Consider the following 72,089-nt stretch of genomic DNA (forward strand, 5'->3'; position numbering starts at 1 on the left):
CAGACGGGTTTGTTCAAATCATTGAAGGAAGACTATGCAATCATTAACTGACCACTAGACTAAGCAAACTGAGACATCAGTGCTTACCTAGGAAATACAAACACAAACTTCACAGAATTAATCCAAGAATGTTACCAACCAGAAAAACAGCAACAAGAGTAAGATGAAAAAAGAAGAAACTCCGAAAAGGTAAACATAAGGACAGGAGTTTCTATCTGTGTGTGAAAATTATGAGACACATAAAGAAATAGAGAAGTCTGCATGGCAAACACAGTGGAAAAAGTAAGTGCTAGAAACAGCTCCCGGGGAAGGTCATACACTGTATTCATGCAATTTTAAATAGGCTAATCTGAAAAACTAAGAACAAAAGGAAATAGTAACAAAGGAAATTATGAAAAACTAAAGCAGAGTAGGTATATGATATATAAAAAGCAAAGATTATCGGTGGGCAGTGGCAGCTCACACTTTTAATACCAGCATTTGGGAGGCAGAGGCAGGTAGAAGTCTGTGAGTCTGAAGCCAGCTTGTTCTACAGAGTGAGTTCCAGGATAGTCAGGTCCATACAGAGAAACCCTATATCAACAAAACAGAACAGAACAGAACAGAACAAAGCAAAATGAAACAAACTAAAAGCAAAGATTGCCAATAAAGATAAATGATTTTAAAATTTCCAGAAAGTTCTAGAATTGAAAGATGAAATGCCTGAAATAAAAAATTCCTAAGAGAGTCTCAACAGCAGGTCCGATCTGGCAGAAGGAATAAACATATTTAGGGATGGGTCACTTGCCATGGCCCACTAAAGGAAGGGAAAAAGAACTGAGTAAAATGAACAAGTCTGAGACCCTTAGAGACTCTCGCCATGAGCACGAACAAATATTTGAATAATAAGACTCTTTAAAGGGGTTAAGAGAATGGAGAAAGGAATATTTGGGAAAATAATGGAGCTGACTGTGGTGCCAGGAGCATGGGGCCAGTGTGGGCTACACAGGGAAACTGTAAAGGAGAAGCAAGTGGAGCAGGGTGAGGAAGAGGAGGAAGCCAAGAGAAAAAGGAGTGGAAGGAAGGAGGAAGGAAGGAAGGAAGGAAGAAGGAGGAAGGAGGAAGGAAGGAAGGAAGGAAGAAGGAAGGAAGGAAGGAAGGAAGAAGGAAGGAAGGAAGAAGGAAGGAAGGAGGAAGGAAGGAAAGAAGGAAGAACACAGTTAAGATTTCCAAATTTGAAAAAAAGAGCATTAGCCCACACGTCCTAGATACAAAGTGAATATCAGCTCTGCAAGTCCAAAGAGAGCAGTTAACAGGTACAGCATCCCAAACTGTGTAGGGTCAAAGGCAAAGAAAGACTGCAAAGTAATAATCTTCCCAGTGTAACAGTTCTCAGAGAAACTTAGCAGAAGCCCTGGGAGTCAGAAGGCAGAAGATAATGACCTTACTGTGTGGGCACAAACAAGGTGGCCAACCAAGAAGTCTCTAGTGTAATTATTCTTTAAAAGACAAAGACACTATCCTTACAAAGCAAAATTACATTTAAAAAAATCTTTTAGGGAAAGACTTTCTTGCTAGATGGCTTGACATGCAGGTGACACTAAAAGAGGCTTTTCAAACTGAAATGAGAAGGCACTAGGGCAGGAACTGCGTGCAGCTATGCAGGGGTCTCTGTAATAGTCACAGGCAGTGGAAAGATGAACAGAGCTGCAGGAGGCCATGCCAGCAGGACTCAGTAGCCAGTATTGGTTCAAACACTGGGAGTCTGACCCCAAGTTGGGCATATTAAAGCACAGAGTGATCTGGTGAAAGCTAATCTTGTGATGGTTGTCTCCATCCTGAGAGTATAGGAAGGCATCCCTAAATCTCTCTGAGGAACAAAGTAGGCTAAATACAGGTCAGAGATGACTAAATAGAGACTCTTTGTAAAGTACGTGTGACATCTTCCATAAGATAGGTTCTATAGATTGACTTAGAAGAACAAGGTTATGAGAAGGGTCTGGAGGAGGGTCCAGTGCAGGAAAGTCTTCAGCTCTACAGACTACAAAGGTCACCAGACTGGAAGGCATGTTTGCTGAGCCTTCTGGGTAAAAAGTAAATTTTGTATTTCTTCCATTGAAGGAGCAATCTTGAATGTGTAGCATTCCAGGTTTCCCCAGTGTGGTGTGTCTGTTAGTGCAAAGACATCTGTGCCCTACACAAATATAGAGGAGGAAAGGCACTTACCTCTATAAGAAAGAATGTAACATGAATACATTTTTTGTTATTTGTAAAAAATTTCTTCTACTTTAAAAGATAATTTGGAAAATAATAATGATCAACATTGATGGCTATATAATATGCAAAAACGTTATTTTATTGCTATAATAACATGAAGGAAGGGAACTGAACTATATAATACAATTTCTAATAATCTTATAATTAAATTGGTATTTTAACCTATATTGTATAAGTGATGTTAATCATAATTTCTGAGCCAAACAGTAAGAACTCAATCCAAAGGTCCACCATAAAAGAAACAATGAGAGGACTGGAGAAAGAGTTTAGAAAACAAATGTTTACTGTGCAAACATGAGGACCTAAACTTGATCACCACAGCTCAAGAGCTCAGGCATGGCCGTGTGCTTATATAATCCCAGAGCTGGGAAGGCAGAAGTAGGTGGATTACTTAGGTTCGTTGGCTAGTCAGTTTAGCTTACTTGGCAAGTTCAAGGCCAGTGAGAGACTCTGTCTAAAATCAAGGAAGTTAGTGTCTAAAGTTGACTTCTTGCCTCTACACACATTCATGTGTCTAAGTGTATGTAAGAAATGGCAAGGAAATTAAAATGATACAGTAAAAGGGACCTATTTAAAATACAAGCAAGTAATTAATTATAGCAAGGAGAAAGGGAAATGAGATGTGGCAAGCAAATAGCAACATGGCAGACATAACTTGTACATTACTGCTAGTTATACTAAGTATAATTGGATTGAGTGTTCCAATCATGCACAAGGCCCTGGGTTCCATCCCACTGGCATATGCACAAGACAAACGTGTACAATATGTTTTAAAATGCATGACTCAAATGTATGTTCTTTGTAGGAGACAAATGTTATATCAAAACATATAAGTAGACTGAGAGTAAGGGGATGGAAAAATATGTTAAATAAAGAATCAAAAGAGCCCCAGACTGTCCACACAAACACCAATGATTAACATAAAAACGTTTATAACAGAAGAGATTACCAGTGACAAAGAAGGACATTTTTAAAATAAATAAATGGCCACAACCATAAAATAGTTATAAATATGTGTGCGTCTAATATGACAGTTCATAAAACATCAAACAGAAAACAACAGGAACAAAAAAGAACAGGTTTACAATTAAACTATGGTTCCAGGAGACTTCAAACTGTACTTTTCATAATGGACACAGGAGAATGTGTGAAGAAGGTAGACCAGAAGCTGCCACTCTGAGTGAGTGAAGGAGAAAATCAGATTAAGAAAAAAAATAGACTTTATTCTAAAGATTAAATAGAGAACTTCAAAAATACATGAAAGAAGAAACAGGCTACTGGAAAAGAGTAATGCAGAGGACTGGAAAAGTTGGTCAAGTTCTGGCCAGAGCAAGAATGAGTTCCTGAGTTCAGATCCCCCTGCACCCACATAAAAGCTACATGTAGTGTGCATCTGTAAACCCAGTACTGGAAAGGTGGAGAGAAGTGGATCCGCAGTGTTTGCTCACTGACCGGCTCGTCTGGCCCATCAGTGAGCTCCAGATTTAGTGAAGAAGAAGAAAAAAAAAAAGGTAGAGGTGCTAGAGGCGTGGCCTGGGGTTTGGTTCCCAGCACTCTGTGGCAGCTATGATGGCCAGTCTTGTCAACTTGACAGCATCTGGAATCAATTAAAATCCAAGCAGTTGGGCATGCCTGTGATAGATTTTTGTCACTGGATTATGTGAGGGGAGAGAAGAGCTGCACTAATTCTAGGCCACACCTTCTGGTGGCAGCTCACAGAGAGGGACATGGACGCTTTTGCTTTTTGCCTGCTAGTCCTCACTCTCACTGGTGAGGTCATCTGTCACTGGTATTAGAGCTGACTTCTTTAGGATTCCATGTACACTAAAGAGCAAGAGCTCTCTGGGCACCCTCTGTGATCTGCACCAAATTGGAACTGTGGAGACATCCAATCTTTTGGCTTGAAGAATTACTGGGCTGTAGGCCTTTCTATCAGGAATATATATTGTTGAACTTGGATCTTAGCCTGTAAGCCACTCTAAGAAACCACACACACACACACACACACACACACACACACACACACACACACACACACTACATTCTATTCTATAAGTTCTGTTCCTTTGAAGTACCTTGACTAACACAGCAACTTACAACATTCTATAATTCTAGTTCCAGGGTATCTGACATCCTGACATCCTTTTTTTTTTTTGCCTCTATAGGTAGCAGGTATGTACATGGTGCACATACATGCAGGGAAAACAGTTACACACGGGGCTGGAGAGATGGCTCAGTGGTTAAGAGCACTGTCAGCTCTTCCAGAGGTCTTGAGTTCAATTCTCAGCAACCACATGGTAGTTCACAATGATCTGTAATGGAATCTGATGCCTTCTTCTGGTGTGTCTAAAGACAGAGACAGTATACTCATTCATAAAATAAGTGCACAGACAAACACACATACACACACTCATGCACACAAAAGAGAAAAAATATTCAATTCAGAGAGACTGAACAGGGCCTCAATAGAGCAGTTTTCTGATGTGAAAGAACAGAGGCCACTTCCAAAAGGTTAGCTACTAAAAGATGGAGAGTCCCACCCTCAGAACAAGTCCTCAAGCCTCAAATACAATAACAGGTTTAGTTAGGCAGTTGGGCAAATCACCATCAAAACTCATAGCTTGAGTTCCACCCCTGCAATCCATGCAGTGGAAAGGGAGAACAAACTCCTTAAAACATGGAAATACATTCCATGTTCCTGGATACCTTAACGTTGTTAAGATAGTGATGCTTCCTAAGATCTACAAATATGACTAGTCACATAAAAGCATGAGATGCTACTTTTGCAGAAATGGAGAAGATGGCTTAAAAATTCTCATGAAAATGCAAGGGGCCATAAAAGTTAAGACACCTTGGAAAAAAATAGTTTCTTTTAAGGCAACAAAGTGTTCTGGAATTAGATGGTACTGCTTATTGGCAAAGCGCTATGAACATTCTGAACGCTACCTAATGTACACTTTTCCAAGAGTAAGTTTTTTAGTATGTAAATGATATCTCAACAATGCTGCTAAACACACACACACACACATGCACACGCGTGTGTGCACGCACACACGCACACACAAACAAGCAAGCAATAACAAACAAAAATCTTTGGAAGATATGTCAAATGTATTAATGGTATGCAATTCAGTTTACTTCCCTCCTGTTAAGACTATTGTGGTTTGGATATAAGATCCAAAGGCACTGGTTCCCAACCTTCCTAATACCACTACCCTCTAACAGTTCCTCATGTTGCGGTGACCCCTAACCACAATAAAATTATGTTCATTGCTACTTCATAGCTATAACTTTGCTACTGTTTACTGTTTGATATGTTACTGAATCATAATGTAAATATCTGATATGCACAATATCTGATATGTAAGCCCTGTGAAAGGGTTGTTCATCCCCTAAAGGGGTAGCTACCCACAAATTGAGAACCACTATCCAAAGGGTCCATTTGGTCTACTGCTACTAGTAGTATTTAGGGGAAAGTTGTAGAAACTTCTTGAGACAACAACTAATGACAGTGAACCAAACCTTCTGAAATCATGAGCCAAAATAAATCATTCCTTTTTATATCAGGAGATGCTAGCCAATGGGGAGTGTTTATATCTTTACAATAACTGATGCAGAATAACTTTATCAAGATAGTAGTTTGTATTTTATATGTTGCTAGACTGTTTGCATAGTCTTTCATTTTTTGTTTGAGGCAAGGACTCAGTATGTAGCCCAGGCTGGACTTACATTTATTCCATTCTTTTGCCTCAGCTGCCTGGGTGTCAGGGACAGAGGCATTTACTAACATGCTTGGCTAAATATAAAGGAGGTAAGATCAGAGTAATTAGTTACTGCACATAAGAATATTTCTATGGCTTTTTAGCTGTGACTATTTTTTTTTAAGTATGAATATACTGTCACTGTCTTCAGACATACCAGAAGGTGGCATTAGATTCCATTACAGATGGATGTGAGCCACCATGTGATTGTTGGGAATTGAACTCAGGACCTTTGGAAGACCAGCCAGTGCTCTTAACTGCTGAGCCATTTCTCCATTCCCAGCTGTGACTAATTTTTAAATGCTCATCAATATTGCAGCAATTTTGAGGATCTTTTACAATGCCTATAAATTTCTTTTTCTGTGACATCTCAACAGTCAATGAAAGTATAACAACAGGTTAGGACAGTTGGAGTCAGATGAGCTCTGAAGGATTTTCACTCTCTTGGTTTAAAATCAAGGAAATGCATTCAATGGCTGCCTCACCTATTTCTCTATGACTGATGCTGGCCTTCGGAAGATCACCTCATCTGGACTCTTAAATTATGGATTGCTTGCTTTCAAGACACTAGACTAACAAGCTTCCAAGAATAAGTAATGAAATAAATATTTCAGGGAGAGCTGTAGGCCTAGATCTCTATCTGTAATTTCAGATTCCATTTCCTTGCTTTCTTTCTGACTTCTTATATTTAGTAGATACAGAAAAGAAAAAAGCCTAAGGCTATTTGAAGAAACCAGTTATTATACATTGAAAGATTCTTTTATGGCATCTTATATCTTTTGGAGTGCATATGAAAGGAACTGAGAACTTTGCATATGAAAGATGGTGGCACAGATAAACCAATAGTCAGGAGCTAGTTATTTTAGCTCTTGCTTATAGGCAAAGAAGGTATTGACCTTGACATGACCCTTGCCTCGGACTGGCACAAGCTTCTCTATAGAGAGGCATTACCTTATAAGATATGCAGTTGTCTGACTCACAAGCTAAGGTCATTGCCAGTATGCAAGTCAAAAGAAAAGTCCTTTGTGTTGTCTGATAGAAAACACACAAATGCAAACAAAGGCATGACCCAGAAGATGTGCTAAGAACTAAGTTTGTATTTCTATGCAAGCCCTCATAAAAATGGAAAACCATTCATCCTTAGTCATTTACTAAACACCTCCTACATCTAAATTTGTCATATCCATTATCTTATGAAATAGGTGCCTTTTTTTTAATTTAAAGATAGAAACTGAAGGTTAGTGCGACATTGACAAATCAAAGATAAAGAAACCAGTATGGTTTCTCAGGGATTTGCACCAAGTTATAGATCCTAAAGTCTACATCCTTAAGCATAATCTTGTGTTGCCTCTGTGACTGAAAAATGGATTGCATCCAGCAAAGCTTTCTCTTAGAAGAGCAATGGTGTTTGCTTTGCTCTCCTCAAATCACTCAGTGTTGTGAACACTCTTTCATTCCACAAACCAGTGTGTAAGAAACATTTTTTCTTGAAGTGTGTACTTCAATTCAGGGGGAAAAATAACTAGGGTGTGACATCACGGGGGAGAAATAGGCTTTGTGCTAAAGATCCTCTTACAGACAGGTTCTGCTATTGGTCTGCTGAATGGATGTTGAAGGAGGGAAATCAGGAGGAGCTGATGTGCTTAGCAAGTTAGATGCTCGAGGTTGTTCACGACACCCATTTGCTGGTCTCCACCCCAGGCACTTACATGTGTGAGAGCAAAGTTAACCATTCAAGGCTGGGTCTGGAAACATAGGAAGTGGTTAAGCAGGATGCCAGTCCACCTTCTTCTTCCTTACAGCCTCCAGGAACTTCTGAATCCTCTCATCTCTGAGGTGGAAGGTGAGATCATCTGCCCGTCTAAGCAGTCTGACCTCTGGCTTCTTCTAGGCTGTTGGAACTTAAGGTTTCATGTCCACAGTTTCCCGAATACTTCTTTTTCATGGAAAAAATTATTTTTGTAAAGGCTAGAAAGTAACGTTTGATCAAAGGTCATCCTCCGCATATGGTTTGATAAAGCAATTTGTTTCCCCCATGGTTATCAGGGCACTTTGGGAGCAGGCTGCCTCAGAGAGAATTTCTGACACATACCTTCTTGTTTTTACCACTAGGTTATTTCTCCTTCTTGTAGACCTTAAGGGTGTTTTAACTGGGTTGTTTCAGATGTTTTCAATGCTTCAATGGAATGCTTCGGTCTGCTGGGGGAGGAGACATGGACTTGACTGTTTACTGAGGTCACAGTGCTCGCCAGTTAGGCAACCAACAGTGCTAGCCACCGACAATTTTATCATCTGTTTCATGTCTTGCTTAGTTTGCAGATTTGTGTATAAATGTGTAAGAAGGAGGGTCACAAAGGAGAAAATGAGTCATTGTCTCAAAAGATCAATCATGGTATACACTCACTGATAAGTGGATATTAGCCTAGAAACTTTGAATGCCCAGGACATAATACACAAATTAAATGATATCCAAAAAGAATGGAGGAGTGGCCCCTGGTTCTGGAAAGATTCAGTGCAAGAGTATAGGGGAATTCCGGAACAGGGAAGTGGGAAGGGGTGGATGGAAGAATAGGGAGACGGAAGAGGGCTTATGGGACTTCCGGGGAGTGGGGACCCAGAAAAGGGGAAATCATTTGCAATGTAAATAAAAAATATATCAATAAAAAAGATTTATTTATTTATGCATATCAATTCTCTGTCTACATGTAGACCTGCATGCCAGAAAAAGTTCATATCCCATTACAGATGGTTGTGAGCCACCACGTGGTTGCTGGGAATTGAACTCAGGACCTCTGGAAGAGCAACCAGTGCTCTTAACTGCTGAGCATTCTCTCCAGCCCCAAAAGTAATGTTTTTATTGTGGGTAAGAGAGATAAAATATCCAGAGGCTTTGAAAGAGTTCAGAGCAGAGAGAAAAGAAAACAGACTGGAGACTGTCAGGCTTAGGGAAGAAAGCAATAACAAAAGATAATAATAGAGGAGCTAGGTAGCTCACAGTAGTGAGGGAGCACAGGGTGGAGGAGGGAGGGAGTGGATCGTGAAGACGATCAGTAACAGAGAATAGGACTCCCTGATAGAAAACCAGCTTCACAGGTTTCTGAGGAATGCTGGCTTTTATCTGTGCACCAGGATTCCTGTAGACCAGCTTGAGCTCATTTCCAGACATATGGGGGCCTTGAGACCTGACTGCAAACTGAGCACCTCCTTAACAGAAGGGGCAGTGAGCATTGGAGGAGGAGACTCTCAGAGCAGACAGGTGGCAGCTGACCCCAGACTCCAGTTCCCCGGGGGCTGACATGATATGGAGTGCATCTGAATGTACGTGCCATCAGTTGCCTTCAGAGGCAGGTCTAACAGAGACAGGGTTTCTTGGTGAGCACATTCAGGGAAAGTGTAAAGGTGTATGTTAGGACCATGGAGACAGCTCAGCAAGTGAAGCCATCTTGACATCAAGTGTGATGATCTGAGTTCTGATTATAGAGACCCACATGGTGGAAGGCAAGAACTGACTCTTAACCTATCCTGTGATCCCCCACGCTGAGGCATGTCTGGGCATAGGCACTGCGCCATACACACACACACACACACAGAGAGAGAGAGAGAGAGAGAGAGAGAGAGAGAATACATAAATGTAATTTAAAGTAAATAAATATAAAGCACTGTTCTTTACTCTTTGGTTTACTACTAGGACAATGTCAGACGAACTTGCAGTAGGTATGCAATGCTGACTTTGGATTGCTGGTGCCCTTTAGTTCAGAAACAGAGGATCCACAGCCTCCCTCCCTTCCCTGCTGACGACTCTCACCTCGCTGGCCTTTAATTTCTCACCATCCCCAGCATCTAGCTCTTTTCTCCCAAGCCCTCCCATGTCAGCACTGTGTTCTTGTCACATCGACTTCCAAGACAAGCTTTCGGCCCTCAGAGTCTTCCTCTTGATGAGGGGAGTTGGGAGAGAATGATCTGTAATCTCGGACTCATCCACAGTGAGCTGGGGAAGTAGGGAGAGGTGGAGGGGAGGTCAAGTCGCAGTGCTTTAGATTTCCAGGAGACCCTCTGTGCTGGTGTGTGCGCTGGCTCTAGACTTGTGGGTAAAACGGCAAAAGAGCAAGGATGTGTACACTCAACTGATGGGCCCCTGAGCAAGCATTTAGTCAAAGTCACAGGCAGGAAGTATACAGTTCAGCTCAGCCAGACATTTAGGGAGAAATTAATCAAGGCACTGAAGGAACAGGGCTAGTCGAAGCAGATAGTTAATGTTCTGTCCACACGAGCTGTCTTCCTTTGATTTGATTTCCTTCCCCCTCGGTACCTGGGTTCGTTCTGAGTCTCTATTTGTCAATGCCAGAACCAAGCTCTGACCATGCACCTTCACAACAGCCAACATCGCACCGCAGGGCGAAAGTAACTCCCTTCACTTACTCTCTTTTCTCTTTGCTTTGGTTTGGAGACTCAGAACAATGAGTTTGAGCTTTTGCAGGAAGCAGTGAGGTCACCTAAGGCACTGACACATTTAGATGTGGTTCCTTGATGATAACTCTTTACCCTGTCACTGGCAGGCATTCAAATGGTCTAGTGTTACTTTTAGAGGCAGATGATCTTCCTGCTTTTCTCTTCTAAAGTGACCAGAGAGTCGGCTGTGTTGTTCTGAGCTACTGGCAGGTTTCTAGCTATGGGTCTCTGCGATCCTGTGCCCATTAGCAATGATCTGAAAGGAAACACCTCTTGGAACTGCACTACACAAACACAGGCCAGTGACCATAAAGTAACTATGTTTTGGACAATTACTGGCTGTAAATTTGATGGATAGTGGCTTCCTACATATGTGCTAGATTTGTTTCTCAAATATTTAAGGGCTGGGAATGGGGAGGCAGCTAAGTTGCCTCATGTTCAGTCCACAGTGCTGTATGAAACTGAAGGTGATACTGTCATCTGCACTCCTACCACTTGGGTGGCAGAGGCATGAGGACCAGAAATTCAAGTTAATTCTTAGCTATATATCAAGTTTAAGGTCACCTTAGGTCATATGAGTTCCTGCTTAAAAAATATTAGAATCTAATGGAAAGCACTTTCTCTCAGAAACAGCTTTGTTGAGATACAATTCTTGTACCGCACAATTTACCCACTCAAAGTTTACAAGTCAATACTATTTTTTATATCTATAGAGTTATGTGACTATTACCATAAAGAGTCTTAGAATATTTTCATCACTCTAAAATTGAACTCCTTTGCCTTTGTCTGTACTGTAGGCAGAGCTAGCGTTGAAGGTCAGTTCCATGCAGTTCAGTTGGGAAAGTGAACACTGAGAAAAGAAGTACTGCACAGGGTGGGGTGGGAAGGGGAGGGGAGGGGAGGGGAGCAGGAATAGAGGGAAGTTGTGGGGGAGGGTTGTTGATTTTGCTTGTGTCTGGAAGGAATACTCAGGAGAAGCAAGCCCTGTGTGCAAGCAGGTGGCACTATGTGCCTCTGGGCATCCTACATAGCACACAAACACAGAACTGCCTGCCTAGGGCAGACAAGAAACTTCTACCTTTGTCTCCTCTTCTCTAAGTCTTAGATGATGTTAGATCAAATCCTTACAATTCAGGTTTGTGACACCATTGGCATCCAACAGTTTCCCAAGGGTGTTCCACCCTGTGCTTTCCAAAAGCTCAAAACTGAACACAAAAGGTAAGGACTCTGTCCTGGTAAAAAGCTATGCAACCATCCCCGGGGTAAGCCTATTAAAGGAAGCCTCGTGGGACTTGTCACCAAAAAGTGAGCAGTAGAAAGGAATAGCCAAGATTTTCGGTCATAGGTAAAAGGTGGTCAACACGAAGAGTCATCATGACACACTTTAACTGGCAATAGAGGCTTTCCTGAGCATTGGTGTTCGCTCAAAAAACACAAGCATCTTGCACTGCAAATGAGAAAATTTACACCAAATGAGTAAGGTGTTAATGTGTTTATCTGGTAAAGAGCAAAATTAAGAGTCAAGATTCAGCACAGAAACAGAACTCTAATGACAGTGCTATACAGTTTGGGTAGGACCGAGCCGGTTGAAGCAGGGGCAGCTGCAGGTGTGTGTGTGTGTGTGCATGTGTGTATGTGCATGTGTGTGTGCAAGTGCGTGTGTGTGTGTGTGTGTGTGTGTGTGTATGTGTGTGTGTGTGCATGTGTGTGTGTGCATGTGTGTGTGTGCATGAGTGCATGTGAGTGGTCCTCTGGCTCTTTGTCTTCAGCAGGCCATAAATGACTTCTATTGAGCTGCAGATTAAATTTAATTTTTATTTATATTTTCCATGACCATGTTTTAACTTCATTCTGCCCACCTTCCCAAAGTAACACAAAAAGAGAGGCCAGTTTGCTAACTAGGTTGGTGGAAAGCTAGGCTTCCTTCCATTTATTTATTCTTTACTACTCCTACCTAATTCTCCTCATAATCACTACTGGAAGTCCCTGCAAAAGTATATATAATAATGTTGACTTAAACTTGGAGAGAGTCTAAACATTCAAATATACCAATCACAGTTTCTTTCAATGTAGCCATAGCTATATTTGACTAAATCAAGCACTTGACAAATGTCTAGTTCCAAGCGTAGTATGCTGTGAATAAAAGAGACTTCAAATCTGAAATATGGGTATAGAAAAAAAGAGCAAGATGCTTTATTATATGTCATATTGATTATACATTCATAATTTCTTTTAGAAAGTGTTTGTTTTATGTTATATATAATTGCTTTGCCTGGATGTATATATGGGTAGCACATTTATTCAATGTCCAAGGAGGATCAGAGAGTACATTGGACCCCCTGAAATTGGAGTTATACAGATGGGTGTGAGCCACCATGAGGATCCTGTCACAAAGCTGTTTTATCTCTAGCCTCTAATTTTAGTGACACTAGAGGGCAGCAAAGTCCTTTCCACAGGGACATTTTGCACAGAGAAGCATAACAGGTACAGTAAAAACAAAAATAAAACAAAACAAAAACTTTCCAGGATCCAAGCTAAGGAGCTCAGTTGTTTCTAGAATGAGACTAATGGCAGATGATAAGTTTTCTTCTCCAATTACGCAGAGTATTCAAATTCCTGAAGAAACGAAGGTTGCCTGTTTGCAGACATTGTAGTCTTATCATTTAATGTTCCCAATCTTTATCAAATAGTTATTTTATCTGAATTTTAATTTCCTTCATCTAGTTTTATTTATAGTTTGTTGGATTAGTCAAAGGTTGCAGGATTTCAGTAGTTTGTTTATAAATGCACATATTTTCTGTCTATTCAGTCACCCTAGACCTTATGGAATAAAAACTGGCGTCTTCTTGTGTTGTGGTGTATAATCCCTGTATTTGCCTGTGATGATTACTTTAAATTAAGGATGGATAGTGTCCCCTGTAACTTCACAAATGACCCTGACATAAGTATCTACATTAACCTGTTACCACTTCAGCACAGAGGGTTTTCAATGCACACACACACACACACATACATACACACACACACACACACACACACCAACTGGTGAGTAAGCACCAAGTTCTCATGTTTCTGAACTGAGCCACATTATTTATTATGTTTTTAATTCACCCACCAAAAGAATCAAAGTCATTTACTTATATCCATGTTTGTGACCCATGGAATAGTTTAAGCATTTGACCTTGATATTTTGGTCTGCAAAATGAGCAGCTAGAAACTCAAAACTTCTCCCATTTTCTGTGCATACTGGGGTTCTACCCGGTTCTACTGTTTCTCAGTGTCAGGTTCTACTGTTTCTTTCAATCATGACATCTCTGCTCAAACTGTGTCCTGCTGTTTTGATACCTGCTACTTACACAGATCTGTTATCAGGCTCTGATTTCTTTTAGTGGGAGGACTAGACTGTTATAACCCCTAAAAATTCAGTTTAGGAAAAACAGCCTGAAACTCTTTAGGTCAGAGGAGAGACACTCGCTGTGCTAACACCATAATCATAGTTATTATGCCAACAGCCAATGGAAGACTCGGCTGCTGTTTATGGCCACACAAATCAGCCTCAGACTGGATCATCTGTGCTTTGTTTGAATTTGATGCTTTATTCTGAACTTTAGGTTTCTAAAACTTCCACTCAAGTCTCTGCCACATAACCTTAGGAAATTGGATTCTCATAAGAGAACTGAAGATAGTGTTGAGTGTGTCTTTTAGACACAAAGTAGGATTAAAGAGCTTCACCCTGCTGAAATTATTTGCCTTGGAATATAAATGTATTCCTAAAGGCAGTGAAGTTTCAGGCAACCATATGAAGATGAGTAAGTGAAGATTCCCATTATTGTATGTAAAGGATGCTGAGAGATGAGAGGAGGAGGAGAAAGAATGACAAGAAGCCATAAAATGGATGTAGAACAGACATCCAGTTTTGAATTGATGAAGATATCGTCAGGGGAAATTCTATCATAATTCTATGCAATGCGCACACACTAGCAGATTCTTCTTCAAAAGTCTAATCCAGGCTTAAGCAGTAGGGGAAGCTTTGCATTCTGAATCAGCCCTTGCAGTAAGAAAAGAACTGAATTATGGTGGGACACTCCTGGTAAGCAGGTCTGAGTACATACAGGACATCTGAGGTATATGCATTCCCTAAGATGCAGCGACACATTAGGGTGATAGAGTCTGTAGATACAGATAGGGTACAGGGCATGTTACCCCAAAATTATGAAACAACAGAAGTGGGGTCTGTTCTGGCTTCCTCCTGCTGTTCTCCCCTGAAGCATCCCACAAAGGAAGTCCCTGGCTATCCTCTAAAGTAGGTCATGGCTATCAGAGGGTCCTCCCTACAAACACATGAAAGGACCAAAGGCACAAAGACATCCAGAAGAATCTGAACAGCAGCTCTTGCCACACCCACCTCCAACTTCATTTCCATAATATGAGCCCCCTTGGCCAGGCAGGTTTCTCCAGGTCTGTCCACACAGGAAGCCTAAGCATTTTTTTTCCTGTCCTTATAGGTCTTCATTTCTGAAGGCTACATCATTTTCACACATTAAACTTACATTAAAAACATTTGAATGATTTTCTCAACAATGTGGGTATGTATCTGTATGTGCCCCCCCCCTCTCTCTGCCTGTGTGTGTGTGTGTGTGTGTGTGTGTGTGTGTGTGTGTGTGTATACTGGCACACACCTCTTTCTGACACAGATACGGAGGTTAGCAGACAACCTTAGGTTTAGTCACTGCCTTCACCTTGTTTGATTCAGGACAATTTTGTTTCTCCGCTCATCTGGAATTCTTTTGTTTCTTGGTCCCATCTCACAATAGTGGTGCTGAGAGCACAGACATGGCCAACGGTGTCTCTGCTTACATGGGCTCTGGGAATGCGAATTCAGGTCTTCTGCTTGCATACCAAGTACTTTACACACTGAAAGCATTTCCCCAACCCCAGTGAAGTTAACCTTTATTTTTAAAATAATGTACAAAGGAATGGGTTTTAGTATGGAGTTTTTACACATGACTGGTTTTGCTTCTGGTCTCATCTTTCTTCCTTTTGCCTCCTTCCCTGCCTCCTTCCACCCCAGTAGTGTCCTTTCTGCTTTCTTGTTGCAAGTGTTTCATGGCCCTCCCCACTTCCTCAGAGCCGTTTTTCCCTCTTATGGTCAGTTTCAAGTTTTGTGGCCTGTACCCAGACTCAACACCCACATATATAAACATAAAATATCAGAACCTAGGATAGACACATAAATCAGAAAGAACATTAAATATTTTTTTCTCAATCTGATTTAATGCACTTTATCATTGCCAGATCCATCCAATTTAAAATAAAATTTCACTGTGTATGGGCACTGCACTTTTATTATCCATTTACCTGTTGAAAAACATCCAGACTGATTCCACTTCCCTACCATTGTAATTAGAGCAGCAGGAAACACAGATTGCAAGCATCTCTGTAAAAGGATGTGAACTGCTTTGGGCATTTCATATGTAAGTGATAGAGGTGAATCACATAGTTCTAGGTTTAGCTCTTCGAGAAGCTTCCACAATGTTTTCTATAACATAGACATCAACACATCCCTGCTGCAGCAGGACAATGGACCTCAACATGCCCCTTGGTGGCAATTTGGATCACAGTCCTCAACACAACCTCAGATGGCAGTACAGGCCAATCACATCAACATTGCCTTCATGGCTGCACAGCCCAGGGACACTAACATGATCTCCTGTGGTAGCCCAGACACCAGTATCGCCTCTAGATACCAATGGACTGTGGAAGTCTTTCAAGAAGGTCCAATACAGTAAATCACAGACATGACAGACACTGTCGCTCCTCTGATTTAGAACAGTGGTGTGTCTGGGCCAAAGTCTGTGAGAGCTCCAGGCTGCTCCCCCTGCCAGCCATACTTAGCAACATGTTTCTTCACCTCTCACACCTGTCACTGCTGTCATGTCTCTAGTTCTGCCTCTCCCCACCACACATGCATTATTCTGTCCCTCCATCTTTCCCACTGCTTCTTCACATATTTGTTCATCGTGGCATTAGAACTGGCAATGTGGCCATTTTAACTATATTGATTCTACCGATCCATGAGCATGGGAGGTTTTCCCATTTTTTGAGGTCTTCTTCTATTTCCTTCTTCAGAGTCTTGAAGTTCTTGTCATACAGATCTTTCACATGTTTGGTAAGAGTCACCCCAAGATACTTTATACTGTTTGTGGCTATTGTGAAGGGGATCATTTCCCTAATTTCTTTCTCAGCCTGCTTATCCTTTGAGTATAGGAAGGCCACTGATTTGCTTGAGTTGATTTTATAACCTGCCACTTTGCTGAAGTTATCAGCTGTAGGAGCTCTCTAGTGGAGTTTTTTGGGTCACTTAGGTAGACTATCATGTCGTCTGCAAATAATAATAGTTTGACTTCTTCCTTTCCAATTTGTATCCCTTTGACCTCCTTATGTTGTTGAATTGCCCGAGCTAGTACCTCAAGTACAATATTGAAAAGATAAGGAGAAAGGGGGCAGCCTTGTCTGGTCCCTGATTTCAGTGGGATTGCTTCAAGTTTCTCTCCATTTAGTTTGATGCTGGCTACCGGTTTGCTGTATATTGCTTTTACTATGTTTAGGTATGGGCCTTGAATTCCTGTTCTCTCCAAGACTTTAAGCATGAAAGGATGCTGAATTTTGTCAAATGCTTTTTCAGCATCCAATGAAATGACCATGTGGTTTTGTTCTTTGAGTTTGTTTATGTAGTGGATTGTATTGATGGATTTCCGTATATTGAACCAACCCTGCATTCCCGGGATAAAGTCTACTTGATCATGGTGGATGATCGTTTTGATGTGTTCTTGGATTCGGTTGGAAAGAATTTTATTGAGTATTTTTGCATCGATGTTCATAAGGGAAATTGGTCTGAAGTTCTCTTTCTTTGTTGGATCTTTGTGTGGCTTTGGTATCAGCGTAATTGTGGCTTCGTAGAAGGAATTGGGTAGTGTTCCTTCTGTTTCTATTTTGTGGAATAGTTTGAAGAGTATTGGTGTTAACTCTTCTTTGAAGGTCTGGTAGAATTCTGCACTGAAACCATCTGGTCCTGTGCTTTTTGTGGTTGGAAGACTTTCTATGACTCCTTTTATTTCTTTAGGCATTATGGGACTGTTTAGATGGTCTAGTTGGTCCTGATTTAATTTTGGTATTTGGCTACACAATGGAGTACTATTCAGCCATTAGAAACAATGAATTCATGAAATTCTTAGGCAAATGGATGGAGCTAGAGAACATCATACTAAGTGAGGTAACCCAGACTCAAAAGGTGAATCATGGTATGCACTCACTAATAAGTGGTTATTAACCTAGAAAACTGGAATACCCAAAACATAATCCACACATCAAACAAGGTACAAGAAGAAAGGAGGAGTGGCCCCTGGTTCTGGAAAGACTCAGTGAAACAGTATTCGGCAAAACCAGAACGGGGAAGTGGGAAGGGGTGGGTGGGAGGACAGGGAAAGAGAAGGGGGCTTACAAGACTTTCGGGGAGTGGGGGGGCTAGAAAAGGGGAAATCACTTGAAATGTAAATAAATTATATCGAATAAAAAAAAAAGAACTGGCAATGTGTCACACCTGTGTGTGTGTGTGTGTGTGTGTGTGTGTGTGTATGCAAATATCCAGCTTTACATGCAAATATCCATTTCAATGACTTGTTGGTCCGGTTTAAGGTTTCTGGTTTCTGATGTACCATAAATACTAGACGATCACCAAAACTCATCACCAAAACAACTCCTGCTGTTGCCCAGAGTCAGAGTGATCTTGTGGCTAGGCAGAGCACCTGGAGCAAGGCTTTTGCACAACTCTTTGCCCTTGCCCTCTATGTCTGCCATCCTGAGGCATCCTGGGCTCAACCTTTGCGCTTATAGCCTGCAGGCAGCATCACTGCACCACACTCTCCGTCTCCTAGCAGGGCAAGTAGCCCAGGCTGCAGCCAAAGTGGCTCCATGCTAGGGGCCAGCGGGTGGGCTTAGGACCAGCTCTATTCAGTAATGACATTTGATTTTGTAGGACTGGCTCCTTCACATACTCCAGCAGCTGTAGACAGAGTAGATGTTGGGGTATACTGACTCAAAATGCTGTATCTGGGCTCAGATGGAAGCCAACTTGTTCAGCATGGGTGGTGTCCACCCACACACAGGCCTTCTGGACAGCATCCTCCATAGTCCATTAAAACAAACGGGGAGGCTTATTTTCCTGGTGTTTAGTTTTTTGAGTTATTTGCACATCTAAGATACCAATCCTCTGTCAAACATATGGTTAGCAAAAATTTTCTTCCATTCTGTGGACTGCCTCTTCACTTGATTAATGGTTGCCTTTGCTATATAGAAACTTTCTAATTTAGTGAGATCTCATTGGTCAATTGTTGGTCTTATTTCCTGTGCTACTAAAATCTATTCAGAAAGTCCTTGTTTGTGTCAACTATTAAAGGGTTCTTTCTCCCTTTTCTTCTAGTCATTTTTTTAAAAAAATCAGGATTTATGTTGAAGTCCTTGATCTACTTGGAGTTTTGTTCAAGGTGAGAGATAAGTATCTAGTTTCTTCCACATTCTAGTATACAATTGTCTAGCACTGGTTGGTGAAGATGCTGTCTTTTATCGATCCAGTGTGTATTTTTGGCAAACTCATAAAAAAATTAGATGTTGTATTTGCATGGCTTTATATCTAGTTCCTCAATTTTATCTGACTAATCTGTTTCTGTGCCAGTACCACTCTGTCTTTGTCACCATGGCTCTGTAGTGCAATTTGAGGTAATTTCTTTCTGTGTCAGATTGCTTTGGCTACCTTTTGGGTCTTCTCACAAGTTTGAGGTTTGCTTATTCTACCTCTGTAATGAATATCATTGTGATTTTGATGGGGATTGCATTAAATCTGTAGGGTGCTTTTGGTTGATACAGCCATTTTCACATAATTAGTTATGTTAATGCAGAAGCCTAGAAAATCTTTTCATCTTCTAGTACCTTCTTCAGTTTCTCTCCTTGATATATAAAAGTTTTTATCAAAGAGGTCTTTTACCTCCTTAGTGAGGATAAGCCCTAAGCACTTTCTTATTTTTCCAAGCTACCATGGATTGGATATTTTTCCTAATTTTATTCTCTGCCAGTTTGCTCTTGGTATATAAGAAATCTATTGATTTTAGTGTGTTGGTTTTGTACTTTGCTGAAAGTATTTACCAACTCTAAGAGTTTTCTGGTAGAGACTTCTGGATCCTTTAAAAATAGGATCATGTCAGCTGTAAGTAAGAACAATTTGACTTCTTCCTTTCTTATTTGTGTCTCTTTTATTTTTCTTGTCTTATTGCTTTAGATAATTCTTTGAGTACTGTAATGAAAAATAGTAGAGAGAACAGGCACCCTCATCTCATTCCAAATCGTAAATGACATGTTCTCAGTGTTGTTCATTTTGTAAGTATGTGTTGGGTATAGATTTGTCATATTTATTTAGTTAAGGCTTGTTTCTCCTAGTCGTAGTTTCCTCAAGCTTTCTATCAAAAAAGGAATATAGAACTTCTAGAAGGCCTTTCTGCATCAATTGAGATATCATGTGACTCATCTCCTTAAATTTATTTGAGATGGTTTACACTTTTTGATTTGTTTTTATGGCCCAACCTTATATCTTTGGAATAAATGTTACTTGGTCATGGTGTACGATTTTCTTTTAATGTCAACTTTATATTATTGCTATTGTTTTTTTTTTTCAGACAGGGTTTCTCCATATAGAACTGCCCCTCCCCCAACACCTCTCTTTTGTAGAATTTAGAAGTGACCCCTTCTGATCCTGGACTTTTCTTTATGGAGACACTTTTAATTACTACTTTAATCTCATTTCTTGTTATGAGTTTGTTTAAATTGTCAGTGTGTTTGGTGTTAGGAGTCTCAGTTATGATATTAGAGACAGCTATAGAGAAAAAAGATCTGCATTTTCTTCCTTATCATACAAAGATGATCATGAAGGAGAGTCAGTTTCCAGAATAGAAGAACCTAGTGTTTGCTTGGGGAAAAAAGAAAAAAATAATGCTTTTATTTAACAAGTGATTATATATTATATCCAACAGCTAGACACTGGCAAAGTTATAAGGGGACAGGAATAAAAACATTGGCAGCTTTTGAAATATTGTTATACACTTAAATATTTTCTACCATCTGAAGTGAAAATAAATCAGCACGACAGTATACAGATACAAAAGTGAGTAGCCTGGTGTTGGGTTGGTGGCATAGGTACGAGTGGCTCATATCTGTGGTCCCAGCCCTCAAGAAGCTGAAGTTAGAGGAATCCTGAGTTTCAAGTCAACCTGAGTTAACTATTGATACCATGAGTTGAAAGGTAGGGAGACTCCATTCCAAAACAACAGTAACAACAACAGAAATTTGAAGGTTAGGGCAACTTGCTTTGTCACTTGAGATTGTTCTTAATGATTTTAATGATATCACTATCATTTCTTTTTCCTGGCTATTTTGGACTGCACTATGTAAGTTTCCTCCCACAAATAGAGTTTCACCTTATATATTTTGGGGTCTGCCTTATAGCACTCACCACTAGACTGGCGTATAACAACATTGCTTTAGCTAAAGTGAATTTAGATATGTTCTTATAGGGCAGATGAAATGACCATTTAAAAAAAGGAGGTTGCTCTCTGGTAATATTTAAAGTATAACTGGATGAAGGAAATAACACTGAAATGGAAAATTTAAAAAAAAAAAACTTTTTTTTATAATAGTCCTCATTGAACAGACTATTTAGCCTTAAAGAGCTGATCTCACAACCCCGTCCCTTGATAATGGCTTCTATGTTCAGAAAACATATTCTAAATAATGAAAAGGCAGAAAGTTCGGCTGGATGGATCAATTTGGTGTTTACTCAAGGTATTTTATCTTTGTATGACAGAGACTGGATGATAAAGCACTGGATATATTTAGAATAGCCTGGTTTAGGATCTGGATGAAGTGTTTACAGTCTGCAAGATATTTTAACTCTGAGCTGTTTCTTCCTACAGAATGACTGTATTACTTTTTATAGGGATAGTTGCAATTCTTTTTTAGTTTCTTTTAATCAGGAAAAGAAAAACATCTTATTTTAGGCATCAGCAAGCAGTTAAGAAATTTATTTTTGGTGGTGGCATTGGCTCGACCTAGAATTCCCTACCCCCTCGCCAATGACACATCATAGATAACAGCCAAATAGGTCAAATTAAGATTGGGCTTCCCAGGGCTGGAGGATGGCTCAGTCGGTAAAGACACTTCTCACCAGGCTGATGATCTGAATTTGATCCTCTGGGATCCACATAGTGGAAAGGCCACCAACTTCTGCAAAGTGACCTCTGAATTTACATATACCATGGCACACAGAGATGCACACAGACATACACACACACATGTGCATGTGCATAAATATACACAATAAATAAATATGATAACATTTTAAACAAAATACCCATGGGAGGAGATACAGAGGCTAAGTGGGGAGCAGAGACTGAAGGAAAGATCATCCAGAGACTGTCTCACCTGGGATTCCATCCCATATACAGTCACAAAACCCAGACACTATTGTGGATGTAAACAAGTGCTTGCTGACAGGAGCCTGATATAGCTCTCTCCTGAGAGGCACTGCCAGTACCTGACAAATACAGAGGTGGGTGCGCTCAGCCAACCATTGGACTAAGCACTAGGTCCCTAATGGAAGGGCTAGAGAAAGGACCCAAGGAGCTGAAAACCACCAACCAAAGACACATGGAGGGACCCATGGCTCCAGATGCATATGTAGCAGAGGATGGCCTTGTTGGATATCAAAGGGAGAAGAGGCCCTTGGTCCTGAGAAGGCTCCATGCCCCAGTATGGGGGAAAACCAGGACTGGGAAGTGGGAGTGGGTGGATGTGTTGATGAACAGTGGAAGGGGGGATGGGATAGGGTGTTTTCAGAGGGGAAACAAGAAAAGGGGATAACATTTGAAATGTAAATAAAGAAAATATCCAGTAAAAACAATTTAAACAAAAAGATAGCACTTTCCAAATGGTTGGAGCTCTGTTTTTTTTTTTCCAAACAGCATTCCCAAGACCAAAAGTTCTTCACCAAAGGAGCCACTTCCAACCACTGTAATACAACCCAGGGCTCTCTGCTCTGCTTTCAGTCATGTAAGCATCACTTTAATTCATATTTCATGAAGGGCTTTCACTATGTAAGAGCTCCAATTTCATAAATAACATCCGAGCTACTCTTTAAATAAAGGCCCAGGATATAGAATTTATAAAAGCAGAGAACATGGATGACCAGTCTCCAATGAGAGCCTCCATTGAGCAATGATGTATTCTGTTATTCTCCCCACAACTAAGATGTTTGCCAAAGTCTGGGAAGATGTTGCAATTTCATGGCCCTACCTGTTGGATGGACTTTCCTACCTGCCTAGCACTAGATACAAAAGCTATGTAGCCCTGTAGGATATAGTTCACAAGAGCTGCTAGTGCTTCTATATAGTGCATTCTATATGCTCTATAAACAAATTCAAAAATGGGTTATGGCAAGGGAACAATGATTTAAAAGAGGTAAAGTACAATTTACTTGCAGAGAAAATGCTATATACAAAGGTTTGACCGATGTTAAGAGCTTATCTAACAAATATTGATGACAGCCTGCTTCTAGAACAGTGGTCTGAAAGAAAAAAAATGTTGTTTGGAATGAGGATATAGCTCAATTAGTAAAGTAAATTGCCTTGCAAGCATGAGGACCTGAGTTTGAGCCTTAGAACCCACATATAAAACAAAACAAAAACAAAAAACCAGGAGTGTTCCACAGTTGTGATCCCAGTACCAGGGAGGGCTGAGACAGGGGCATCAGTGTGGCTTAATGGCCATCTAGCCTAGCACAGGTGGCCAGTTTCAGGCAAAGAAAAAACTGCTCTCTATAAAGAAGGGAGTGGTGGCTTTTATATGCTGAACCCAGGGAGTGGCACTATTAGAAGGTGTGGCCCTGTTGAAGTAGGTGTGTCACTGTGGGTATGGGCTTTAAGACCCTTATCCTAGCTGCTAGAAATCCAGTCTTCTACTAGTAACTTTCTAATGAAGATGTAGAACTCTCAACTCTGCCAGCATCATGCCTATCTCCATCTTGATAATAGACTGAACCTCTGAACCTCTAAGCCAGCCCCAATAAAATGTTCTTCTTTATAAGACTTGCCTTGGTCGTGGTGTCTGTTCAAAGCAGTAACACCCTAACTAAGACAGGGGCTGGAGTACATACATATGTATGTGCAACACACACACACACTTTTTCCTGAGTGATTATGCAGCATAGGCAGTAGGCATGGGTGGAACACTTCTCAAAGGCAACAGGGAGGAGATGAAATTGGTGCTGAGTACAACTTTCCCACGTTTAAGTCTAGCGCCTTTCTTGTTCACACTCTACTACATGCCAGGCACTACAGAAGAACGTGCAAAGTCACATCTCAGATATTAGGAGAACATCAGAATCTAACGTGATATAAAAGAAAGCTTTGCCTGCCAAGTGTTTCTTATCATTTACAACTCTATGGAAAAGCAAAACTAAAGTAAAAACAAAAAGAATAATGTATCTAACAAAAATCCCAAAGCAGGCATGAGAAATCCCCTTTTGAGTTGCTGATGTGGGTTGTCTAAGAGACTCACGAAACAATATAGGCTATTGCTGTTATTCTTGGTTGCCAGAGGTTGAGGGTAAGTCCCTAATGGTCACGATGGCATGCACTTCAGACATAAGACCTGGAGGACCTGAGCTATATCTGACCTGAAAGCTCCCTCCCTGGTGACTAGCTCTCTTAGTACCAAAAGGTGATATGCAAGTCCTTAAGGAAGGGAAGCAGCCAATGTCCCACCCACCTGAAATACCTGTGAACCACAAAGACAGCCAGAGGTATGGGAGGTGTGGGAAAGAAGAAAATCTAGCTAAGCATAAGTCAGAGGGAGCAAGGCAGTAAACAGTGTTCCTCCATGGGGTCTTCTTTGATTTCCTGCCCTGACTTCCCTCCATGATGGACTGTGACTTGGAAGTATGAGCTGAAACAAGGCCTTTTCTGGCTAATTTCTGGTTGTGCTGTTTATCACTACAAAAAAACCCAAGAGACTTAGAGGAGCCATAGTAACCACTTTTAGAGTCCTAGACATACCCCTGCTGCTTTTGTCTATGGGCAATGCAGAAGCATAGATTGACCTTGCAAGACTCAGAATCTATTCCCCATTAATGGAAATAACTTAGCCTGCTAAAGTCCCAGACATGACTATCTTCCTCTTTACTTACTGACTTCATGATTCAGACTCCTAGGCTTCTAAGTAGACTCCTAACTGTATTTGCTTTTTTGTGACATAGCTTGTGCTACTTAGCACTGTGTCCTCAAAGCTTAACAGTGTTAATTCATGTATGAGAACTTCTCTTCCTTGAGATCTATATACTATTCCACACATACATTCTGTTCATCTGTATTAGACAGAAGTGGAGCTAACCTTCTAATGAGCTGATATCCTGTGCTCCCTAATGGCAGGGGGCAATTTGACATTCTCACAAACAATGCACAAATACTATTATTTCCCCCACATCTTTTTTGGCCAATATGTGTTAATTTCTGGGTTTTTGATACCAGCTGTCTTGATAGGTGTGAAGTAGCATCTCATGATGGAGCTAACTTGTACTTTGTGTACATGTGTGTGTTCATGTGTATGAACATGCATTTGAAGGTCAGAGGACAAATCCAGGAGCCATATAGCTTAATTATTGAGACACTGTACTGGTTAGTTTTTTGTTACCTTGGCATACGCTAGGGTCATCTGGAAAAAGGGAACTTCAATTGAGAAAATGCCGCTATAATTGGTCTATAAGCAAGTCTATGGAGGCATTTTTTTTGATTAATGATTGATAGGGAAAGACACAGACCAATGTGAGTGTTGCCACCCCTTAGCAGTTGGAAAGAAAGCTGAGAAAGCCATGAGGAGCAAACCAGTAAGCAGTGTTCCACTCTGGATTCTACATTAGTTCCTGCCTCCTGTTCTTGCCTTGAGTTCCTGTTCCTGCTTCCCTCAGTGATACAGTGTGACCTGAAAGTTGTAAAATGAAAGAAACCCTTTGCTCCCCAGGTTGCTTTTGGTGATGTTGCTTCATCACAGCAATAGATATCAAAACAATCTAAGACAATGTCTCTCACTAGGACCTAGGGCTCACTGATTGGGACAAGGTGGCTGGCCAGTGAAGCCAAAGAATCAATTGTTTCTTGTTTCCCCAGAACTGGAATTATAAGCATGTGTTACAACATGTGCCTTTCATACATGCATTCTGGGGAATAAACTCAGATCTTCATGCTTGCAACCAAGCGCTCCCCAGTCCCCTGAGCCCCCTTTCCATATGGATTTCCATTGATGCTGATATCTAGGTCTCCTCAAAGCTATCTAGGCATGAATGTCCACCAACCATGCCCTTGCTACACGCCTCTTAGGGCTTTGTATCTATTTCTTAGATCTTTCTCAGTGGGCTTTTGCTGGTTACTGAAGGAGACCTCCACTGTGACCTTTGGAACACATTAGAGACCTGCAGACTTAAGTCTATTAGACTTAAGTCTATTTGGGTTCTTTCACTAACATCAATCTTTATGCTTCTACAGACAATTACTTCAGAGATGTTAGGAGGGTAAACAATTAAATGTTCAAATTAGGTGCATACTGTGAAGACTTTCACAGGCTGTCAGAGTAGATGGCTCACTCACTCAGTGAACTCATTACAGCCTGGCACTTGCTGATCAGATGGTTAAGTGCAGAACAGTTTCTTTCTATGTGGTCTTCCAACCTACAACATCTGATTTTTGGAATTTGGAGTCACCTCCTTGTTTTAAATGTGCTGGACACATGTCGTGCACATTAATTAACCAAATCCTCTCCTGTGAAAAGTCTGGAACAGGCTCATTTATAACCACAAGAATCCTAGCATGAATGAAGAGTTAATAAAATGAAGGGATCTCATGCCCTGTAAGAATAATTTTCCATGTGGTCTTGATGTGTTCCTCTGAGCAATTTCAAAGTGTTTCCAGGAAGAAACATTAGATTATGCACAAGGAACTCCGAGGCCCTGGCAGTGATGACTCCTTAGAGTCAACACTTGCCCCTTCCTCCCTGTGGGCTTAAGGACCTAAGAATGAATATGCTGTTATAGGACAACAGAAGTGTGTGCAGATTCTATGCATCCAGGTTGCCAGGCTGTTCAGAAATTAAGCAAAAGAGTCAATGTCGCTATTGTTCAGATCATATCTATCACCTCACAGACTCGGTTGTCAGTCTCTCGAGAGTCCATGTCCTTTGTAATTATTTAAGTGTGTGTGTGTGTGTGTGTGTGTGTGTGTGTGTGTGTGAGTGTGTGTGAGAAAGAGAGAGACAGAGAGACAGAGAGACAGAGAGACAGAGAGACAGAGATGCAGTGAAGGTTGGAGGAGAACTTTCAGACGTTAATTCTCTCCTTTCACTGAGGATTCTGGAAATGAAACTCAGGTCTTTAAGCTTTTGAAACTAATGACTTTAACAGATGAGCCATCTCCTCAGCCCCGACATCGCCTTTTTTAGCTTTAAAAATGGTGCACTTTAATTCTCCTCAGTCTCCTTTTCTCTTTCTTGTCTGCCTCATTCGATTCTAAGTTCTGTTTCCACCTCTCCTTGTGAGATTGAATTCCACGCCAGTGACCAGTGTTTTCTGAGCTCCAGAACAAATTGTTAGTCCCTTTTCGGATGCTGTGGTAAAAAGTGACCTGACAAAAGGCAACTGAGGGAAGAAAGGACTTCTATTGGCTCGCAGTTCCAGAGGCTAGAAATCATCATGGTAGGGAAGGCGGGGCAACAGGCAAGGAATGCACGGTGGCACACAGAACCATAACTGGCCACATTGTTATCCACATACAGGAAGCACGCATGTGCAGGTGTGGGGGAGAGCGAGAGACAGAGACAAAGAAAGAGAGAGACAGAGACAGAGAAAGAGAGAGAGACAAAGAGAGACAGAGACAGAGAAAGAGAGACAGACAGAGACAGAAACAGAAACAGAGACAGAAACAGGGACAGAGACAGACACACAGAAAGAGGCAGCAAAAGACAGATTGAGAGAGAGAGAGAGAGAGAGAGAGAGAGAGAGAGAGAGAGAGAGAGAGAACAGGAAATAGACTGCTGAGGTTATAAATCCTTAAAGCCTGTTCCCAGTAACATAGTCATCAACCAAGGTTCTACTTCCTAATGATTCCATCACATTCCAAAACAGCGCCACCAACTGGGAATCAAGGATTCACATACAAGAGCCTATGAGGGACATTTCTCACTCAAAGTATCACAGCCCAGTATCAAAATTGCTACATTAATCTGAACCCAGGGCCCTTCCTCTTTAACCATGCTCAGCATACAGACCTCAAATATGTTTTCCATTTTACCTTAAATATGTTTTCCATTTTACCTTGTGGACAGGAAATAGAAGTTAAAGAAAAGTGAAGACTAAAGATTCAAAGCACTTAAGGATTATTGGGGGGGGGGCTGGAGAATTCAAGGAAGGCTTCAAGAAGGCAACATCTATAAGCTGGCTTTGAAGGGATGTAGAGAAAATGGAGCAACACAGATGAAAGGAGGAGGGTTTTTTTTTTTTTTTTTTTTTTTTTTTTTTAGCTAGGGGATAAGAGAGTTGTGGTACCCATATTTTAAGAAGATGAAATTGATATGCAACGGCTAGAGATGACTGCAGAGAGGAAAGGAAGATTAGGATAGAAATCATGGCAATGCATACATGCTAATTGTAAGGTGTGTGACTTGACATGAGAGGCTCTAAGAAGCCAGCCCGTACCTCCTAACAGTGTGTTTCATTCTGCCCAGGCTGGCATGGACTGAATAGCTGGCATAACTGAATGGCACGGACTGGGTAGCTGTCTAACAGGAGAGTGTGTTCATCTCAGTTTTGAAGCCTACCATATCAATGCATGTATAGATTTGAGTCTAGTGATGCTCCTCATTTATAGATGCTACCTTCTCATGGTGCCTCACATGGTAGAGAAGGCTAGAGAGCTCCCTGTGGGCTCTTTTACAAGGGCTCATGGCATCCTTGAGGGTTGTACTCACTCTCTTGACCCAACCACCTCCCAAATGTCCTGCCTCCAAATACCATCACAATGGGAACTAACTTTCAATACATAGATTTGGGGAAACAAAACTACTGAGTCTATAGCCAAGGGGGAAACATCCTTTGACTCACAAACTATTGCCTCACATGCATGTCTTATTTTCTCTGGTCATTCTTGGGTGATGGGGGTATATGCATTCTCTTTTTCTATCTCACTCCCAGTGCTATTCCCTAAAAATACAAGTGCTAAAGGGAAAATGAGCAAACACAATTGATCACTATGCGAAGTGTTCATGTTCTTTGAATTTCTTAAGCCTTTGGGCATCTCATCAACTATCAGGTTCTTGTTATCCCCGTTCCCCTCTCTAGCCCTACTCACCAGTTCTGTGTACCAAGTATCTGAGATATAAAAGCCTCAAGATGCCATCCATGTAAACCAGAATGATGTACAAACAAAGTGAAAGACAATGTGTGTACCTCAAGAGAAGCATCACTGGAAAGCAAACTGGAAAAGAACAAGTAGCTACTGGGTTAGCGCCTTTTTATAGCTGCTATAAAATATCTGAAAGGAACAACTTAAAAGGGGGAATTATTCATTATGTTCAAGGTTTAAGATGTTTCAGTCCTGTGTTTGGGTATAAGAATCATGGTCACAGGACTATGTGGCTGAATCTGATCTTCGTGTTAGTTTGGGGCCACTTTTCTCCTTTTCCTCCACCTGAGATCCAGTCCATTCCATGGTATTATCTATATTTATTGTGTATCTCCACCATGCCCCTTCTGGTTAATCCTCTCTGATTAACCAGAGGTCTGACCACATCCAAATGTATACCTACATCTCCTAAAAGTGATTCTAAATCTAGTCAAGCATGACAATAAAAATTTACTATCACAACATCTGGAACACATATGCCCTTCACCCAAAGAAGTATCCTTCATGCAAGGCAATGGAAGTACCCATGTGAGGCATATAGTAAGTCAGGGTCCCTGCTCTAGAGACGTATTTAGTCTCATTGTATTAGTTACTTTTCTTGTCATTGTGACAAATACCTGATGAAAACTACTTAAGAAAGTGTTTATTCTGGCTCACCATGTGGCAGCACAGTCCACGGTAGTGATACAGTGGCGAGAACACATGGCAGCTGGCCATGTTGCATCGACAATCAAGTCAAGAGAGATGCTCTGCAGCCAAGAGCTGCTCTCCCAGAGGACATGTGTTTGATTCCCAGCACCCATGGCGGCTCACAACCAATTCTAACTTCAGTTCTAGGGGGCCTAATGTCCCCTTCTGGCCAGGTATAGAGGACTTGAAGGGTCCAAATCAGGGATGCTTCTGTGTCAGGTTCTTTATCAGGACAGCACCAGCATCTAGAGATCTTGGCTGAAAGCTTTATAGTAGGGAGTAAGCTGCTGTCAAATAGCTATCAATGGTATAAGCCAGCAATAAAGCTGTAGTTAATGAGAGCGACCCTGAGCTGTCATGGAAAAACTAAGTTCAAGAGTCCTATCCTGGTCATGACACATGAGCATGGCTGGGATAACATTAGATTCTTTTGATAGGGTGTTTAAAAGAGAATGCCTCTTTGGTGACTGCTGGACTGGTAGAACTGTACCTGCATTTGTACATAGCTTGAAAGGATGACTATCATCTCCGTTAGTGAATAAGAATTAGTGTATTCTTATCACTGAAAACAAAACACATGACAGACATAAAGCTTTGTATTGATTCATGGTTTTCAAGATGGTTAGATTTGGTTCCGTGTTTCTGGGATTCTTCAGGGGTGTGTGGTAGAGTCTATTTGCCTCATAGTAGACAAGAAGCAAAGAGTGGGTAAGATATCCTGGGAAAGGTATAATATCCAGCCATGCCTCCAGTGGCCTATTTCCTCTGATTATGTCCCACTCTCTAAAGTTTCCAGAACTTCCCAGAATACCACCATCAGCGGGGGACCAAGCCGCTAAAATCTATGCCTTTTGCTGGGATATTTTATATTCAAGCTGTAACTCTCGACATGTCATCTCAAGATTGTCAGTGACTTCCTAGTGGAAAGGGTTCTGAACTACATCTGAGTACAGAGTGAAAGAATACACGATGTGATGTGCAATAGTTACCATGATGCAGAAAGGGCTGCCTTGGTTTGTCTTCCCACAGGATGGCCCTCAGTGACATCTCGCTTTAATCTTCTTACCTTCTAAGGTGGAATGATTTCTTTCCCCAGTAGGCTCAACATGACATTAATTTAACATCTTTGTTCCTATGTCTTTGATAGACTGCACATTAACATGCCTACTGTGCCTATAAAACAAAATATGATATGATTTTTCAAGATAAATAATAGATTGCTTTGTTTCTTAGATCTTCAAAACCTTTCATCTCTTATTCACATAGAAAATCCTAGGGAGATGGAGAAGGACCCCAGGGATCTTATCACGGTGGCCAAGCAAAGGTCTCGCCCCTGTGAGACTCAGTGTGATGGAAGCGGAGTCATTCCAGACAAACAGTATTATTAAACGTGAGGCTTGGATCTTTTGCCCTCCTCATACTGACATTTATCATCTGCCACAATCGCAGCGAGCTGCTATACCAACGCATTTGATTGGAGCCAGTCAGTAAATAACATTTGATGAAAAGAAAATTAGGTGGTAAAGAGACTCTTGAGAAATTAGAAAATAGCCTTCCAGGCTTTCAACCTACTGCTCATTTAGTGAGGCACTGAATAACATAACAGACCCAAGAACAGCAGCAGCCTGCCTGCAAAAGCTGAAAATACTGAATCAAACAGCTGAATAGTACAGCTTCAGGGATTGTTCAAAGTTGACTCAAAACAACCTTTGATTAAAGAATTTAAAAAAGAGAAAAAGAAAAAGCTAATCTTCAAGTTAACAGAAAGGCTTAAAGGATCCATGACAAACACCATGAATTATGCAGGCTAGGGATGGCGTGTCTTGCCTTCCACATATAAAAGCTCAAATGTCTGCTTTCCAACCTACTGCAAAGAAATTGATTTCTATCAGTTGGGCAGCGCTTGGGTGAGGAAAAACAGATGAGCCTGCCCCCTCCAGTGCCTTACCTTTGTTTTCTAGGTAAGGCACTATAGAAAATGTAGAAAGCTAGGAGCCCCCAACCACTCTTTGCTACTGTGTTAGGAAAGAAGAGACCTTGGGCAACAGAATTCTATTGTGACAAATAAGCTTTTCTAGAAATGTCACCCCTAACTCACTTGTATATGTAGCCTTGGGTTTACAACACAATGCAATATTAGGTTTGTACCCTCCTTCCTCAAGAATACCCCAGAACTGGTGGGAAATATTCTAATTATCTCTAGGCATTGAATGTGTTATTAAACAGCAGGTATCAACTATTAAAATGTTCTAATACAGAGACCCATGTCCTCTAGAAAGAGTTCTCTGACTCTGCTAAGTTAATTCCTTTTCTAAGTATTTACCATACCCATTACATCATTCCATTTTCCATTTTTGAAGAACATTGTACAGGAAAGAGGCCATCAGCTTTGAGACAAAGCCCAGCTATAATTAGGCAAGGTGGTATTCTTCTCTGAATCGTTTGTCTGCATGAAAGCTTGATGTTCATGCATGACAATGACAGCATTTTACTCTCATGTATGGTGATAAATCGTGACTGTCAACTTGATGGGATTTTGAATCACCATGGAAGCATAATTCTAGGGGTCTCTAGACTGGCATAATTGATAGGGGACCACCTACTCTAAAAGTGGGTAGCACCACTCCAGGGGCACTACACTTAATAAAAAGGAGAAAACTGGAGTTTTGGTCTCTCTGAGAGTGGGTTTAGGTGACAGTCAGAGGCTTGTCTGTAGACTGACTTGAGGCCAGTTCAACAAGTTAAAAAGTACACACATTACTAGCTCAAGCTCCCACACAAACACAAAGGAGAAAGCAAGCTGAGAAATAACTGACATTTATCTTTTTAAATTTTTATTTTAATTTATGTACACGGCCATGTATATATGTATGTCTGTGTACCATGTGCACACCTGGTGCCTTTACAGGCCAGAATTTGGTATCAGATGCACTGGACTTGGAGTTGTGCATGGTTGTGACCCATTATCCCTCCCTCTCCCTCTCCCTTCCCCTCCCTCCTCTCCCCTTCCCCTCCCCCTCCCCCCTCTCTCTCCTCCACATTATCTGAGTCATCCCCTGACCCTAATGCTGCCTGGGAGAGCCAGCCAGTCCCAGGGCTCCTCTTGTCTCTGCCTCCCACAGAGATCACAGGTAGGAGCCACCACACCTGACTGTTTTACATGGTTGATGTAAATCCAAATTCAGGTTGTCATGTTCGTATAGCTGTTACAAGGTACGTCTGCCAGAAATGGGACATGTGGGCACCTTAAAGTTGAATCGAATGAATGCCTTTACTCCTGGTTAGTGGCTGCATGAGGATCTTGCCCAAATCATGCAACCTCCAGCCCTACAATTTTTAGCCTTATGTGCATAAAAACCATATCTTTGCTGACACATTTCTGATAGCGAGAATCAGAGCTACAGGAAAAAAGAAGCAGGGTTAGTACACGTAGGAACGCTTGTACTTTCCCAACCACTGCCTGAACTGTTGACTTAGCCTTTGCTCCCAATTTGGCAAGTGCTCCTTGTTCTTGTTTTGTCTGCTGTTGACGCCTATGTGCCAGGTGTCAAGGCCTGAGTGGTGCTTCTCTCAGGGCACCTGTTGCACTAAGGTCAGGTGGGCCTGCCACATAACAAGTGCTTTACCAACTGAGTCTAAATCTGGTTCTCCCACCCCAGGATGTGGGTTCCTGCAGCTGTACCTTTAAGTCAGAAATCTGATGACAATCTACATTATATTATGCTAAATACTGTTGTTTCTCTCGTGTTAAATTGTGCTTTCATGAGCTTTGTAGCTCTTTGAGTGTTGAAGTAAAGACTATGACAGTATTCCTATTATCCTTCTGACCTTTCAATATTTATAAGCTGCTTTTCAATATTTATGAGCTGCCAATAGAAAGAAGACAACAGCTCATTCCAAAGTCGTTCTAGACAGTATTTCTGCCATTCAAGTTGATGAGATCAAATGTCAATTTTACAGACTCACTCAAAGAACTCTAATAGAGATAGAAATATATAATCCCCTTCAGTGCTATGGGCTTTATCTATTGTTATATGTTAATGGGTAAATACGTCACCATCTTGATTGCTCACTACTGGCCTTCAGAAATCTCTTCTGTTTTGCACAAGAGGTATTAGGGACTGCACTAATATAATTCAGAGTTAGTCTTCAACAAGAAACATGTGTGTAAGCTCTGGACAGTGAAAGAAAAGAAGATTTTAGCCTCCCAAAGAGGTGGTGGGCAGATATGTGGGTAGGCACATTTCCAGAAGATTCTATCCAACAGGAATGGGAACTTGATAGGAATTCCTCAGACTCTTTAGATCAGTGATTCTCAACCTAGGAGTTGTGACCCCTTCAATAAACATCTATCTCTGAAAATATTTGTATCTCTATTCATAACAGTAGCAAAATAACAGTCATGAAGCAGCAACAAAAATAATTTCATGGTTAGGGATCACCATAACATGAGAAACTGTACTGAATGGTTACAACATTAGGAAGGTTAAGGGCCTCTGTTGCAGATGAACTCACAGAACCCCCTGCCTCAAAACTGTGAGCTCAAATCTCTGTACTACTGTTCTCCTATACTCTCTCAGTATGCATGCATTTACACAAGCTTGCGTATGTATGGGTACACATGCAGATTCATGTGTGTGCATGTGTGTGGAGGACTGGCATCAAGTGTCTTCTTCAATCACATTCCACCTTATGGTCTCTCTTCCCCTGATTCTGGAGCAGATACTTTTAGCTACCCTAGCTTTCCATCTGAAGATTCCTTGCCTCCTCCTCTCTCACACTGGGATTCCAGAGCTGGATGCCATGCCCATCTGGCTGTTTACATGGGTTTTGGAGATCCAGACTACTGCTTTCACATATATGAACAGTGAGCACTGTACCCCTGATCTAACTCCACAACCCACAAAACCTAGTTCTCAATGTAAAATTAGAAACTATGCACAAGTTTTTTTTTAAAAAAAAAAAAAAGCAAAAAAACAAAATATGCTGATATTGTTTAAAAAGAATACTGCTGGGCTGGAGAGATGGCTCAGAGGATAAGAGCACTGTCTGCTCTTTCGGAGGTCCAGAGTTCAATTCCCAGCAACCACATGGTGTGGTTCACAACTATTTATAGTTAGATCTGGTGCCCTCTTCTGGCCTGCAGGATACATGCAGGTAGAACTCTGTATACATAATAAAGAAATCATTATATTTTTTTTTTAAAAAGAATACTGCTAAGCTTTCAACCAATCCACACAAATGTAAGTTTTAAAAGAGAAAAAGAGGAAGAGAAGTAGTGTCTGTAGATAAACACATATAAACATATATTCAGTCCCTGGGAGTCTTGGGGCGTCTGGGTGGCCGAAATCATTGTTCTTCCCATGGGGCTGTAAACCCTGTCAGCTCCTCTGGACCATCCTCCAGCTCCTTCATTGGGAACCCCATGCCCAGTCCAATAGCTGGTTGCTAGCATCTGCCTCTGTATTTGTAAGGCTCTCGCAGGGCCAGGAAGGCCTTGTTGGGCATCAGTGGGAGGAATGGTCCTTGGTCAGGTAAAAGTTCAACAGAGGCCCCAACAAAGGGAAACCAAGCAGGGAGGGGAGGTGGGAGTGTGTTGGGTAGAGAGGCATATACATGGAGGCAGGGGGAAGGAGGAAGGGGATGGGTAGGGGGGATCCTAGGGGAAAGGGGATATCAGGAAAGGTTTTACCATTGGCAATGTAAATGAAGCCGATATTCAACAACAACCTATATTCACATATACCCAATGTTGTAAAATGTTCAATCAGGTTTTAGGAATTGTGGAATGTCTAGTAGTATACAAAACATGTGGTACCCATAAAACAAGGGAGGACCAAAAAATACACTGAGGCAAGACACTTCATTAACTTACAGTAATGCAGAGGTATCTTGGTGAAATGGTGAGTAAAAACAATGGGCTGAGGAAGCAGTTTGCCTACTAGAATGCCAACAGAGTCCTACAGGCCAATGTTCAGAGTCTACAGGCCTGCAGACATTTCCAGGGTCCCCATCACTGCTTGACTTCTGAACAAGGAAACAGATTAATGAAACAAACACATAGTAAAGACTTCATAATAAAAATTAGTGAACATTTGACTAAAGTCTGGCTTCGTTTGGTCTTCCTTCCTTCCTCCTAATGTCCCTCCTCATTTTGAGACAGGACCTCATGTAGCTCAGGCTGGTCTCAGAAGCATCAATCTTAAATTTCTAACTTACCTACCTCTTCCTCCTGAATACTGTGGTTATGGACATGCACCACTGCAGCCAGCTGCATGTGTAGATCTTACGAAGGCCTTTGTGCGTGCCAGGAAGGTACACTATTAGCTGAGCTGCAACCCTGGTCTTCTTTCTTGCTTCCAACAGGAAGTTACAATGGCCTTGAATTCCTGATCGCCCTGCATCAGCCAATAAATGTATTTAAGTCAAACGTAAGCAACACACTATTTGGACAGTTATTTTATGTATTTGAGCAGTTATGGATTTTACAGGACAACCCCTATACTTAAGGCTCAGAGAACATCAGAGGAGAGAAGGAGAGAGATTGTAAGAGCCAGGGACTAAAGAGATGCCTCAGTGGTTAATATCACTTGCTCTTGCAGAGAACCCAGGACTGAGTTCCAGCAAATATATGATGGCTCACAATCACCTGTAACTTCAGTTCCAGGGGATCTGATGCTTATAGTCTCCACAGATGCTGTGTACATGTGGTACACATACAAGGATACAGCCAAAATACTTATACCCATAAAATAAATAAACCTAAAAGCAATCTAAAAATAAGATTGTAAGAGCCAGATGACCAGCAGATCCACTATCAGCAGGTGTCCTTTATATACGTCAGGAAATCTCAATAATACAGTCATATGAATAATGAAAACATCAGCTGATATCTCCAAGTGGACTGGGAAAATCTCCCCTAGATGAAGGGCTAAAGCTAAGTAATGGCTATTAAAATAAGGAGGAGGTCAGCCTTCTCTGGGGAGGGGCTGATGACCCTGATAAATTATACAACCCTAATTTTCAGCCCTAAATACATACATATATGAGAAACACTAACTGGACTCAAAGATTTTTTTTAAAGTGTGTAACAATAGTAACTAGAAGAGGGGAAGGAGAAGGAGGAGGAGGAGCAATGAGAGGAACATGGTGGAGACAAAGGAAAGTTAGAAGATGAAGAAGGTAGAATGGGAACTTTTAAAAACGACTATGTGGACTTAATGGTCAGTTTAAACAAGTTTTTGCCATGAATATGTTTAATTATCATCAGTGTTCAATTTAACATATTTGCTACAATGTGGGAGCTCCAAAAGTAACACATTTTGATTAATAATACTTATGCAGCAATTTCAATCAGGTCAAACAGTAACAAGCGAAGGAAGGAGAGGCCTAGGCAGCCTTAATCTCAGCCATTCGTTAGTGAGTGCCGCTCACTCCTATCTTACTCTGAATAACTCTGGCTGCTTTCTCTGTAGGGTGTTGGTATTCATATACTGGATACAGAAGAGTAAAGACTATCACCAGTTAAAAGCCTGTAAATCCCTGCTGCAGGAATTTAAAGGGTAAAAATCCAAACCATAAATACAAGGACTACATGACCTCATTTGCCTGAGTCAAATTAGTTTTACTATTTATTATTTTTATTTTATGTGGTTTTCCTGCATTATGATTGTGTATTACATGCATGTAGTACCTGAGAAGGCCAGAAGAGGGGTCAGATCTCCCTCTGGAACTGAAGTTACAGAGGGTTGTGAACTCCCATGCACACGCTGAGAATTAGGTGTCCATACACATCACACATACACAAATATATGTATACACACACACACACACACACACATACACACACACACACACACTGAGACTTAAATCTGAGCTGCTTTCAAATGTACAACAGTGAGTACATATGGCAATGGTTTCATAGAGTATGTTAATCAAGGGACCACAAAAATCATTTAATCTCAGAGTTTTCCTCACTGCCATCAAATTCTGATTATATTTACATAGAAATTGACTCATTATCATGCAGCTGATAAACACTGCTAACAGAGAGCCTGCAGACAAATATTTTGCCAGAAAGAATCTCCAATTTCAATTGCTCCCAGGAAATCAACATTTTAAAGACTGCCACAGAGGGGGTGACATTCCTGTGGCATCAAATCTCCTTTTGTTATAAAAATAAAAATGATAAAGTTAATAAGGGTAACATCATTTTTTGTTTTTGAGGCAAGGTCTACATGGTCTTAGCTGGTCTAGAATTCACTATGTGAGTCAGGGTGGCCTTGAACTCACAGAGATCTGCCTGCTTCTGTTTCCCGGGTGCTGAGGTTGATGGTGTAAATCACCACACCTGGCATTTTACTATACTTTAAAATATATAAACAAACAAATGTCTGGTGAAAGATAATACAATAGCAAAAAGTTCAAGTAACTAAGACCCTAAAACTACAGGGTGTCAAGCTGTAAAAATGTCTTAAGCAAATTAAGAATAATGAAATGATACTGGTTTGGTTTGTTTAAGCAACATCCTTTTGATGAGTGTGCATATGAAATTACTCTCTGATTGCATATATGCATAAATACATGCACAAATTTAATGTAAATAAAATTTTACTTTCCAACAACAATGTTAAGCAAAAGGTATAAATTGTGCACTTAAACTGCTGGAGATTGAACCTAGGTCTTCATGCTAGGTCATACATGCTAAGAAAGTGCTCCAGTATGGAGTCACATTCCCAGATCCCTATTAGACATTCCAAACACCATATTTTCAGCCTTGTTTTTCTTATTTTATAAATTTGACTTTAAAGTAAATCTCTACTTCACTGATATTGCAGATAACTCTATGGGGCACAAATGCCTTCAACTGAATCTGCCTCTTTTTGGACTTACTGTTGAAAGTAGCATTGAGTCAATCAAAGGTCAGCATCTGATACAAGAATGATTCCTAACCTTTTACGGTAAACCAGTACCTGGGTGGAGCCTGAAGGGGTGGAGGTAGGGTTCCTTGACATGGTGCATGTTTGAGGTCCAGCTCCTTGGTAAAGAGGTGCACTCTAATATGTCAAGTTACATTAGCTCTGCACTGATCTAAAACGGGTCTAGTTCTACAGTCCTGCTTTGTTCTACAGGGCACTTTGTGTTGATGTAAACTAATTTGATAATACAAAATGTAAATATTATCTGTCTTAGATACTTTTCTATTGCTAAGATAAATTATTATGACTAGGACAACTCATAAAAGAGTTTAATTTGAGGTGTATGATTTCAGAGGGTTAGAATCCGTCATAATAGCACAAAGCTATGGTGGCAGGAACAGCTGAGAGCGCACATCTTGATCAGGAAGTGGGAAGCAGAAAGAGTAGGGCTTGGAATGGCTTGAGCCCTTTGAAACCGTAAAGCCTGACTTCAGTGACATACCTACTCCAACAAGGCACACACCTCCCCACCTTTCCCAAGACACCGTGCTATTTGATTTTAAGACTCAAATAAGACCAATCCGGAGGTTATTGCTTCTTCTAATCTACCTTTCAATTTCACTCAGCTTCATTTTAAAGTTAATAGTGACGAAATGGGCAAATAGTGTGCTAATTGTAAATAGTTTAACTCATAACCATATAAAGATGCTTTTCACAGTTACACCAAAACTGCACTAACAGGAGTTTCAAAACAATGCACCAACAATGAAGGAAAAGTTGTGTGGCAGCAAGAACACTTCATAATACAATGTGGTATTGTTCTGCTCAGTGCTCACTCTGAGGCTGCCAGCCACCAATACAAAGACTCTGAAACTGACTGAATACAGGCTTTAGTAGCTGAGAATTTGGGGCGATCTTTATTTGATGCTGGAAAAATGTAACCCATTTTTGTTTATTTCATACCAAGGCAATCCTTTAGCTGACATCATTGACAGTAATGATGTACACTTCAAGGACACAGATTGCTATCTCAGACAGTTCTAGTCTCAAGCTGCTTGATAATGTAGCTAGAGGGAAATATTTTATTTGGCCTCATACATACTGAAGCAAGGAATTATTTTCCTGGGTCTATTTAATTCTATACAACTGGGACACAGGTCAGGTATACTAGACGCATACATAAATGGAGAAAGACCAAATAGGAGCCTTAGCAGACTTGGTTGAGCAAAATCTATTATAAAATCTTACATAAATACAGCATTGTATCTGTAGATACACTCTCTCAATAAAAATTGTTGGGTTGTATCTAGAAGAAAACCACTAGACTATTTCCCCCAAATGACTAATTATATCATATATTATTTTAAAGTCAAGTAATGATACTTTGATTATTTGTAATATTTAAACATTTTATATATGAAACCAGAATTTAGTATTTTTATTTAAATTTAATTAAAATAATTAAGACAATATAATTTTATCTGCTTTTTAAGTTGCCTAGATTATACAAAATGAATTTAACAAAATAATCAAGCTTTAAAAATGATGTGGTTTGAGAAACTACTATATATTATACACTCGTATTTTTATTTTCATCTGGGAACAGTCTCAACCACAAAAACTTTTAATTACAGTGCAAATAACTTTTCATTTTTTTATTCTTGAGAATTTCATACATGATCACAATAATACTATCCCATTTACCACCTATCCCCCAGTTCCTCCATATTCTCTTCATCAGGTCCACTCCCAATTTCTTGTCTTTAAAAAAAAAAAAAAGTCCAGTTCATATTTGCATGGGCGGGGCCCTTCCACTGAAGCATGGGAATCCTACCACTGGCTACATCCTCAAAGAAGAATGACTATCTACATTTCAAATGATTTCCCCTTTTCTGGCCCCCCACTCCCCAAAAGTCTCATAAGCCCCCTTCCCTCTCCCTGTTCTCAAATAAAAAAAGGGAAAACAAAACAAAACAAAAAAAGAAGAAGAATGACTATCTACCAGCGACTACCAAGTCCTAATTAAGGGGTGGGACTTGGAGATCATCTACCCCACCTACACAGGATCTTGGATGGCTTGTTCTGGATGGGTCTTATGTAGGTAACTGTAGCTACTATTCAGAAGTGCACTAGCCATGCCGTGTTCAGAAGGCAGCACATCACACCCTCCTCCCCATCCCCCAGCTCGAACTTTCTTCAGTGTCCTCTTCCACAGTGTTCTCAGAGCCCAGGGGAGGAGGGGTGGTGTTAACAATGCACATGCTCCATGTAGGAGCAGGGCATTCAGTCTCCCATTCTCAGCAGGCTCAACAATTATGAGTCTCTGCATTGATTGCTACCCATTGCAAAAAGAAGCGTCTCTGATGAAGGCTGGGAGCAGAGTAGGTCAAGGGGTATAAATGTGATTATTTAGAAGGCACTTTGACAGCATGATCATTTATCAAAATAGAAATTGCAGGTTCCATTCAAGGGCTTATAACTTCCCTAGTCATGAGCTTTTGCCAGGATTATAGTATCAGGCATAAAACTGCCTCCTCTGATCAGGTCTCAAATCCAGTCAGAAAACAATTACCCCATAACAGTTGTCCCATTATTTCACTAATTGGCATATTTACTTGGCAAGTGAGTATTGCAGTATGCAAGGTCCAGAACTGATTATAACCACAGATGTGTTTTTTTTTCTCCCTGAGCAGCCTACATGACACCTTCTGGTACTATAAAAGATGGCCAGCTAAGAAGTTTCCTGGTCAGTTTCTCTATATTCTGCAGCAAAAGTGTATGGTATCTTCAACAATAAGATCTCACTATGTAGTGATAGAGGGTCACCAAGGATAATGGAAGTAGCCTGCATTATTTCAGAGATCTCTGGGGACTCCCCAGTGGATATGTCATGGAAAGGGAGGGCACTCACACAGTCTGTGAGTAACAGTGTCCATTCATGGAGTGGGATGATATTTGAACTCTCTGGCTTGTTTTTTAATTTTAAGTTTTATTATGCAACTAGCTTACTATTCTGTGGAAAAGGGAAAAATTGGAAGCCTTCCCAATTCATTTTAAAGAAAAAGTGACAGTTATAGAAATAGGCAGGAAGTTTTCATGATACCCTGCTCAGTAACAAAGTAGTGTCTTCAAGCAATCGATATTTAAACAGTTTCCAAGGGCTCAGCATTCCCATCTGGCCACCTGGTTGCACACTTTCCCTTGAGCATGGTGGGCTTTCCACTTTTTTTTTTTTCATTATGAGATCTTCATATGATGTCACAACACAAATAACACTTTGCATAGCATCTTTGCTTGAGTTGTGACTGATTATCAGTCTCCTACCAATAGCTATTTAGGTTATTTCTTGTCTTTTCTTCTTACAAAGAATGTAACTGCATACATCCTTGCAGAAAGAACTCGGAGTGGAGTTTTGCATCTTTAACTTAATGAAATAGATTATAAAACAAGAATTTGAAATACAGGTTTGCTTAAAATGTATTATATCTTAGCTGTAAATTTGTTTGGTTGTAAAATGTAAGAGTAAAATATTAGTATTAGATAGAATATTTCCCCCCAAATATCTGGTTATATAGATTTTTCCCCTGATCTTGGATGAGAAACTTCAAGAGAAAAGCTTAAGAGATCTGTTACCAAAACAAGTTCTTGGGGGCCGGAGAGGTAGGTGAAGCCGAGTCCAAATCCTCAGAACCCACATAAAAGCCTGCTGGATGTGGTAACCTGCTTACAAGTCTAGGTCACAAGAGCCAGAGACAGGAAGTCCCCAGAGCCAGGTATCCAGTCAATCTAGCCAAACAGTGACTATGGCCACAAGTAAGAGACTCTACTCCATTGCCTGAGGTAGAGAGGGATTGAGAAAGTTTCCGCACCTCATCTGAGGCCTAAACACAGATGCAGTAGTGCGCAGGCACTCACGCATGCCCACATGCACCCAAGTATATAAGTACTCACATGTGCGCACAAGGGCCACGTAATGTGCACCTGTGCATGCTGGTAAGTACAGGTACACGAGAATATACATATATATGTGCATGGACACTGCATGGACGTGTGCATACATACAAAACAATATTTTTTTAAACTTAGACTCATAGGTGCAGATGGAGCCCAAACCAGTGTGAATATCACAGAATTGTAATTCTATCCTACGAGTGGGAGGATCCCACGCATGGTCATCTTAACGTCCTTTCCATTTCTACTGGGGATTGTATTTCTGTTCACAGAGGTATTTAAATTTCATCGTGGGCACTTTACTCGGTGGCATGAGTGAGGATGTGAGGTTGAAATCCAGCCAAACTCCCTGCTTCTGTTCTATTTGTCTTCCCACACTAAATCAATGACTGTGTTTTCAACACTTAATTATCTTTATCATTCCCAAATCCATTACATTTAATGAAAGACAAGATCAATAAAGAAGACGATCAATAAAGATAAAACTGAAAATAAGACCTTAAAAATTAAGTCATCCAGGGAAGAGAAAGGAAATAAAAGAAAACAAGGTAAAAGCAGTTCAAAAGGGCAAATTGCCTTGTAGGAATTGAGAGAAAGAAGTTGCCAGGGTTCAGAGACCACAGGAGGTCAATTGGTAGATATTGGAGGTATATAACGGTCCTGTATAAGACTTAGAACAAAAAAATTGTGGAAATAACAGAAACAAGGAAAAAGCAGTCAACTGGCTTATTTTCTTCTACCTTAAATATTTCATTAAAATGCCAAGTTATTTCACACCTGATCTCCTTAAATCATGGAACTGAGTAGTGATACTTGGGTTGTATTAATTAACCATTATCTTAAACTATTACTCATCACAGGCTTGTCTCAACTAAATGCAGAGTGAAAGCTAGTGTGGTAATTGAAGGGGGCTTAAAAAGAGAGAAGTGGGGGTTCACAGAAATGTGGCACAGTGGTATGGGGGAAGAGAGTGCCCAGGCAGGCCCAGAAATACGAGGCACAGCCATCTCAAGAACAAGCCCTTACCACAATCAAATGAAAATGTGAGAGCAGCGTGGTCTTCAACTTAGAGGAGAGGAGAGGAGAGGACAGGAGAGGACAGGAGAGGAGAGGAGAGGAGAGGAGAGGAGACAGGAGGGGAGGGGAGGAAAGGAGAGGAGAGGAGAGGGGAGGAGAGGAGAGGAGGCAGGAGGGGAGGAGAGGGGAGGAGAGGAGACAGGAGGGGAGGAGAGGAGAGGAGAGGGGAGGGGAGGGGAGGGGAGGGGAGGGGAGGGGAGGAGAGGAGAGGAGAGGGGAGGAGAGGAGAGGAGAGGAGAGGAGAGAAGAGAGAGAGGGGAGGGGAGGGGAGGGGAGGAGAGGAGAGGGGAGGGGAGGGGAGGGGAGGAGAGGAGAGGGGAGGGGAGGGGAGGGGGGAGGGGAGGGGAGGGGAGAGGGGAGGGGAGGGAAGGGGGGAGGGGAGAAGAGGGGAGAGGAGAAGAGAGGAGAGAAGAGAGGAGAGGAGGCTGTCTTTAAAGAAGATTTAGGACACCTGTGATCCTTCCTATATCAGGCCATTAAAAGAATACCCAGAGAGTTTTAAGTCCATCTTTTCCTCTGGTGATTCTTAAGGTGCTAAAAGCTTCAGGGACCTTATTATGTCACGTGGTGTCCTGCCAGCCTGCCCACACACTTACTGACCTAGCATTGAACTAGCCAATCCTAGTGTGCCCTCTCTTTCCTGCTGCAGTCTCTGCTGACACAAAGAGTAAATATGGAGCTAGGGATGTGACTTTTGGTAGAGTGCTTGCCTAATATGCATGAAGTCCTGGGTCTGATACCTAGTTCTCATGTGTAGTCATGTATGCCTTTAATACCAAGAGGCAGGGGCAGGAGTTCAAGGTTATCTTTGGCTACATAGCAAGTTTGAGACTATCTTGTGCTACACAAGACTCTATCTCAAAAATAAAACAATTAAGAAAATAGTCAACATATAGTGCTCCTTTAGTGAGCACGGCTGTAACGGGAAGCATGGTAATATTCATGAGCGGAATAGATAAAATGATGGCTTACTGGGATACACTGTATATCAAGTCAACACTAACTGCAACTATGGATTCTAGGATACATACCCTTGAACAGCCAAGAGTCAGAAGAAACTAAGAGTAATGCACATATTGGATATGTATATCATTATTCCCAGAATTTAGCATATTTCTCAGTTAATCTGCACAGCCTAGGAGGAGCCTGGGACTCAGGCACACTGAATAGCTTAACCAATGCTTAAGAGCCTATAACTATTAAAGATAGAACAGAGCTGGACTTTTTGATGGAGTCCGAACGCCATAGCTAAATGGCTAACATTGATGGTCTCCCAACTTGAGTGTTTGGTTCAGGACCCTGCTTCCTTAAAGCAAAGCCTGGATTCCTACTCTTTCTGAAACCATTTAAGGGTTGGTCCTTTCTTTTTCTTGGAACCCACTGAATTTTTGACTCTTGTGTAGAAATTCTGCCACATGGCTTTCTCAATACCCACAGGAGTCAATTCATAATTACTGATGGCAGGACATGTGTTTGCTTGTAATCCAGAAGAAAAGATAATTTATTCATTTTTTTCATTAGTTTTTGGATGAAGCCTGTAAGTATAAGATATTCTACCAATATCGGGTAAATAAATAAAACAAGAGAGGAATTAAAACATGAAATGTTGATCCAGTAATTATCCAACTACAATGCTGAAAATGCTTGGAATGAGAAAAAATATACTTTATTTGGTAGGATACTTTCAAATTATAGCTTTAAATATGATAGATAATAGAATATCATATGCACTTGATTCTGAGAATGAAATATTTGCTAATATGTTAGAGAGTAACAATACTTACGACAATATTATGTTTAGAAAGTGTGTCATGGGCTAGAGAGATTGCTCAGTGGTTAAGAGCACTGACTGCTCTTCCAGAGGTCCTGAGTTCAATTCCCAGCAACTACATGGTGGCCCATCTGTAATGGGTCATTAAAAAAAAAAAGTATGCCATGTCATATGGTCATATGGTTCTTCATAAGACAGAAGCTAAGTTTGCCAAAATTAAACCAGAAGACAGGATTCCTTTAATAAGATAAAAGGAGTTAGTAGCAGTGATGGTTTATTTTTGTTCCTAAACAAAGAAAAGAAGAAGGAATCAAGAGAGATCTGTGAGGAAAAAAAGACTAAAAGGAATATTTTCATTTAAGATCAAAGGTGACGACGTCCCAAACACACTAAAGTTCTAGAAATTCTTTGTCACCATTATATTATTGGCATGTATTACACATACTAATGGGTTTCATGAGGACATTTTCAAACATGTATAGAGGACACTTCAGCCATATTCTCTAACACCTCCTTTCTCCAGCTTTCTCCTAGAAGCTCCTTTAATCCCTTAGACAATTGTACTTCTCTTTTCATGTTGAATACAGAGAACTGACCACCCATAAGATCTAGCTAGACCATTGCTGGGTATTTGCCTAAAAGAATCTAAGTCATTCTACAGAAACGCCTGCATGCCAATGCTTACTGAAGTGCTATTCACAGTAGTTTAGTTATAACGTCTCCAGAAGAGTCCATCTTCAGAGAAACAGACAAGGAAAATGTAGCATATAGCCACACAAACTTTCTTCAACCACAAAAATGAACAAATGTATGTCATCTACAGAAAAGCAGATGCAACTGGAAATGGCCAGTCGGATCTATCAGAAATCCTTAGAACAGACAGTAATGTTAATGGTGCCTGAAGGTAATGAAAGTCAGCAGGAAGGACACTAAAGGTCTAAAGCCGTAATTGCTCAATACGCTACAGTTATAATACTATATATTGTATTATAATACTGTATACTATATAACACTGTAATGCTACAGTATGATACTGTAGCATTAAAAGCAAAAGAACAACATTTAAATGTCTTTGTATCAGTAGTATAAAGTGTTAGCAAACTCTCACTTGAGAGAAGTAGAATACAGTGGCTTCTTCCTGAGAAGTGGAGTAAAATCCACTTATTCTCCTTGATATAACGTAAGCCAAAATTCTTAATTCTCTCTGGGTACATTTACATAAAATACTAACCCCCACCAAAAGTCAATTCATGTGAAATTGACACTAAAATGATAATTATTACAAAGATGATGTTGAAAAACCAGCACTCTTTTCTTCCCTGTTGATGAACATGAAACAGGAGCCATTGGTTTTTTTAAAAAGAGATTTGACAGTTTCAGAAGCTTATGGATAAAGAAGCAGTAGGTAGAAAACCACAATACTTTTAAAGTGTGCTCTGTTTGTGAGGGAACTGCACAGTGGTCACTATGAGACCTACTTTGTTCGTAATTAAGCAATAGAGTTCGGGAAGATCACTTTAATCTTGCAAATCTTTATTTAATCAGTTCATTTTAAGACTTTTCTTCACAGAAGTAACCTTGTGCCAAACAGGCATATTTTCAGTGAGACACTAAATCCCGGAGCTTATTACCATAAAATGAATAAGCTTGGAATATATGAAAGAAGAGTGAATGTGCTTTATACAAAGAGTTCGGAAGCCTCTGTATCAGAAGCTCAGTTTCTGACTCTAAGGCACTGGGCTATGTGAACTGACTTTAAAATACATCTATTGAGGCAGTGAGTAACCTTCTGCTGGGGCTGACTTCATTCCAAGACTGAACCCAGGACTTGCTTCTTTTGGGAGCATGAAAATGAAAATAAGATCCTGCAATGTTGTTCTCCAGGTTGTAGCTTGAGAAAACATTCTATTCCAAAGTTTCGGTAGGCGTTCACTTAATGATGTTCAAAATGTCTTTGTCAATCTTTAGAAAGGGAGACTTTTACATGTATTTTATCAAGCTAGCTTTTGGCTCTTCAAGAAAGACAATGCTTTTAAATGGCAGTCATATATCTAACACAGTTATGAAAACCAGCAAACGTCTATAGCCTAGAAGTTTCACTAGGCAAGAAGTTAAATAAATTTTGATGGTAATTTACATTTTAGGTCATAATTTTGCTATGGTGTCTGCTTAAATCCTACATAACTCAGATACCAGATCAACACAGATGACAAAAATTTCTTGTAGTCAAGGGCCTCCTGATGGATCAGGGTCGCAGAACAGACTCAGGAGGTGAACTATGAGCCTGAATATCACAGAATATTTAAGCTTGAAAATCATAAATATTAGTGGCAAGTTACTGTTACATTTTCCCGCCAATCAGGATGGGAGTTGGTTTCTGAGCCTGAGAACATAAACTTAGTTTAACCTGGCCAGCAAGATGGAGAAGTTATCTCTGAGATGGCTGGACTCTGACAACTGTCTCCTTACAGCAGAAGCTGCTCAGCTATTGGGAAGGCCCCAGCTCCCGTAGGGCCTGGAACCTTGAGCATAGTTTCCCCCTATGATGAAATGGCAGTATTTAGAACAAGTTTTGCTGTTGTTTTTGGTTTTTGTTGGTTTTTTTTAATTTTGTTTTTGCTTGTTCCCAACAGTTTCATCAGTCTGTTTATTTAATTACTGCATCCTTGTTGCTGGGGATTTATACAATAACTAGGGCACAACAGTGTAGTCAAAGAAGCCTTTCAAGCTATTCTCTCATTAAGTCTCTGGTCTAGTGGCAAACACAGAGAGGAAATGGTATTTACACAAAAGCATAGTTTTCATCTACAAGATGGAGAATAGAAAAGCCTCAAGCTTTGGAACCAAGTAGACCAGAAGTCAAACTCTACCCAGGCTGTTAGCTAGCTAATCCTAATCCACCACCACCACCACCACTGACAAGAGGGGCCTGTAGGGTCTCTGGAGAGAACTCACCTGAGCATTAATGGGGTTGAAGTTAGGAAAAGGCTTGGCAGAAAGTATTTAACTTGACCATGCAAAACAGATTACAGGAAGTATTCAAATTGACCACACAAAACCAACTAACAAAATTTGGCAGTGAGAAACTTTTCCACTATTGAGTTTAAAACATATTCAATAGTAAAATTACTTGAAAGTAAAAGCTAAAATAATTTTCTTAGTTAATGAAAAATTTATCTTATTGAGAGTACGTGTATATTGGATTTTGTTATCAAGTTCCCACTCTATTCTCACTGTTCATCCAATTTTCATAGGAGGGAAAGCATTAAAAAAATGTTTCCATTGCCTTGGGGACAACTAGCCGTTATAGTCAAACCAACAAAGCCCACAGAGAACAAAGCTCAAAACACACACATTGAGCTATTTCCTCTTAGGTACAAGAAAAACAAGTTTATGGAATTAAAATTATTTAGGTAAAAGCAATCAATATAAATTTGAACAAGGGTAATGCAGTTAAGGCAGGCATCGATAGTTTATAAGAACAAATCTTTGCTTATTAGGGTGTGGAGTAAAACAAAAGTTTTAATCTTCATTTGAGTGCTTTACACATACTTAATTTCCCTTAAGGTTTAAATACACTATAATTATATTTAATAGATGGTTTAATTTACAGGCGATCTGATAGACACTGACAGCCATACCACTTGCATAGCCACAGTTCCTGATGGTGCTCATTTTAATCCTACAGACTTGACTCTGAACACTTTGATTGACTGCAGTTCACCTTGGAAGAAGGCTTCAGGATGTTGCTTATAGCTTCAACTACCAATGAGGAAGAAACTCTTCCTCACTGTGGTCTCTTGTGATATTGAGAAAGAAAAGAGCTAAGCATGTGGTAGCACACACCTGTAACCTCATCATTGTCATCATCATAATCATCATAATCAGCAGCAGCAGCAGCAGCAGCAGGAACAACAACAAGAAGAAAAAGAAGAATGGAAAGGAGGAAGAGAAGGAAGGAAGCAGGGAGGGAGAAAATACAATAAAGGGCATATTTTAAAGTGAAACAAACAAATCCATAATGAGGAAACGAGAGGTTTAGGATATCATTTCAAGTCTGTATCAGAATCTGCAGACCTGATGTGGGCGTGGCCCTGAGGGCATGGCCTGTGTATGGAGGGGAGAGTATCAGGAAGGGGAATGTTTGTACATGTTCATGTAATCATATTTCCTTAGTTTATCTGGTTATTGGAAGCAAATGACCTACTTGACAAGTTTTGCTGCAGAGTGGGCAGGACTCTATCTCCATGTGACTTTGAATCTATACTTTAAGGTTCATGCAAGTGTTCCAATACTCATGGAGAACTTGATAGTTTTTTATTCTTTATCCTTTAAACTCCCTTTGAAACAATCATCAAGGGCACTAATCACTCGGCAGCCAAATGTATCATGCACTGAGTTTGGTGATGTTGGAGAGTTCTGTCACAGAGCTCTGTGATTAAGTGGGCTTGCTGCCTACAGCTAAGTAAACCCGCTTTTTTACAGGCTTTAGACTGGAGCGGGAGTGGTGGAGCAGGGGGCATTTCGAGGGCTGAAGGCTGTGAACTGGACAGCCCAAGCAGCCGTTTTTTTGCCTGGGGAGATGTGGGCGCCAATGTAGCAATATATAACAGGTTTCAGTTCCTTCAAGTGAAGAGTTATTTATCATTGTGAAATTAGGAAAACAAACAAACAAAACTTAGTTAAGGATCCAGCCTGTGGCTGTCGTCATGAACACCAGTTCTCCTAACCAGTAATTACTGAATATACAGTGAAAAAAGACATTCAAATAAATGTAGAATCCTACTTTTTTGAAAAGTTGTGTGCAGGTGTCCTATTGCATCTGTGTAGCCCCAAGTACTAGGGAGGCTAAGGTTGGAAGATTTCTTGAGTCCAGAAGGTCAAGAACAGCTTGATAAGATAACTACACCCATTTCCTTAAAAAAAAAAATACACATGTATATTGTGATGGTTATAGAAGGAGTTTATTTTGGCCATGGTTCTGGAGGGATAAGATTCCATCATTGATTCTCTCTCTCTCTCTCTCTCTCTCTCTCTCTCTCTCTCTCTCTCTCTCTCTCTCTCGTGTGTGTGTGTGTGTGTGTGTGTGTGTGTGTGTGCTGTGGCAAGAAGTAGCATGTTGGAGCAGCAAGCAAGAATCAGAGGGTAAGTTGGAAACAGTATTGAGACTTTAAACTCTTGAAGCTCACTTCTAGTGACATACTTCCTCCACATCTCCTAAGCTTCCTCAAACAGCTCCAACTAGGGAGTAAGTGTTCAAATACATGAGACTATGGAGGTATATTCTCATATAAACCACACACACACACAATCATTCACATATACACATATGCACATGTGTGCGCACACAAACATATACATCTCAAGGTTCATTCTTTGTGCTGTAGAATACTGTATAGTGTTTGTTTTGATGTGGGTGTCTCAATAGTTTGAGATACCCTGGTGTCCTCGAACTTGAAATCCTCCTGTGGCGGCCTCACAGTGCTAGGATTACCACTGTGCAGCACCACCTCTATCGAGCCTTTAGGTTTTGATGCCCATGGTAATAGCATATAGCCACCATTTCAGGTTCTTTCAGAAAGTTCCACTGCCCTAAACAAGCTAAATTAAGAATATTCTGGAATGCCCACTATCCTGTTAAAATCACAACAAAGTAAATAAAACTGCTGTCATCTGCAGTCTTTCCTTTCTTTACTACTGTTTCAGCAATCTTCTGTTCTTCCACTGTTGATTGTCACAATGTGGATCTTGTATGTCTGCTGTTTCTTCCTGATTAGATTTAGGTTATATCTTTGGCATAGATTTGACATTTTGACAGGGAGTCTTCCTGACCTATTATTGACATCAGGTAGTCGGTAGCCACCAAATGTCTCCATCAGCATCTAATTTTCATGATCAGTTTTAGTCAGCAGTCGACTACAATCATTGGTGACTATTATTGCTTTTAGTGAGTTAGTATAGATTATGGATATGGTCCTGAAACAGAAAAATGATTGTTAATGATAAAAACCAGTGACTGGACTGGCCATTGTCACACACTTTAATTAATGATGTTTACTAACCAAAAGGTAACCATCATTGTGGTAAGGGGATGGCTCAGTGTGTTAACTGTGTTTTTTAAACACAAGGACTTAAGTTTGATCACTAGCGCCTGTATAAGAAACCAGACATAACAAGGCAGCAGTTGTAATGCCAGCACTTGGTGAGCAGAGATAGGAGGCATCCTGAGGCTTGGGTTTAGAGGACTGTCAGCCCAGGTCCTTAGCAAGCCCAGGGCCCTCAGAGAGATCTTGTCTCAAATTATAAAAACAAAACAAACAAAACAAAACAAAAAAACAGAACCAAAAAGCTAACGTGGCCTGAGTAACAACACCCAACATTATGAAGCAGAAAGTCTTGGGCCTACATACATCTCTACACTTCAGTTCTGAAGCCCTCTTTACTGCTTTCTTCCCCAAGTAGGTAGGGTACAATAGCACCACCTCATAGAATAGAGTGTGTGTGTGTGTGTGTGTGTGTGTGTGTGTGTGAGGGTGTGTGAGTGTGTGTGAGTGTGTGTGTGTGTGAGTGTGTGTGAGTGTGTGTGTTAGTGTGTGTGAGTGTGTGTGTGAGTGAGTGTATGTGTGAGTGTGAGTGTGTGTGAGTGTGTGTGAGTATGTGTGAGTGTGTGTGTGAGTGTGTGTGTGTGCGTGAGTGTGTGTGTGTGAGTGTGTGTGTACAAGCACACATGCAAGGATATGCAAGTGGAGGCCAAACTGGGCCAGCTCCTTCCCTCATTTTTATTTTCCCTTTTTAAAGTTTTTTTTAAAAGATTTATTCATTTATTTGTTTATTTATTTATTATGTATATAACAGGCCAGAAGAGGGCACCAGATCTGATTATAGGTGGTTGTGAGCCACACCATGTGGTTGCTGGGAATTGAATTCAGGACCTCTGGAAGAGCAGCCAGTGCTCTTAACCTCTGAGCCATCTCTCCAGCCCCTTCCCTCATTTTTCAAGACAGACCCTTTCACTGAACTAAGGACTCAGCAATTTAGGGCTGGTCAGGGAGCCCCAGGGCTCCTCCTGGCTTTGGAGCCCATGTCCATAACCTGACAGTTTGTTTTGTTTTTTTAAAAGTAAATCTGTAAGTGTTCTTAGAAGCTAAAAATGGTTATTATAAACATATTTTAATAAAATAAGCAGTAACTGCATATTCACAGAAAAATTATCCTATTATGAAAATGAAATTTCATTTTTCATTTTAATTGATTATCCACTAGCTAGCTGAACCTGCCTTAATTGTTCTTAAAACTGTGACACCTGTTTGAGATAATCCAATAAACTGTAATCGGATCATCTCAGGCTAAAGTTCTAGAACCATTTATATGTGATTTTAACGTTTCTTCCGCATCAACTTTTTAATGCTTTCAGAAACATTTCTCACAATCACCGCACAACATACCAACTATCTTCTATGGTTAGTAGGTACACTTTGCATTAGAAGACCCATAGTCTACTTTACACTAAAATAGTTCTAAGATTGAAGAGCATAGTTCAATCTTGCCGTGGAACTTCAAAACTTCATTTTTGTCCGACATGGAGCAAGAATGTTACCCAAGCATCAATTTCTAAGGAGCCAGGGGAGAGACTACGCATGAGGAACCTCAAGGAAACTTCACTGACCTGTCCACAACTCACTATGGAAACTGAAATCCTTTCCAGGAACTTCAACAGGTAAATATAAGTAAGATCCAGTTAGGATTAACTTTTACTTCTCCATGCACCAGGGCGTTAAAATTCATTTTCCCAAAGAGCAAGGCAATGCCAAACTGCAAAAAAGAAGAGAAAAACAACCAGGACAAGAAACCATCCCACTAAACAAGCAATGGATGTGGTCAAACATCCCGAGATCCCATCTAAGAGGCCGGCGCTAGGTGGCAGCAGAGAGCCAGAGACTCCAGCAGCCGGGTGCACCTCTTCTACCTCCTTCCCACCTCACCCCGGCTCTGGCCCCAAAGAGAACATGTAGGCTGAGCCAAGTTCCAACAACGTGCTCTTCATTAAGGGAAACGCTGCTATGAGATAAACACAGCTTGTTCAGCGTCTCAGTTGCAGTTTATTTGACGAGATTAACCCCACATTCCTGGCTCCTTTGCTGTACAACGCTGTTCAGTCTTGCAGACCCGGCCACCCCTTCCTAAGACAAACATGCCTTGGTGCAGTTTGGGGGTGGGAGGATTAGGGGTCATCTAGGGGCCGAATTACTTACAAATGCTGCCACACAGGTTGTGCTGCTCTGTTCTGGGGACAGCAGCGACTGCTGGACCAGAAAGCTGCTCTGCTGGGATCCTTAAGCCTTACAGGTGCTCAAACTTGTTTGTTTGTTTGTTTGTTTGTTTGTTTGTTTATTTATTTATTGGAACCGGTACTTTAGTGATTTCAGTGCCATGCAAATCTTCCAAATTTCGTTTTCAGTTTCAAACGTGCACTATACCTTTCTTAAAAGGTTATGAGGACCAAAGAAGGTATCAGATCCAGCCATCAGTGTTTTGTGTGACAATTGGTCACTACTCGGTAAATGTAGCTATGGTGATTACCTTCTAACTAGACAGGAAATCGGAAGATTTTCTAAAATAGGTCAGTCCTCTTTGATATCGTCATTACCTCCTGGGTTTCTGCTAGACTGATGAATTTGGTGTTTTCACCCGGATGCAACAGGATTTCTTATCTCTCCCGGAATCTACGGCCTAACCTTCCCAGCTCCAGCTACGCTTCTGATATCTGCCTCCATCACTTGCCAGTTACGAATTTCAGTGCAGCTGGCTTTATCCTATGGGGCTTCGTTTTACCAGCTGAAAATTCAGGCTAACAAGAGGACTTTTCTCCAGAAGTCATTTATAGGATTGAGATGGCTATCTATTTTATGTATGTATGTATGTATGTATGTATGTATGTATTTATAATTTTTATTTTCTATATTCTTTGTTTACATTCCAAATGATTTTCCCTTTCCTGGTTCCCCCTCCCCAAAAGTCCCATAAGCCCTCTTCCCTCTGCCTGTTCTCCGATCAACCCCCCTCCTACTTCTCTGTCCTGGTACTCCCCTACAATGCTGGATCTAGCCTTTCCAAGACCAGGGAAGTCTCCTTCCTTCTTCTTGGGAATCATTTGATATGTGAATTGTGTCTTGGGTACTCAGAGCTTCTGGGCTAATATCCGCTTACCAGTGACTGCATTCCATGTGTGTTCTTTTGTGATTGGGTTACCTCACTTAGGATGATATTTTCCAGATCCAACCATTTGCCTAAGAATGTCATGGATTCGTTGTTTTTAATTGCTGAGTAGTATTCCATTGTGTAAATATATCACATTTTCTGTATCCATTCCTCAACTGAGGGACATCTGGGTTCTTTCCAGCTTCTGGCTATTATAAATAGGGCTGCTATGAACATAGTGGAGCATGTGTCCTTATTGCATGCTGGGGAATCCTCTGGGTTTATGCCCAGGAGTGGTATTGCAGGGTCCTCCAGAAATGTTATGCCCAGTTTTCTGAGGAACCGCCAGACTGATTTCCAGAGTGGTCGTACCATCTTACAATCCCACCAGCAGTGGAGAAGTGTTCCTCTTTTTCCACATCCTCACCAACACCTGCTGTCTCCTGAGTTTTTAATCTTAGCCATTCTGACTGGTGTGAGGTGAAATCTCAGGGCTGTTTTGATTTGCATTTCCCTGATGACTAGTGATGCTGAGGTGAAGGAAGACGTCAGCTGACGTTAGGCCCTGGTAGGGTTAGATCTGCTATGTCCACACGTCCATGCTCCTGGCTGGTAATGCTTAGTCCGGCTTCATGCACTAGGCAATGAATTAGACCAACTCCTGGACATAGTTCCTGGTATGTAAGCCATTGCTCTTGATGCAGTTACGTGGCAAAGGCAACACCCAACATAATGATATTAATTTAATCTGTGGTGAATCTAGGATGGAAAAAAAATGCCCCTGTACCATTACAATTAGAAGCACAGGGTTTTGTGCTGCAGATAGATGGAATCAAATCTCACCATTACCACATATGCCCCAGATAACGTTGGAAAAGTTACAATATCCTCCCTGAACTCTGCTTTCTACATTCATAAACTATGGGTCCTTGCATACCTCCATAGTCAAGAATGAAGCTTACCTACAGAAATCCACTTAAAATGCTACAGAAGCTCTGGCGAGGGTTCGCTGCACTAGTCTTGCTGGTATGAACCCGGTTAATATTGCCACCAAGCCTTGGTGGTTGGGAGACCACTCTGAATGTAGCTCGTGAATTATGACTGAGGTTGGAATGAAGCTGGGGGGACTTGCAGGTCAGGACAAACCACAGGAGAAGGAGAAAGTGAGCAGGGCTATGGCTGCCCGAGTTTGGCCTCACCAAACACTTCATTGTGTGTTTAGGAGTCATCTGTCTCGATTATCTGGGGGTGCAGTTTTTCCAGGGAAGATTTACGAGGAAACTAGGGAAGTCGGGAAACAAGAACCTGATTCATCCGTTCATTCATTAATTCACTCATTTTTTTAGATACGTGCTTCAAACAGAGAACTATCCAGAAGTTCATGAGAATAATTGAAAAGGGTTGGGGAAAGCCGGTGAGATGTCTCAGTGGGTAAGATCATGTCTTACATAACACACCCAACAACCTGAGTTCAGTGCTTAGAGCCTGCCTAGAGGTGGCAGGGAAGAATTGTAGTTACAGTGCTGTCCTCTGCCCTCTGAGTGTACACTTATAATAATAAAGTGTACATTTAAAAGAGACATCTGACCAGGGAAGTAACTGTTTAGGAGATAGTTTCAGGAGATCAGCAATGGAAATGGATGTATTCTCCCTTCCCCGTTGTTATTCCCATAGTCCTTTGCTTCTACTCCTCCTCCAATTTTATCATTCCATATAGCTTTATTAAGCATTAGTGTGTGTCCTCATAAACCTCGTAACGACCTCGATGGCACCTTTACCATCGTATCTCCATGGTGTCCTATGTAATGTCACCTCAGTATGTGGTGAATTAAATTGAAAACCTATGATTCTAAGCAATATTAATTGGCACTTGATGTTCATTCGGTTCAAAATTGAGCATCGGGTTTCTGTGTGACTAGTGATTATTCTCCTGGTGAGACATAAAGTCAAGCCATTAAAACATTCATTGGAAAGCCTCTCTCCTCCCTTCTCCATTAGCATTTGTTACTGGAGAAAGTTTTCTTACTGGTCTGTTCAGCCTGCAAGTGCTTAGTAGCACAATGTTCTGGTCCCTGAGGCAGAGCTGTGGTTCTCCACTTTACTAAAGGATCCAGTCTCACCCCTGTAAGGAGGAGTAATGGGCAGAAATTGGCTTAAGCTTTTCAAACGCTTAACTACTGGACAGAAAAGCTTGTTGCCGTGGTATTGAATGAATAGTGAAGTCAAAATCATTCCCCCCTTTTGTTGTTTTTCCCTCTCTCCCCCTTTTTTTTCTAGGGTAAACATTCACTTTATAGCCCAGGCTATCCTCAAACTCATGGCAATCCTGCTTCTCCCTGGAGTGCTGGGATTAAAGGTATTCACCACCACAGATGGCTGGAAGGGTGCATGCCTCTGCAAGGAACCATGATATATTAGTCAGTGAAAGAATACCACACATACACACACACACACACACACACACACACACACGCACGCACGCATGTTTCTATGTCTGTGTATGCCTGCACATGGAGGCCAGAGGTCAGTCTCAGCTAGCTTTCATCCGCTCTGGTTCTTGAGGCAGGGTCTTTGAAGATTTGGCCTGACTGACTGGCAGGTGAGTCCTAGGGCCCTTCCTGTCTCTGCCTTCTCAGAGCTGGATTGTAGTGTACCACACGGTGTTTGACTTTTTATGTGGGCACTGGGGCTCAGACTCCAGGCCTCATTTTTAAATTTAAATAGATTTTGATCATATTCTTCCCTCTCCAAACTTCTTTTAAAAAAATCATATGATATATAGGAGGTGCTTTGCAAATTCCCAGCAAATGCCATTTGCTGTCTATTTTATTAAGGAAGGCCTGGGAACATGCAGTGACTCAGTGGTGAATGAAGAATAGGAAGTTCTGTCCTTGACTGACATAAAGGGCTGAGCTTGTCACTGGAATGTGTTTTGACGTTATGGTGTTTGAAGAGTGGGTGTCTCACTTCATTGTATGTCAATGAAGGTTGGGGCTTTGGTTCCTGGGGCAGCCCCAGCTTGACTGGGAGCATTCTTCCTACATCTTCTGAGAAGGGAGCATGAGACTGTGAGAAGCACACTTCATCCACCTGGGGAGTAATGGACAGAGAACAACGGCTAACAAAGGGCCAGAATTCGAAAGCCTTCATTTTCCCTCTAACTACAACCCTGTCCCTCCTAATTTTGAAATTTTTCTGATCTTACTCAGATTGTGAGAATGTGGGTTCTCAAAGGTACATACTAAAGTTTTCTACTGCGTCTTACATTTACTATCAAACTAACAGTATTAATGATCAGAGTGACAAGGGTCCTTTATGACTGTGTTATTAAACGTAAAGGAACACCCTCACCCCACACACACACATACCTGCCAGGAGCCACCCACCATCCCCCTCCAATACCCTTCACCTTCCTATCTCCTCCATTACACACACACACACACACACACACACACACACACACATACACACTCACACACACACATGCACACTCACATGCAAACACACTCAACTCACACACATACACAGTCATACACACGCACACTCACACACACACTCACACACATACACAATCATACACATACACATACACACACTCACACACACACACACACACACACACGCACGCACTCACATGCACACACACTCACACACACACACAGTCATACACATGCATACACACACGCACACACTCACATGCACACACACTCACACACATACAGTCATACACATACACACACACTCACACACACATACTCACACATACACACTCACACACATACACACACTCACAGGCACATACAACGGGTTTTGAGAGATTCATAGTGAAGGCTTTTTACCTTGCCTTGTTCCTAGCCTCTATTCCTAAAACAGCATTCAAAGTTAATTTTGAGATCAGGAAATAACATCCTGTTCTCTTGCTTTGCTTTTAGTTCATGACTGTTTACTACTATGTTCAAATGTGGTGGGAACCCAACAAAATTTGTTGAATGAATGGATAAATTTCAGAGCTGGAAAAAACACACAAAAGATAATATAGTCCTCATTTTAGAATACTATCTAAGGAGATTAAGGAACATCCATGAGGGCCCATAGTGGTATGCATTGGATTAAGGACACAAGGTTCAGAAGCCTGTGGCCAACATTTCTCGTACTACAGCACACACCTGCCTTTTGTACCTGAAGGGCACAGGCAAGTATGCTCTTGGCATTGTGTCTTAGTCAGGGTTTCTATTCCTGCACAAACATCATGACCACAAAGTAAGTTGGGGAGGAAAGGGTTTATTGAGCTTACACTTCCATGCTGCTGTTCATCACTAAAGGAAGTCAGGACTGGAACTCAAGCAGGTCAGGAAACAGGAGCTGATGCATAGATCATGGAGGGATGTTTCTTACTGGCTTGCTTCCCCTGACTTGCTCAGCTTGCTTTCTTATAGAAAAAACTCAAGACCACCAGCCCAAGGATGGCACCACCCACAAGGGGATAGGCCCTCCCCCCTTGATCACTAATTGAGAAAGTGCCCCACAGCTGGATTTCATGGAAGAACTTCCCCCACTGAAGCTCCTTTCTCTATGATAACTCCAGCCTGTGTCAATTTGACACACAAAACCAGCCAGTACACATTGCTTATGCATCATTCTAAAAAGTTCACGTTTGTTTCTTCAAAGCCAGAAGTGATGTAGAACATTAGAACTCATGAAGTAATCTTAATGTGACCTCTTAACCTTCTCATTGTATCTTTCCCAAATTTTGTAGGATGGACAAAGGTGTTTTCTCTACTAGTTCCTTTTAAGATTGGAGGTTCCATTTTTATTCCAATAATTTTTAAGTGTTAAAATTAATTTTTGTAAGTATAAGACATAAGGGATTCTGTGTCACATTCCACACATGTAGATCACCGCGCTCACTGTACTTTGCTCATACTCATGCTGTCTTGTCACCTGCCTCCTGCTGGTTCCCATCCCTCTCACAAAGAGTCTTCTTTCCAATCATAGACATATCATATGTGACTCTAGAGTTCACATATGAGCAAAAACATGTGACATATTTGTCTGTCAGAGTCTTCTTTTGCTTCAGTGATTCCCAGTTACAACCGCCTTCCTGCAGATGACATAATCCCATTGTTCTTTACAGCTGAACAATGTCCCATTGTGTGTGCATGTGTGTATGTTTAAAGGAGGGGGAAGGCAAGAAGGGGAGAGAGTGAAGAAGAGACAGAGAGAAAAAAAGAGAAACAAAGAGACAGATTTCTTTATCCATTCTTCTGTTGGGGAATATCTTTGCAGGCTAGAAATATTGACTTCAGCATAAATATGGACACAAGAATCTCTGTGGCAGGCTGGTTTAGATGCCTTCTGGTACATACCCAGAAGTAGAAATGGTATAGCTGGGTCATATGTGTGGAGAGCTTTTGGGGCTGCTTCTAGAAACTTGGCAGAAATTTGACATTGGACTAGGACAAAGAAGTAGGGTTCAGGCAAGAATCTGACTTTGGGTTAGGACAGGGAAATAGACTCAGATATCTTGGTCATCCTGATAAGTCCCCTGGAAACAGGGATCAAGGGACTTTGTTTATTGCCTTGCTTGTTCTTTGGCTATTTGTGTTTAGTTCCTTGTTTGTTCCTTAACCTAGAACTGACCTTATTATTTGCCTGGAATTAAAATGGTATAAAAGCAGACTGGGAAAAAATAAACCCACTTCAGCCTCAGAACAGGCTGGGGTCATGCTACATGCTACAGTGTTGTCTAATTGTCTTTTTCTTTTTAATCCTCCCTCCCTCCCTGGAGAACCCATTGACTGATTGAGCTGGCCCGGTCACATATGGAAGTACTATGTCGAGCTCCACTTATTTATTTAATATCATCAATTTGTAGAAAGCACAATTTAGTCACACATTAGACCAAAAAAAAGTGGGCATAAAGATAACCTTGATTGATGTCAGTCTTTTATATCATCTTTCCTTATAAAATATATTCAGGGTAAGACGGCACAGTCAGTAAAGCTCCTGTCACCAAGCCTGACAGCCTGAGTCCAATCCACAGAACTCATAATGTGGAAAGAGTTGTCCCCTGAGCTTCATATAAGAACTGTGACACACATGTATGAACAAGCATACACACAGAGAATAAACAAATATATGTAGCAAAAATAAATATATATAATTGTTGGTCTTCAAAAATATATTCTATTTCAATTATCTCGTGATCCTAACATGATAACAGCATCATTGTAGCTCTCTGATGATTTTTCAGTTGTGTGTGTGTATGTGTGTTTGTGTGTACGTGTGTGAAGGCTCCCATTTGTAACCTAAGCTGGCTTACAATTTTCAGTCCTCCTGAGTAATGCTCACCCTCACACCTGGCCCTATTCTTTTATTACTAGTCAAATTTTCTGTAGTTATGAGGAAGAAGTAGCCTCTTCAATTCTTTTCACTACATAAGAGGATTCCCATGTTTCAGCACAGCCTCTGTAATCAAACGTTAAGTCTTCACACAAAATTCCATTGGATGAATACACTACGGCTGACTTAATTAAGGCCCCAGGGATAGATTGTAGTGGGTTGGTCTGATGCTGCTTGTATTCTAACTCTAAATACTGATTCCTCAAGATAGGGTTGCTCCAGACAAGCAGATCTTCGCATACTCAAGTGATGTCATGTGAACCTTCTTTTCAATTTAAGTGGTCAATAAAAGAGTAGTGCCTGTGACTGGGAAGTGGAGGAAGGGAGGTGGGACTTGAGGTTCTAGAAAGGGGGTTGAAGGCAGGGGTTGGGGGTGAGGAAGATGGAGGAGGAGGAAGCCACCATGAACCAAAACTGCATGGCCAGGAGAGATAGAAAGTGACAAGGGGCATTAGCCAGTCTAGCCCTAGATCTGCCCAATGTAGGCATATAGCTTATGATTATGTCTTTTATATAGGCCTTTTGGGTTGAAAATTCTTACTATAGTAGATGAAAGTGCATTCCCCTTTCATTTCTTACTTTAAAAATCAGGCATGGATGAACATTTGAGATTATACAAGTTTATCCATATTTTGGACTACTTTCTTACGATAAATTCCCAGAGTGAAATTACTGCATCAAAGAGAATGGCATTTTTATGGCTCTTCAAGTACAGGATGCCAGATTCCTGCCACGAGGGATAGAATTCGGTTTAATTAAATTAACTGAGGAAGTAGCAGTGAGAATTTCCTGTAGTCAATATTGCCAAGCAACCAGCAGAGGCCAACTGGTGTGAAAAGAAAGATTTGTTCTGAGTAGGTCCACCTTTCCACCCAGTTTATGGAGAAGGACTGAGAACTCTACTGTACTGGAAAGTTATTACTTAGAGATCCACACATTAGCACTGCCAGCTAAACCATAGGGCTGAATTTCTTTGTCCTGTTTCTGGTCTGTGACCATTCTCCAGTGGAAAAGTAAGTAAAATAAAATTTGGGGATCTGGGGTACAGCTCTGTGCTACCGGGGGTCCAGCTGTTGTCTAGCTTGTGAGGCTCTCTGACACTGAAAGGGGGTGAAGAAGGCCATTGGTATAAACAAACTTCTGATGATGGGACTCGGATGATTTTATGAGTTTGAAACTTTATCTAACATTAAGTCATATAATCAAAAGCCACCCTGGGTGAGACAGGAGCCTCTAATCAAAGAGCATTCTGAGGCTGGATTTGCCACCGAGAACACACAGCAATTGTTTTTTTTTTTTTTTTTTTTTTTTCCTTTGCACACAAATGATCATGTGGAGGTGGAACCCTCAGGAATGTGTTTGGATAAGTTTAGTTAAACACACCTGCACATTTCAGTCAGTAGGCAAGCCCTCCATCTGAACTGTGCTTTACCTCAAAACCTAATTCCTGAGTTTAATCCTCAGAGCAAAGACAACTTAAAATGTCCCAGAGAGAAGCTGAATATTTGATGAATAATAAAAGGATGTACCTCCTAACATTTACATGCTTTTACAAGTGTTTAATAAACATGAGCTTTGGAAGAGCCTTGGTAATTAATATTTTTAAGCTGTTTTTCGAAGTAAGAAGACCAAAGTTGAAAGACGCATTAAGTAATTTTCTTCAAGTACTAGGCCAAGAAAAGGTTGAATAAGAACTAAAGTTCTTAGATCCTAAATTCTATAGGCATATTACATCTACCTTCCATTAAATACTAAATTCTATATGTGTATTATATCTACCTCCCATTAAATACTTATTACAAGAAATGTATGCAATGACTACTAGAAAACGCAAGCCACTCCACAAAGCCCTGCTCATAAGCATTACAACAAAAGGAAGGTGGGGAGAACAAGAACTTGGATTCTTACTATCATCCCAGCTACACACAGCTGGCACACACATTTAGTCCAAGCATTTGGGAACAGAGGCAGGTGCATCTCTGAGTTCCAGGCCAGTCTGGTCTACAGAGTGAGTTCCAGAACAGGCAGGTCTACATAGTGAGATTGTCTCAAAACAAAAAATGACAACAAACAAATAAAAGCTATTACCTAGCTCAAGGCAACAGAGAAAACTGGAAAACGGGATGGAATAACCAAGTTCCCTAGCATTGATGTTAGGGAAGAGTGTTCCCTGGAGGCTGGTGACCAAATCCTAAAGTAGCCACAACATTTCCAGTCACATGGATGGCCAGAAGCCTCCCCTCACATCCCATTTTTTAGGTAGGCAAAAGACTTAGATTACACGCTGGGCCTTGTAATCAGGATTTGAGAAAGTGCAAGTTCTCTATACTATCATTAAATCACTGATGAGCCCTTGGGATGCTCTTACATCTTGAAGAGACTTCTGTAGAATACTTGAGCCAGCCCTCAGCCTCCTTGCACATTTAGATTCTTAGCCACATGAGGAAACAGAAACCTAGACAGAATGTAGCTTGTGTAAGGTCTTATATTCAGTAAATGTGTGTGTGTGGTAGGGGAAGGGGTAGAAAAAGAAGCAGTCTCCTTGTGAAGTTCTTTTCCAGCTACACGTATGGAGAACCAACATTTTCTTCTTGCCGTCACAGCCAATTGGACGGAAATTCTGGCCTTGTGGAAAGTTCAAACTAGGACCTCTTCACTGTTTCTAATGGGAAGAGGGAGGAGCATCTCTACTAAGGAGACAGAACTCTGACATCTGTGCCCTGCATGTCCCTGGTGGAGACACTGAGGCTCCTGTTTCACTCCTATGCTTTGCTTCTCTCTCCATGCTGGGCAGACACCGTTCTCTCCAGATCTAGATTAGAAAGAAAACCATTGGCCGTCCCTTTTGGATTGTGGTACATATATTTTTCCATCAGCTTGGCTGGATATGAAGCTATTATATCAACCCTCACTGCCTAACTCTCATTAATATAGGTCCTAGAGGAGGTTATTTCTAAGACTTGATTTCCTTTAAAGTCAAGCTTCTTAGGAGCTCCCTTAATGACCCCCAGACTTATTGCTATAGTTCAATAATGGTGTCCTCCCAAAGCTCATGTGTGGAGTCTTGGTCCCCAGAGGGCAGGGCTGGTTTTTTTTTTTAAGACTCTGGAAGTTTTGGAAGGTAGGGTAACAGATAGAAGTTGGTCAATGGGGTGGGAGTTATTTATCCTTGGTTTGTTCTTTGTTCTCTCTCTCTCTCCTCCCACCCCCACAACTTCCCTAATACTACTATCCTGGTAGACGGTTGTTAGAAAAAGAACAGGTATTAACCTAGAAAACTGGAATACCCAAAACATAATCCACATATCAAATGAGATACAAGAAGAAAGCAGGAGTGGTCCCTGGTTCTGGAAAGACTCAGTGAAACAGTATTTGGCAAAACCAGAACGGGGAACTGGGAAGGGGTGGGAGGGAGGACAGGGGAAGAGAAGGTGGCTTACGGGACTTTCGGGGAGGGGGGGCTAGAAAAGGGGAAATCATTTGAAATGTAAATAAATTATATCGAATAAAAAAAATAACAATTAAAAAAAAGAAAAAAGAAAAAAAAAAGAAAAAGAACAGGTCTCATAATAACCCTTATATAAACCTTGTTATTAGCTGGGCAGTGGTGGTGCATGCCTTTAATCCCAGCACTTGGGAAACAGAGACAGGCAGATTTCTGAGTTCAAGGCCAGCCTGGTCTACAGAGTGAGTTCCAGGACAGCCAGGGCCACACAGAGAAACCCTGTCTCAAAAAAATCAAAACAAAACAAAAACAAAAAAAACCAAACCTTGTTATCCATTGTTACTAATTATGACATGTTACATGTTTTTCTGCATGATTAAACTTTACGTAGTCAACTTGGTAGAAATATTTGCAGTATTGCTTGAAGATTAGTGTTTTAAATTTGAATTTAAAAGTTTTTTGGTGAAAAGAAAAAAATTTGGAATATAAAGTAAGCAAAATGTTTTATATTTTACAAACATGCAATGTGTGATGGGAGAGCACACTTGGGAGGAATTTCTTCTTCCTTCCCTCCCTCCCTCCCTCCTTCTTCCATCTCTGCTTCTCTCCCTCCATTCTTTCCTTGACTACTTCTTCTTCTTCTTCTTCTTTTTCTTCTTCTTCTTCTTCTTCTTCTTCTTCTTCTTCTTCTTCTTCTTCTTCTTCTTCTTCTTCTTCTTCTTCTTCTTCTTCTTCTTCTTTACTTTCTTCTCGATAATTGGACTCAAACCCGGGCCTTCTATAGAAGAACTTTACTGAACTGTAGCCCCAGGTTTCTTTCTTGTTTGACACACTGTTGTGCTAAATTATTACCCTGTATCCCAGGCAGGTTTTGAACTCAGAGCTTTTCCTGCCTCAGTGTCTTGAGTAGCCTAGCCACAAAGCCTGACCTTCCTTCCTTCAGGAACACTGGGATATGTAGTCTGGATTCTAGGCCACAAATGTTCATCTTTCTGGGTGAGTGTGAGATAAATGCATAAATTACCACAGACCAGAGTTCTTCTGCTTCGGCACTATGGCCATTTGGAGCTGAGTGACCCTTTGCTGTGGGAAGATGGTCTATGGGTTCTAGCATATTTAGCCACATCTCTGCCCCCTTCTCACTAGGTGCCAAGAGAAAGAGCGCCCTTCAAACTTTAACAACCAAAACTGATGGTGTGCATCCCTGGAGGACATAATAATCCCAGTGAAGATTAAAACCATGGACTAAAACGCTGGTTTGTGAGTTTTGACCCAGTGTTATTAGAGAAAACCTATCCTGGCAATGCTTTTTTTTTAAGTCATGCAAACAAATTCCATAGATAATCTACTTGCCTGCAAGGTTTTATTTCTTCCTGTACCACTACCTGTGTCTAGCATAGTCCTGGAAGAGTACATTTACCACTGGGACTGATTTCCAAGTTTCCTGGCTTTCTTCATTCTGAGAATGCTACATGTGAACGTCTCATCCTATTTTTAGTAAACTTGGTCCTATGATTTGTTTTAGCTAATGAAATAGGATTGGAGGCAAGGCTACGGCTCCAGGTAAAAGCCTGAAGAAGCCAGGGAGCATATGCTGCCGTTCTTGGTCTCCAGTCACAGCTGAGCTATAATTATTCCGTTAACTGACCATTCAGCCAGGAAGAACAGCACATTACTTGCTATGATAACTTGGTAAACTGAACAGAATTTTCATTTTACTATTATTAGCTCATTACTATTGCTGCCATCTCATATTTCTTTCATTGTACCATTTATTAAACTAAATATATTAAATAAATGTAAATTAGCATCTTCAGTATTCTTACTGGTCCTCACACTAGGCCTGCTTTAGAGCAGAGGAAACAAAGGCACTGAGATATTATTAGTTAGCTGGGAGGAGAAGAAATTACCTCTCCCAGGGATTGGAAATCAGCACCCTATTGGTTGTCCAATGCACAGAAGTCAGCTGTGAAATCATATCTATATACGTAACCATACAACCATATGTGTACATTCACACATACAAAGAATACAAATAGACTCAGGAAGTTGTGTGTGTGAGTGTGTGTGTGTGTGTGTGTGTATGTATGTATGTATATATATGCATATACATATATTTGTGCACATACATACATACATATATACATACTGTAAGCAAGGCCTTATTGAAAAACCACTAAACTGGGTCATTCTGTGGATAGAAAGAAAAGTTTTTTTGTTTTTTTTTTTTTGTTTTTTTTTTTGAATTTGGGTTTTTCGAGACAGGGTTTCTCTGTGTAGCCCTGGCTGTCCTGGAACTCACTCTGTAGACCAGGCTGGCCTCGAACTCAGAAATCTGCCTGCCTCTGCCTCCCAGAATGCTGGGATTACAGGCGTGTGCCACCACTGCCCGGCGAAAGAAAAGTTTATTTGAACAAACAGCCAGATTGCAGAATAGAGAAAAGCAACTTGTTGAGAAAGCAAGCAAATTTAAATAATAGTCAGAAGGATAGAGTCTTAGAGAAGATACAGGCTGTTCCAATTAGCCAGGCACTAGATGCCTTTAACAGAGATAGTTTACCAGTTTAGACAGATAAGGGGGGAAGTAGTTTTCCAGTAAACTGAAACCTGTCTTACAAGATTCCCGAGGAATGCTGAGTTTAAGCTTCTGGCTTCCCTTTACCCAATACAAATCCTTTACCTAGTCAGAGTCCTTTTTTAGAACATCGTCACCAGCATGCGGGGTGTGTGTGTGTGTGTGTGTGTGTGTGTGTGTGTGTGTGTTTAACAACATTAAAGAAGAAAAGTGATCAGCTTGAGAGTAGGGGCATGGAATGGGTTTGAGGGAGGGTAACTGGGGGCGTGGGGCTAAGGGGAAAAAAGGGAAAGGGAGATGATTCTATTCTAACGAAAAACATATTTTTAAAAAGATGCCATTTGGTTCAGCAGTTAAGAGCACCGACTGTTCTTCCGGAGGTCATGAGTTCAATTCCCAGCAACCACATGGTAGCTCAGAACCATCTGTAATAAGTTCAATTTCCAGCCACCAATGGTGGCCCACAACCATCTCTAATAGGGTCTGATGTCCTCTTCTGGTGTGTCTGAAGACAGTGATAGTGTACTCACATACATTAAAAAAATTAATCTTAAAAAAAAAAAAAAAAAAAAAGATGTCTTCAAGGAGCATTTGAACCTGGGCAGTCTACCCTAACTCTAGAGACTATATCTTTTGATAGCAATGAATCACACTTGCAGATGTGAATGTATTGTGTAGACACAGGCACACAAGCTGAGCTCTGTGTTGTCTAACAAGGAGGCCTTGAGAAGGACTCGAAGAAAATGGCTTTGTATTTGAAATGGTGCAAGACCAGCGAAAGCCAAGTGCACATCCGTGGGTTTTGGAGGCTGAGTTGTTCCAGTGAGCATCACTCCTTCTCAGGGGCTAACTGGCTATGCAAGAGAGCAGCGTGTGAAGCATCTGTTACTCAAGATGCTTCCTTGGCCTTGTATTGCCTCTCGTCTAATGAGCATGGTAATTATGGTTTCAGAAACAGCTAGTTTTCAGCCACAAGTAAGAGAAAGGCTTGAGCATCTTATCGTAATGAACCCACTATTTTTAGAGAAAAAACCAAAAACAACAAAGTAGTAAAGGTTGGTCTAAGAATACCTCTTCCTCTTGGCATTGTCCCTTGGGTGTTGTCTCTCAGGCTGTGTCTTAGTCTCCTTGCAGGAGGATCCTGCAGTCAAGCAAAGTTCAGAGTTTACAGACAGATTTGAGTGACTATTTACCATGTAAATTTCCCTTTATCGTTTTTTTCAAACTGTTTTTCACTTGAGTTCCTTTAGATGCGGAGCTGAGTCTGCCCACCCACACTTTAATTAATATTAAACACTTGGTGGAGGAGAAAAGTAAAATCAAGGCTTTGGGATCCATTCCTCAGCCGTGGACTGGTGGGGAAGCACACCGTTAGTCCCAGCACTAGGGAGACAGAAGCAGACAGTTTTCTGTAAGCTGGAGGCCAGCCTGGTCTACAGAATGAGTTCCAGGACAGCCAGGACTACACAGAGAAATATTGTCTCAAAGAACCAAGCAAGGGGGAGAAAAAGATAAGAATGAAAAAGAAATCCAACACTCAGCTATCACTGATTGGCAAATGTTTTCTATCTAAACTCACTCACTGTAACTTTCCCATTGCAGCTGAGACAAATTACTACTCCTGGAGGGGCTGAAACCAACACAAATTACCTTATGGATGATGTCAAATGTCCCCAAACCTTCATAATGGCAGGTTTGTCCTTTGTCATTGACATGACTCTGGGCTCATATAGCTAATCCAGCAAGATCTCCTTGTCATAAAATCCTCTTTAAACACATTCTCAATGTCTGGTTTGTCATATAAAGTAAAGTACTCACGGTCCTTGGGAATTAAGACTCAGGAGTCTTTGAAAAGTCATTATTTTGTCTATTATACCTACCCCCTTGCCATTCAACATACTCATTTATACAATTAATTGCATGGCATTCTCTCTCTCTCTCTCTCTCTCTCTCTCTCTCTATATATATATATATATATATATATATATATATATATATATATAGTCTCTCCAGTCAAATTCTAAATTGTTTAAAGAAAAGAAATGAAATAGTTTTAAATAACAATACTGTATTTAATATGTGAGTATATATATATAGAGAGAGAGGGGGGGGGAGGGGAGGGAGAGAGAGAAGTAAAGTAGAAAAAGAACAAAGAATATAAATGAACCTTAAAAGCAGAGTACTGAGTAAAAAACTTTAAAAGTGCATTAGATCCAGATCCCAACACTGTCATGTGCATTCTTGGTGTACACAACACAGAAATATTTTTATAAGAATATTTACTTTTGCAATGAGAAATTTCAAAGCTATAACAATTGTATTTAAAGTTGGAAGAAGTCAAAGTAAATAATCAGAAGTAAATAGAATCTATAAAGCAAGAGATTTTTTTAAAGATTTATTTATTTTATGTATATCAGTACACTGTAGCTGTCTTCAGACACACCAGATCCCATTACAGATGGTTGTGAGCCACCATGTGGTTGTTGGGAATTGAATTCAGGACCTCTGGAAGAGCAGTTGGTGCTCTTAACCACTGAGCCATCTCTCCAGTCAAATTCTAAATTGTTTAAAGAAAAGAAATGAAATAGTTTTAAATGACAGTGCTGTATTTATGGAAAGTGAAACAGAGCTATAAGCACAGTGGAAGCATCCATGGACCAGAGGAACAGAAGCAGGAACACACGTAAAATAGTGGTTCTCAGCTAGAGGGAGCTTTTTCCTTAAGGGACATTCACAATGTGTGGAGACATTTTTGGTTTCACATCTGAAAGCTGGTCAGACTCCTAGCCCCTAATGGGCAGGGCCAGAGATGCTGTTCTAAATCATCAGACAACACCTTGGGGCAGTCTGGCACAACAAAGAAGCTTCTGGCTGAAAATATCAGTAGGACTGAGGCTAAGAAAAGCCTTGGTACAACAACAACTACACACACACACACACACACATTCCTGAAAGTCTTATGGACATGCCAATAGCTTTGTCCATAAATATTTAATGATGTGCTCTCTCTGCTGTGTTTAAAGTGCAGTTTTCAAAATACTTGGTCCCTATTCTCCATAAGTTTTTGTTCTTGTGTCTGCAGACTTAAGATTGCCTCTCAGTTTCATGTTTCTATTTATGCTTTTTAGCTAATCCATGGGCTTAAAACATGTCAGAACATAATTAGAGGCAGAAAGAAACAAGAATTACTTTTAACTCCACCAGCTTCATGTGGGTTATAATCGAATCTTCAAAGAGAGGGGAGTGTTGATATTATTGTCACATGTGCATGGACAGTGACTGTGGCTCTTAATATCCATTTGAGTGTGACTGAATTAATTAAGGGGCCAGTATAGAAATTCAGTTTTGCAGGAGATTTGTGGGGCATTATCAACTTAATAACTAGTCATGGTGAATCATATCTACCATCAAGAAACATTAAATCATCATACCTTTAAATTGATCAGTTTTGCCTCATAAAGTCAAAACGGTTTAGCAAGTGACTTTACCTTCCACACTCTGGCTTTCCCTTATTCTTTTAATGAAACTTTCCTGAACCTGTGAAATCATCATTCCTGGCAGATTCTGGTTTACCTTGTGTTTGTGGCAGAAGTAGGCATGGGGAAAGAGTGTTAAACTATTATTCCCAATACTGCACTAGCCTCTGGGACCTTTCAGTGTAATGGAAAGGTCCTGAGCCAAAGACCCTCATTAATAGTAAGGTACGCATAGTTAATGTTTTACCTTTGGGGTTAAACTAAGAGAAATAAGAAAGTGTGTATTGTTTTGGCAAATATTTCTGCAATTTTACATCCTGCTTTGATGTCCTGTTTAACACCTACATTAAGTGAATAGGTTCTCTTAGTGCTTCCAAGTACCTTAACATATTGTCTGAAATGTGTATCTTTAATTAAATAGAGGTTGCCTTCACCTCTCAAAATTTATTTGATTTTTATTTGAATATGTTTTACCTCCACAAATAAGGTCCTAAGTTAGGAATTAGGTTCCCTTCCAATCCCTTCTCTGCATGCCTTCCCTTCCCTCCTGATTTCTTTCCTTTCTTCCTTCTGCAGTGATCCCTGTAGCTCATGGTATCTTCCTAGAATGCAGAAAGTGATGAGGAGCAAAAATATTTTTGAAGCCTGGACTAGTGGTGCACACCCTTAATCCCAGAATTTAGGAAGGAGAGGTAGGTAGATCTCTCTGAGTTTAAAGCCAGGCTGGTCTACATTGTGAGTTCTGGGCCAGCCAGAGCAAATAGTGAGACCCTGTCTCAAAGCAAACCAAAGAAAGATAAAACAAAATGAGTTTTTAAATTAAATATTCATGCATACACATTTTCCTTCTTGAGTAGACTAAATTCCAAGGACTAATCAGACAAATTAATGCATTTTAGTATCCTCTGCTATAATCAAAATCAGTGTGTAAAAAAAATAGAGTTTTCTAGGTTTTACCATTACATAAAAATATAATAAAGTTGAGGACACTCAATAGGCAGACTTAATGCTGATATCCACTTAGAATTTTGTATGGTTTTAAGATTTATTTATTATTATGTGTGAGTACACTGTACACTGTAGCTGTCTTTAGACACACCAGAAGAGGGCATCAGACCTCATTACAGATGGTTGTGAGTCACCATGTGGTTGCTGGGATTTGAACTCAGGACCTGTAGAAGAGCAGTCAGTGCTCTTAACTGCTCAGCCATCTCTCTAGCCCAGAATTCTGTTTTTTTTAAAAAGAAACCATATGCAACATATAGGTACCAGAATTTAAAACACCAGTTTTAGTATCTGAAATTATATTTAATTTATATTAAAAATACTCTGTTGCTTTATTCCAGGCATTAATCTTGTTGATACAAGATTTTGGCAAAGCAAATGTCACATTGGCCACATCAAGTAGACTGTAGTTGCGAAGTTAAATGTTGAAGGATGTCATTTGCTGAGACAGAGGTGAAGGTCTTCCATGTGCCTTCCTCCCTCTTCCCTTTTATACAGCCCTGGTTAATCTCACAGCCTCCACAGTGCCAAACAAGGAGAGCTGCAGAATCCGGTTGCAGAGGTGACGTC

Source organism: Apodemus sylvaticus, chromosome 2 (genome assembly GCF_947179515.1).
Source record: "Apodemus sylvaticus chromosome 2, mApoSyl1.1, whole genome shotgun sequence".
Lineage (NCBI taxonomy): Eukaryota > Metazoa > Chordata > Mammalia > Rodentia > Muridae > Apodemus > Apodemus sylvaticus.